Genomic DNA, 72,089 nt, shown 5'->3' on the forward strand with positions numbered 1-72,089 from the left:
GGCCCACAAGACAGTGAGGCAATCTAACATGGCTCTGTATTCCCACCAGGGGGACAGGATCCCAGGGTGACCCCTGGTCTCAAACTGCTGCCATGAGCTGCAATTTAGTTGGTGGTTGAGGCCAGGTGAAGACCGGAGTCAATTTTTGGGTACAAGCATTTAATTGGTAAGAGAAATAAGAGAGGGAAGCAGACGTTTCGGAGAGAGAGAAGATAGATACACAAATCCATCCACAAGTTGAAGAAAGGAAGGATGGATGGTTAGATTTCTGAGAAATGTTTTATGAACATTCCTAGACTAATAGCAGCAATAGTGAGAACTGCTGGTGCACTCTCACATCCCTGGTTATGCAGGGCTTGGGCTTTGCCATTATTGGCTTATGTTCTTTTCTCTATTAGAAAAGTAGCCTAGTGGGATAAATATCAATATCCTCAGTTTAGAAATGTTGAAAGCAGGCTACTATTTGAAGTAACTTGTCAGAGACTGAACACCTAGTGGGAATGGAGCTTGGGAGACAAATTAAGACTCTCTACAGTTACAGAATCACACATGTGCTGCTTGCTTTGGGACAAGGACAAGCACTGAAAAGCAGCCCCTGCCCCAAATGCATACTTTCTATCTGAGCTGTTTGATCTTGGGCAAGTTATTTTGCCTCCTTTTCCCCTCTGTGAATAGGGATGCAAGGGAGTTGCTTTGGGTGGAATCCTGTAAAAAACTGCGTAATATAGTCATAGATACATAGAAAACTCAAGAAATGTGGGATATGATTGTTAAAAATGAGGAGTGTGATAACTGGGTCAAACGGTGCTTCCATTCCAAGTTTTTTGAGGAATCTCCATGTGACGCAGCCACATCAGTGTTTTTAGCAGCTCAACTCACAATAGCTAAATTATGGAACCAACCTAGGTGCCTTGAACAGATGAACAGATGAAAACTTGGTATATGTATATGGACTATTACTCAGCTTTAAAGAAGAATGAAATTATAGTATTTGCTGGTAAATGGGTGGAGTTGGAGAATATCATGCTAAGCGAAATAAGCTAAACCCAAAACACCAAAGACCAAATGTTTTCCATGATATGCAGATGATAATTCACAAATAAGCAGTGTGGGTGGGGGTGCTAGGGAAGAATAGCATTACTTCAAACTAGGTTGAGGAGAGTGAAGGGATAGGAAGGGGTATGGGGGTAGGAAGGATAGTAGAATGAAACAGACATTATTACCTCATATACATATATGACTGCATGACTGATATGATTCTACAGTACATACAATCAGAAAAATGAGAAACTGCATTCCATTTATGTATGATTTATCAAAATGCATAAATGCATTCTACTGTCATGTATAACTAATTAGAACAAATTTTAAAAAGTCAGGTTGCAGTAGGTGATCTTTTGGGACCACATGTAATGGAAATTACAGGTTATGACATGGTTTTAGTTAATCAGATGGTGTGTTTGTGTGTGTGTGTATGTGTGTGTGTTCCAAATAGCAGAGTTTAAACTGGTCCAGGGCATAGGTAGGAACTAAAGGCAGAACCAGGCCACTGGGACATCAGAAATGGAGAAGACAGGTGTTGGGAACCTCAGGTCAAGGTGCATGTGCAGTGATGCTTGGAGAAACAGACTTAGCCTTGATGCCAAGCAAACTGTAGGTTCATGTTCAGTTATGCTAATAGCTCCCAGGACCTTGTAAGGAGTCAGGCAGATGGCCACAGGAGAAGGCAGTGGGCATGGCAGGAGGGGGTTTGATTCTGAAAGGAAGTTGAGGGTCCTGGGGTTCTTGCAACCAGACCCAGTTCTTGAGCTCTTCTTCTGGGGTAGCACCTGAGAGTCAGGCTTGGGCATAGCAACCAAGGTTCAGTTTCCCACGTCTCCAGAGGCAGGCTTTGGGTTGTGCTGGTTTTGTGATTTGATGGTCAAATATAAAGCTAATGGAATTTTTTGATCAAAGAATATTCTGGTACTACCATTTTACACCTTCAATAGACATCAAGCCCAATGTTAAATTGACAGGTGTGCCAACATTAGCAGAGTGAAATAACCTAACTAAAGAGATATGCAATGTAGATGGTAAGCAATGGGGTGGTAAGAAAAATGGCAATCTTTTTTCTTTCTATTTTTTTCTATTTTTCAGATTTCTACCTACAAAAAAAATATTTCTTTGGGGGATAAAACCCTATTGCCACCAATTGTGTCATGAAAATAAATTTTATATTTTGTTGTCAGGATTCACAACGATATCTCTTAATTATTATTCTCACTTTTATTAATCACTTGATAAAATCTGGACCATACCTGGAGCCACACACTCTTTTCATGCACATTTTCTTTCCTTTCCTCTACTGCTCTTCCTGGTATGCATGTCTGTGCTCTCCTCCAGATGGTGAAGGGCATAATCATCTAAATCAGACACAAACTGAAAGCACTGGGACACCACCTGGGCAGGCTGCAGTCCAGGAGGAGCCAGGCTGGGCCTTCTCAGCCTTTAGCAAGGTTTGGGGGATTCTCAGCAAGACACTCATGGTTTCCAGTAAAAGAGAAACATGGGGTTGAATGAGGGAAACACACGATCTCCCAAACTGAGTCCTCCTGCTGTTGTCCCAAAGGAAACCACTCTGGTGGACCCAGACCTCAGGCTGCTTTGGGTGGCCACGCAGAGGGTGGTAAGAGCATAAGAGGACACAAGGGACCCTATGTGAAGATCCAAAGGCTACGTGTGGAACCTTACCTCTAAATCTCGGTTCTATGAGTTTAGCTTTGCAAATTCATACGTAAGAGAACCATGTAGTGTTTTTATGTTCCTTTGTTTGGTTTATTTCATGTAGCCTAATGTCTTTCAGGCTGCATTGTGTTGTTTGCAGATGGAAGAACTTTGTTCTTTTTAAATATTGAATAACTTTCTGGAGATTCCTCTGTGTGTGTGTGTGTGTGTGTCTGTGTGTGTGTGTGTGTGCATGTGCCCGTCAATCACATTGCCTTTCTCCATTCATCCATCACAGACATTTAAGTGTTTTCCATATCCTCTCTGTTGGGAAGAATTCACCAAAAGAACATGGGAGAGCAGACATCTTTTTGAGAGAGTAATTTTATTTCCTTTGTTTATGTACTCACAAATGGGATTGCCATGGTTTCCAGAAGAAATTGGGTCCAGGTTCCAAGATGTTTAAGAATGAACACCTCAAATGCCAAGATAAACAAGCAAGCAGAAATTCATTAAAGAGGAGATAAATGTTCTGAATGTAGAAAGTCCCCAATAGAGGCTATGGGAGGGGCAAGAGTGCCACCAGGGTCTCTCCACATCCCCTTTTAAAGGCACACAACAAGAAGTTGACTGACTCCCTGTAACCTGTCCTTGAGATTTTAATTGTCCTATGTGTGCACTCAGGCTGAATGGCAAAGTTAACTTTTTTCATAAAAATGGAGGTCATTTGTCCCTTTTGGGAAACAGATGTTGTTAGTGGTGCTGGAGCATATCAAACAATGGAGCATACCTCAAATGGTGGTCCTGACATCCACCCTCCTTAACACAACCCTCACCTGACTGCCTGCTTCCCCAATCTCACACCTACTAGAAGTTCTGCTTTTCATTTTATGAAGAACTTCCCTAACATTTTCCATAATAACTACATCAATTTACATTACTATGAAAAATATCTAGTTATTTTCTTTCCTTCACATTTTTTTTTTATTTTAATTAAAAATCATAAATTTACATAGGGCAATGTTGTTTGATTCATTTTGTTATTTTTTCCCTTCCCCCCTCCCCTCCCACCCCTCTTTTCCCTCCATACATTCCTTTCTTCCTCATTCTTACCACCCTCCTTATCCCTAACCCTAACCCTAACACTAACCCCTCCTACCCCTCCCCCGTAAGTCCTCATCTGCTTATCAGCGAGATCATTCGTCCTTTAGTTTTTTGAGATTGGCTTATCTCACTTAGCATGATATCCTCCAATTTCATCCATTTGCCTGCGAATGCTATAATTTTGTCATTCCTCATGGCGGAGTAATATTCCATTGTATATATATGCCACAGTTTCTTTATCCATTCATCAACTGAAGGGCATCTGGGTTGGTTCCACAATCTGGCTATACTGAATTGAGCAGCTATGAACATTGATGTGACTATATCTCTGTAGTATGCTGATTTTAAGTCCTTTGGGTATAGGCCAAGGAGTGGGATAGCTGGATCAAATGGTGGTTCTATTCCAAGCTTTCTGAGGAATCTCCATACTGCTTTCCAGAGTGGCTGCACTAGTTTGCAACCCCACCAGCAATGTATGAGTGAACCTTTTTCCCCACATCCTCGCCAACACCTATTGTTGCTTATGTTCTTGATAATCGCCATTCTAATTGGGGTGAGATGAAATCTTAGGGTAGTTTTGATTTGCATTTCTCTTATTACTAGAGATGTTGAACATTTTTTCATATATCTGTTGATTGCTTGTACATTTTCTTCTGTGAAGTGTCTGTTCATTTCCTTAGCCCATTTGTTGATTGGATTATATGCATTCTTGGTGTAGAGTTTTTTGAATTCTTCATAGATTCGGGATATTAGCGCTCTACCTGAAGTATGATTGGCAAAGACATTCTCTCACTCTGTAGGCTCTCTCTTCACATTACTGATAGTTTCCTTTGCTGAGAGAAAGCTTTTTAGTTTGAATCTATCCCAGTTGTTGATTCTTGCTTTTATTTCTTGGGCTATGTGAGTCCTGTTAAGGAAGTCTGCTCCTAAGCCAACAAGTTGAAGGTTTGGGCCTACTTTTTCTTCTATAAGATGCAGGGTCTCTGGTCTGATTCCAAGGTCCTTGATCCACTGTGACTTGAGTTTTGTGCAGGGTGAGAGATAAGGGTTTAATTTCATTCTGTTGCATATGGTTTTCCAGTTTTCTCAGCACCATTTGTTGAAGAGGCTATCTTTTCTCCATTGCATATTTTTGGCACCTTTGTCTAGTACGAGAAAATTGTATTTATTTGGGTTTGTGTCCGTGTCCTCTATTCTGTACCATTGATCTGCCTGTCTATTTTGGTACCAATACCATGCCGTTTTTCTTACTATTGCTTTGTAATAGAGTTGAAGATCTGGTATTGCGATACCCCCTGCTTCGCTCTTTCTACTGAGGATTGCTTTAGCTATTCTGGGTTTCTTATTCTTCCAGATGAATTTCATAATTGCTTGCTCTATTTCTGTAAGGTACATCTTTGAGATTTTAATTGGAATTGCATTGAATCTATAAAGAACTTTTGGTAGTATGGCCATTTTGACAATATTAATTCTTCCTATCCATGAACATGGGAGATCTTTCCATCTTCTAAGGTTTTCTTTAATTTCTTTCTTTAGTGTTCTGTAGTTCTCATTGTAGAGGTCTTTCACCTCTTTTGTGAGATTGATTCCCAAGTATTTTTTTTTTTTTTATGCTATTGTGAATGGGGTAGTTTTCCTTATTTCTCTTTCTGAAGATTCATCACTTATGTATAAAAATGCATTGGATTTATGAGCATTGATCTTGTAACCTGCTACTTTACTGAATTCACTTATGAGTTCTAAGAGTTTTCTGGTGGAATTTCCAGGTTCCTCTAAATATATAATCATGTCATCAGCGAACAAGGATAGTTTGAGTTCCTATTTTCCAATTTGTATCCCTTTAATTTCTTTGGTTTGTCTAATTGCTCTGGCTAGAGTCTCAAGAACGATATTGAATAGAAGTGGTGAAAGAGGGCATCCCTGCCTTGTTCCAGTTTTTAGGGGGAATGCTTTCAGTTTTTCACCATTTAGAATGATATTGGCCATGGGCTTAGCATAGATGGCCTTCAGAATGTTAAGGAATGATCCCACTACCCCAATTTTTTCTAGTGTTTTGAGCATGAAGGGATGCTGTATTTTATCAAATGCTTTTTCTGCATCTATTGAAATAATCATGTGATTCTTAACTTTTAGTCTGTTGATATGGTGAATGACATTTATTGATTTCCGGATGTTGAACCAACCTTGCATCCCTGGGATAAAACCCACTTGATCGTGATGCACTATCTTTTTAATATATTTTTGTATGGAATTTGCTAAAATTTTGTTGAGAATTTTTGCGTCGATGTTCATTAAGGATATTGGTCTGAAATTTTCTTTCCTTAATGTGTGCCTGCTTTAGGTATCAGGGTGATATTGGCTTCATAGAATGAGTTTGGGAGGGTTCCCTCCTCTTCTATTTTATGGAATACTTTGAGAAGTACTGGAATGAGCTCTTCTTTAAAGGTTTTGTAGAACTCGGCTGAGAACCCATCTGGTCCCGGACTTTTCTTTGTCGGTAGGCTTTTGATGACCTCTTCTATTTCCTTGCTTGAAATTGATTTATTTATGTTGTGTATGTCTTCCTTGTTCAGTTTAGGTAATTCATATGTCTCTAGAAACTTGTTGATGTCTTCGAGGTTTTCTGTTTTCTTGGAGTTTAGATTTTCAAAATAGCTTCTAATTATGTTTTGTATTTCACTCGTGTCTGTTGTGATATTTCCTTGTTCATTCTGAATTTTAGTAATTTGAGTTTTCTCCCTCTTTCTCTTTGTTAGCGTGGCTAAGGGTTTATCAATTTTGTTTATTTTTTCAAAGAACCAACTATTTATTTTGTTAATTTTTCCGATTGTTTCTTTTGTTTCAATTTCGTTGATTTCGGCTCTGATTTTAACTATTTCCTATCTTCTACTACTTTTGGTGTTGGTCTGCTCTTCTTTTTCTAGGACTTTGAGCTGTAGTGTTAAGTCGTTTATTTGTTGATTTCTACTTCTTTTGTTGAATGCGCCCCATGAAATAAATCTTCCTGTCAGTACTGCTTTCATAGTGTCCCAGAGATTTTGATATGATGTGTCTTTGTTCTCATTTACTTCTAAGAATTTTTTAATTTCCCTCCTGATGTCTTCTGTTATCCATTCATCGTATAATAGTGTATTATTTAATCTCCAAGTATTGGAGAAGTTTCTGTTTATTATTCTGTCATTTATTTCTAATTTCAGTCCATTATGATCTGATAGAGTACAAGGTAGTATCTCTATCTTCTTGTATTTGCTAACAGGAGCTTTGTGGCATAAAACATGGTCTATTTTAGAGAAGGATCCATGTGCTGCTGAGAGGAAAGTGTATTTGTACTTTGTTGGATGGTATATTCTATATAAGTCGGTTAAGTCTAAATTGTTGATTGTGTTATTGAGATCTATGCCTTCTTTTTCAATTTTTGTTTGGACGATCTATCCAGCAGTGAGAGAGGTGTGTTAAAATCACCTAGTATTATTGTGTTGTGGTCTATTTGATTTCTGGAATTGAGAAGGATTTGTTTGACGTACATGGATGAGCCAATGTTCGGGGCATAGATATTTATGATTGTTATGTCTTGCTGATTTATGATTCCCTTACGCAGTATGTAATGTCCTTCTTTGTCCCTTCTGACTAGTTTTGGCTTGAAGTCCACATTATCTGAAATGAGGATGGATACTCCAGCTTTTTTGCTGTGTCCGTGTGCATGGTATGTTTTTTCCCATCCTTTCATCTTTAGTCTATGTGTATATCTTTCTATGAGATGCGACTCTTGCAGGCAGCATATTGTTGGATTTTTCTTTTTAATCCAATCTGCCAGTCTATGTCTTTTGATTGATGAGTTCAGGCCATTAACATTCACAGTTATTATTGTGATATGATATGTATTCCTAGTCATTGGACTCATTTTTGTTTTTTGACATGATTTGGTTTCTCCTTTATTTGGCTATTCCTTTAGGCTAGTTCCTCCCGTTGCTGATTTACATAGTTGTTTTTCATCTCTTCCTCATAGGATATTTTGCTGAGAATGTTCTGTAATGCCGGCTTTCTTTTAATAAATTCCTTTATCTTTTCTTTATCGTAGAAGGATTTTATCTCATCGTCAAATCTGAAAGTAAGTTTTGCTGGGTATAAAATTCTTGGTTGGCATCCATTTTCTTTCAGGGCTTGGTAAATGTTGTTCCAGGCTCTTCTAGCTTTTAGGGTCTGGACTGAAAAATGTGCTGATATTCTTATTGGTTTCCCCCTGAATATAATCTGATTCTTTTCTCTCACGGCCTTTAAAATTCTGTCTCTATTTTGAATGTTAGGTATTTTCATAATAATGTGCCTTGGTGTAGGTCTGTTGTAATTTTGCATATTTGGAGTCCTATAAGCCTCTTGTACTTGGTTTTCCATTTCATTCTTCAGATTTGGGAAATTTTCTGATATTATTTCATTGAATAGATTGTTCATTCCTTTGGTTTGTTTCTCTAAGCCTTACTCAATCCCAATTATTCTTAAATTTGGCCTCTTCATGATATCCCATAATTCTTGTAGATTCTGTTCATGATTTCTTACCATCTTCTCTGTTTGATCAACCTTGTTTTCAAGATTAAATATTTTGTCTTCAATATCTGAGGTTCTGTCTTCCAGATGATCTATCCTACTGTTTATGCTTTCTATGAAGTTTTTAACTTGGTTTATTGTTTCCTTCATTTCAAGGATTTCCGTTTGGGTTTTTTTCAGTATCTCTAACTCTTTATTGAAATGCTCTTTTGTTTCTGTTATTTGATCTTTTAACTGTTGATTGGTGCGATCATTTAATGCCTGCATTTGTTCTTTCATCTCCTCGTTTGCTTCCCTGATTGTTTTAATTATGTACATTCTGAACTCCCTTTCGGACATTTCTTCTGCTGTGCTGTCATTGGGTTTTATTGATATAGTATCTAGGTTTGTTTCGGACATTTTCTTCCCTTGTTTTCTCATATTGGTCAGATGTCAATGGGACTCTGTGATATTGTAGATTTCCTCTATTGGCTTATAGTGACCCTGTAGATTTCCAGTGTATCACCGACCAGCCTTCAGTAGCCAGAAGTCTTGGATTAATTTGATAATGCAGTGCTTCCGAAGAATGCTGCCCCTAGCCCGCTACTGGTTCCAGGGAGAGAGACCTGGAGAGGTCTCTTGTTGCACAGCCCTGGTTGCAGAGGCTGGTTGTAGGTCGGAGGTCTCCACTGGCTTGGGGACTTGTGGCTGGCTCTGTGTAGACAGGCTCTCACTGGGTGATTTGCCCCAAGAAGCTAGCCTAGAGAGGTGCTTCCCATTGGAGGGGGGCTGGGCTGCTTGGGGAAGTCCGTGGCGCCCTGTGCTGGTCACTGAAGCAACCTGCGGGCGGGCTGGAGCTGGCCGGGGCGGGCCGGAGCTGGCCGCGCTGCTTCTGTGCAGAAGGGCTCTCGCTGGGGGGGCCTGTTTCGAGAGGCTGGAGGATCTGTCCCTGTGGGCGGAGCCCACCGCCAGAGTGCACAGAGCTGCCTGGGGGAGACGCTATCTGCCCTGTCCCACTCTAATAAGCCACTCGAATCCGGGCCTGCCACCCAGCTGAGCTTCGCTGGGTAGGGGAGACTCACCCCGTGGTTCTATCTTAGTCTGAGTCTCTCAATGCCTCCCCTTCTTGAATCCTGAGTTCTGGGGCAACTGGAGATGCAGTCACCCTCTAGTCCGCCATCTTGGATCGCCCCGTGGAAAAAGCCTGCAGCTGGAGGGGGACAATGCTGCCTGGAGAGGTCTCTGGCTCCCCAGCCCTGGTCCCAGAAGCTGCTTGCGTGTCGAATATCTCCACTGGCTTGGGGACTTGTGGCTGGCTCTGCGTTGAGAGGCTCTCACTGGGCGGTCTGCCCCGGGAAGCTAGCCTAGAGAGGCGCTTCCCACCGGAGGGGGCTGGGCTGCTTGGGGGAGTCTTTCCTTCACATTTTTAACAGCACTATTAGTCTTCTGATTTTTAGTCAATAGCTTTTATAACAGATGTGAGATGAGCAACACCTTTTTAAAAAGAAAGTCATAGGTAGTGCAGTATAAATTCCCACTTGGCTAAGAAGTCACCAAAGCTTAGAAACTTGAAGACAGGAGAGGGGTCTTGTTCCAGGGGCTTCCCTGCTACTCACTGTGAAGGGAAGAAAAGAAATGCAGGTGACTCCTTCAATGGTACAGGACCAGGAACAGCTGAGGCAGGATGGGAATACCCACTCGGTTATGGTAAGATATGAGGTGTCCCCCCAAAGCTCATGTGTGAGACAATGCAATAGTGTTAAGAGGTAAAATGAATGGGTTATGAAAAACTTAACCTAGTCAACCTAATCTGAGTGTTAATCCCCTGATAGGGATTAACTGGGTGGTGACTGTAGACAGGTAGGGTGTGGTGGGAGGAGAGGGGTCATTGGGGGCATGTCTCTGGGATTTATACTTTGTCTGTGGTGAAGGGAGTGCCTAGGTACTCCCTCTCTCTCCCCACCTCTCTCTCTCTCTGCCCCCATCCCTTCTTCCTTTCCTCCCTCTCCCTCTCTCTTTCACTCTCTTTCTGGTGTCTTGTTCTGAACCACTTTCTTCTATCACACTCTTCTGCCATGATGTTCTGTCCTGCTTTGAACCCAGAGCAATAAAGTTGGCTGTCTGTGGACTGAGATAACTGAGCCCCCAAATATATTTTTCCTCCTCTAAAATTATTCTTGTCATGTCTTTTGGTCACAGTAAGGGAAAAAAAAACTGACTAAAACAACCACTATTTATATTAGTAATCTTGAATTTTAAAATTGTCCATTTTTGTATATACTAGGTAACATACAAAAAAACATTTTCTATTTTCACATGTTTAAATGAAAAAGGCAAAAATGTCATGATTTGCTAATGATACTATTACAAACTAGAAAACTTTCATATAAATAAGCCTAGTACCAAAATGCACCACAGTTTTTTAATAGACTATTGACACAGAAAATAATCAGCAGCAGTTCTATATCACAGCAATAAAGAGTGAGAAGTATATAGCAAAATTTTCCCATACACAAACCAGTAAGTAGTGTAAAATAGCTAGGAATAAGTCTAGCAATACTATATTCAGGATCTTTTGAGGGTAAATGGTAGAACTTTGCTAATAAATTTAAACTGAAACATGAATAAGTAACGAGGGACACAAACCCATACAAGAAGTGGTCACTGTGTGACATACTTGAGTCTGAAACACATGCATCTTTTCCTTTGAGATGAGGACTAAGACAAGGATGCCAGTCACTTCACTTTTATTAAATATTGGACCAGAAGTCTCAACCAGGGCATTAAAAATGCAAAATTAATAAATGTTAGGAATGTCAAATAGAAATAAAATTGATTTTGTTTGCAGGTAACATGAAAAATTAAAGAATCAATGAATAAGATAAAAATTAATGAGATAATTCAGCAAGACTATTGGATAAAATGCACACATACCCTTGCAGAATCCATTGCATTTCTCTATGCCATCAACAAATGAAATTTCAGAACATGAAATTTGAAATTACTACAAGCCTATTTCCCTTGATAATCACAGTCAAGCCCTCCAGCACTGTTCAGTCTCCTCTTATCTGGATTAACTTTACAACCCCAAACATGGCTGAATAGGCAGCAATCATCCTTTCCCTGTATGACTTTTTGATTTTAAAAATACAATATCTTGATATAATTGTTCATCAAAGAGACTGTTAATTTTAACTATTGAGAAAATGATAATTTGAAAGAAAATCTAGTTAATGGCATGTCTGTCAATAAAAGAGGGTAGAAGTGGATAGAAAGTTTAGCTTTGTTCTTTTAGAAGAGAATAGATTGACTGTAGGGTGAATTTCAACAGGAGGTATGTTAAACAAAATTTGTGGGAGGTCGTCTATAGATGGAGCTTGTGCTTGTGTACAAGGAAATTAACAGATTAACCCAAAATGGAGTCATTGTGCAAAGAATCCCTCTCGTTAAACCTACACTGTTGCCAGGCACCGTGATGCACATCTGGAATCCCAGCAGTTCAGGATGTTGAGGCAGGAGGATCATGAGTTCCCAGCCAGCCTTAGCAACTTAATGAGACCCTAAAGCAACTCAGGAAGACCCTGTCTCTAATATATAAAATATATTATATTTTATATGTATTAATATGTATTAATATATTATATTTTATATGTATTAATATGTATTAATATATTATATATGTGTTAATATGTATCAATATGTATAATGTATTAATACGTGTTAATATAGTTATATAAAATATTATATATTTTATATATAAAACATGCATATAAAAAAAGGGGGCTTGGATGTGGCTCAGTGTTTAAGCACCCCTGGATTCAGTCTCTGGTATCAAAAAGACAAAAACAAAACAAAAGGAAAACCCTAAAACCTAAGTTGTTTAATTTTAACATTGAACCTTCGGAGAAATCAGGAAATAACCACTAAAGACTCAAACAAGCCAATTTGCAAACAATATGAAAAGAAAGAGATTAATAGGGGATTCACATCAATCAATCACAGGGGCTCAGTCCACAGTTGCAGGCATGGTAAGGAAGTCACCAGGCCTTACACCACACAGACAAGGAGAGAAACCTGATGTCACCAATGTGCTCCCTGCACTGTCTTGCAATCACGAACACTTGTCACACCCAGCAGAGCTCCCATTTGTGTTCCAGTGAGGCCACCTGGTTCATGAATCACTAACAATAGCCAACCAGAAAGAATCACAGCCTTTGGGACAGGAGTTCCCTGTTTCTCCTTTGATAACCTAAACAATAAACCTTCTTTTTCCTTTATCACAAAACTGTATACTCATTATCAGATTGGCATCAGGGACAAGGACCAAACATTTTGGCAGCAAAGTTGGCATCCCAGATGGGACCGAAGAACAGACTTGATAGCAGACCCTGGCTTTCTTGGGCAGTCCTGGCTCTCCAAGGAACCCACTTCCATGCTGAGGATTCATGGTGCTGGTGAACTTGTTGAGAGTCAACTGCAGGAGAGTTAGGAGACAGGTGAGCTTGCCTCAGGTCAAACCAGAGGAGCTGTTCCTGTGAATAAAGGAAGGGACTGAGGGACCATCCCAGCAGCTGCCTAAGCTCCTTTGGCTTTGGAGCACTCCCACATTCTCTCCCTGAACAGTACAGGTTGCTTGTTCCATCATGGTGCACTTTGAGAAACAGGAAACTGACTCAGGAAAGTCGTGACAACTTTGGCCATTTGCGTGATCCTTGTATATGACTATGTATGACTTGTCCAGATACCTTCCATCTGCCGCTGTGGACCTCTAGACTGCTCTGATGCTGGATGCTCTTAACTATCCACACCCCACCTGAGAGAGAACAAGGACTTTGGGTTACTTCCCCCAATTTCACCCACTCTTAGCAGGAAGCAGTTTGGAGATGTCCTGATCCATTTTTCCGTAGAAATGGAAAGTGGAAATTGACAGTGGGGAACTATAACAGTGGTCCACTTTATGCTTTTAATATGGCCCTTGCTGCTCTGCCACTGCAACTTATTTTTAAAATGGGCATGTTTCTTTTTCTTCTTCTCTCCCTGCTTCTCCCTAATCTCTCCCCATCCCTAAATTCAGGAGAAACAGGATTACCTTTCTTCCCCATCCTAGGCAGATTTATGTGTCCTTGAGTATACACACAAAAGGAACAAAATAATCCAGACCTTGGGAATGGTACCAGAAGATCTCAGAACTATCTCCCAAGTTAACAAGAGAATTACACCTCCAGACAGAGAACACATGGAATGTAGTCTTTGAGTCACCTCTTTAAAAGCTCCCTGTTCCTGCTGATGGGCAGGATCACAGTCTTTGGGACAGGAGTTCCCTGTGTCTCTCCTTTGCCAGCAAAGCAACAAACCATCTTTTTAAACAAACAAAATGGCTAACTAGATCTTTGCAACTCAATTTCTTGAAGTAATGTTCTCTGATGTGTGGGTAGATACAAAAGTTAGCATATTTACAACAATCACTTTTTCCTATGTTCTCACTTATACCAGCAGTACCATGGTTGCTTATGGTGAGGGAAATATCAGTTTGTTCAAAATAATAAGAATTATGACTACCAGCATGAGGTCTTCATGAAGCACAAATATTTCATTCTATCTTTTTCATAATTCTGAGTAATGAATCAGTCATTCCCAGACATTATCTGTAGGTCATGGCTGGAAAAATGACACAATGGAACTGCAGCTTGCCTTCCACAATTCTCTCCTAAATGTCACCTTTAACTGATCAACCCTAAGTGACCTTGTGTTCCTAGCCAGCAGATTGAATGTGCCTCCACCAGACCCTAGGAGATCTGAAAGAATGATGCTGTCAGCCACGATGCTTAGCCAGGACAGGAGACAGCAGTTCAGGAGTTTGGTCTTGGGGTGCAAATGGGGGCAGGGTATAACTGTTGAGAGGGGAGTGGGGTAGATAGAGGGTGGGAGTTAGGTTTGGGTTCATGGTTTCCCTTTGTTCAGAGCACAGTGAGGTCAGGGGCTGGAAATGGAATGGGGGCTGATCTAACTGTGTACCAGGAGCAGACATAGCAACACTCTGTGTACAGACAAAGGCAGGTCTGAACCACTGTGCTAGTCCAGTAGGCACAGTAATATACAGAAGAGTCACTTTCTTCCACATTTCGTACTCCCATCTCTGACTTTATAAGCATCATATTTCCTTGAACTGATTCCTGAGTCCACCATAACCTTGGAATTCAAAGTATTAAAGTAGAGAAGTCATCATGGAACCTTCCCCTCCTTGAATTGGTACCAGTGGACATAGTTCCTTGCTTCATGTAAATCACAAGAGATTACCACATATGTCCCAGGTGAACTTGTGACTGACATCATTCTCTCTTCCAAACTGGAAAATGTTTGACTGCCTGGAATGGTAACAACAATAAAACTTAATGAGAAAGGAGAATGTGAATTCTTTACTATGGCTTGCCAATGGGGGAAGTACATCCTGAGCATCTATGCCACATGCTTACCAAGAGGCAGGACCTCTAGAAGTAGGGCTAGAATCCACATGACTTCTTCCCTAGGGCTTAGAAGGAAAGGACCAGATGATAACAGGAGAAAAAAAAAATCCTCTCAAAACTCAAATCCTGCTCAGAATGGAAGTGATTCCTCCAACAGTGCCTTACAGCTGATCTTCCTGACTGAGTCAGAGGCAGGAGGAAGTAACTGAGGAGCTGCCTGAGAAGACAACCCAGCTGTTTACCAATAAGGGGTGGTGCTGGGAGGAGAACCTGCCTTCTCTGCTTCAGCCCAGTTCTCTAGCGCCCCCTGTGGCTGCTGAGGGCAGGCCCTCTGCAGAGGAGGAGAAGCCAGGAGCCTGGAGAGCTCAGAGCTGAAGCAGGTTGAGCACACACATGGTGGGAGGCAGAGCCCTGTAGGAGAATGTGTCTTCTTGTAGAAACAGATCTCTCTGAAGTTTAGAGTTTTCAGGTTGCTAATGCTGCCATGATCTTGTCCTGAGATAAACTCCTTATTACAGCCTCGACCACCTTCATTTATATCTGTAAGTTGACTTCCCTCTTCTGACTGACTCCAAACACTATTTATGTGATATTAATGTCATATGTAAAGCCACACTAATGTTGAATCTGATGTCATGTTTTCTCTGAAAAGGGAGTATTTGATTCTGTGTATGATATTCAATGATGCCTTTGAACTCAGGGCTTCTGTGTCTCTATGCTCCTGCAGTATATTGCTGTTGCCCACATCTACGGGTACCTAGGCTAATGACTTCAAGGATATGGGCTTTCCTGCTTGGTCTATACTTAGAAAATGAAACCAAAGTTACCAGAATCCTCAAATCAAATACCTGAGAAAAGTCAGACACTTGGTAAACTGTTAAGTATTATCTTGGGGCTTCAGTTGTCCTTTGCTCTTTCCTTCAGAACAGTGTCAAGAGGGGTGGGGATGTAACTCAGCCATAGCGTGCAGAGAGAGCATGCTCGAGTCCTGCATTGGAACCCCAATACCACAAAAGCAAAAATGAACAAATAAGCAACAACAACAAAAAAAAAAAAAAAAAAAAAAAGAAAGAAAGAAAGACAAAAAAAGCAGAACAGTATCAGGGGAGTGGACAGAAGGTGTGTTGTCTGAACAATCCTGAGCATGAGATTCCAACCCCTCCCACAGAGGATATAACACACTTTGCATATCCAACACAGAGAGCCCAGCATGCCACAGCAGGAGAGGAGGTCCCATCCTTGCCTAACTGTGTAAAGGTGGATGCTTCCTTCCACTAGTTGAGGCTTTCCAAAACTGACAAAGTTGGTGGTGGTGGTTAAACCCTCAACTCTTCTTCTAACACCCCAGCTGTCCTTGCACTGCCTTAACCAGAGGGGCTGATTTGACTCTGAGCCTTTTCCAAGAATCAACCACATTTGACAGAGCACAGAAACAAAAGGAGCCTGAGAAAATAAAACACCATCAGCCATACCAGTGCCCACCCCCACCCACTCTGTGTCCCCCACGACCAGCTTTCTCCCTCCCTGCACTGCTCAAGTTCAGGACTGCCCAGCTGCACTGGGGGAAGAAAGGGGCTCAGACTTAAAATCACAGGAGAGGCTGCATAGTGCCCAGCCAGTGATGTCAGCCCCACAAAGTTCTCAGTGATCTCAAAGATTCCTGCCTTTGTGTCTGCTTTCCCAGGGCAGGGAGAGTTCCCCATCTCTAAACAGAGGGACAGCATATGGCTGAAAGAGGTGTTGGTAAGTGCAGGAGCATCAAGGAGTAGATCTAAAGGAAACAATCTTTTTTTATTTTTATTTTTTTATTTTGAATCACACATACGGGGTACAACTATAGTGTCTCTGGTTGTACATGAAGTAGAGACATACCATTTGCATAATCATAGGGCACATAGGGTAATGATGTTTGCCTCATTCTATTATCTTTCCTCCCCCTGCCCGCTCTCCTCATCCTCATTTTCATCTACACAATCCATCCTTCCTCCATTCTTCCCATACCTCACCCCACATTATTTTTCATCAACCACTTATCAGAGAAATCATTTGCCATTTGTTTTTTGGGATTGGCTTATTTTACTTAGCATGATATTCTCCAACTCCATCCATTTACCTGCAAATGCCATAATTTTATTCTTCTTTATGGCTGAATAATATTCCTTTGTGTATGTATACTACAGTTTCTTCATTCATTCATCTATTGAAGGGCATCTAGGCTGGTTCAACAATCTAGCTATTATGAATTGAGCTGTTATAAACATTGATGTGGCTGTGTTACTGTAGTATGCTGATTTTAAGTCCTTCAATCAACAATGTGAAGAGAGAGCCTACAGAGTGGGAGAAAATCTTTGCTACACACACTTTAGATAGAGCACTAATCTCCAGAATCTATAAAGAACTCAAAAAACTTTATACCAAGAATACAAATAACTCAATCAATAAATGGGCTAAGGAAATGAGTAGACACTTCACAGAAGAGGATCTACAAGCAATCAACAGATATACAAAAAAATGTTCAACATCTCTAGGAATAAGAAAAATGTAAATTGAAACTACCTTATGATTTCATCTCACCCCAATTAGAATGTTTATAATTTGTTTCTCACACTGGACTTTCAATTCAATTTCATCATATTAAAATATGCATGAACAAATGTAGACATTCAAGTTTTTAAAAATATATTGTATCTATTATGAAAAGTCTAGAATAAAGTAGCAAAGAAAGCTGCTTTAGGGTGATTAGAATGGAACACTTTAAGATGGTCTCTGCTTAAAAGGCACTAAGGGCATGACTAGAAACAGCACTCTGTCCTCACCAAAGCTGCCATGATTTGGGCTGGCTGGAGGGGCTGATGGGGACTGTGGAGACAAAGGAATTAGGGGCCACCATAGGTTATTTTTTGTTGTTACAGTGAAGTTCCTGAGTACATGAGTGAATTTGAAACTCTCCTGCAGTAAGGACAGAGTAATACACATAAGAAATTAAGAAGCCCATGTTTAGCAAGCAAGCCCACACAGCTCCTCAGCAGACACTCTACTGGACAATAAACGAAGAACACAACATGACCCTGTCGTGCCACTGTCTGTTAGGAGCTCTTCCCATTGCTATAGACAGCTGTTCTTCTTAGCAGACAAAAGGTGATGATGGCCAAGTAGACCCCACTCTTGAGGAGTAGGAGGAGGTAGGTGCAGTAGGCAGAGGTATTTGTGAGCTGCAGTCTCAGTGTATCTAAAAAAAAAAAAAAAAAATGTGCAATTCATTTCCCCTCTTCTTTGACAGGAAAGAACCCCCTCATGGGGGAGGGTGCCACGGATGTTTATTTTTAGTGACCTGCACTGAAGTGACACCACCCACGCCAAACCTCAAAAGTCAACATTTGTCACCCCCACCTGAACCAACAACTTGCAAGTCAAGTCCATTAACAGCTTTTGCCATACTCAGAACCTTCTCAATGACAAAAAGTAAGGTTTGTTTTTAATGTTTGAGGTCCATAGGGGTCAAATGTGTGATGATTAGGTTTTAGATTTTCTTCAACTCCAATATGTCTTAAACTAAAAATAGTAGATAATATTCATTAACTACTAACAAAATGCTAAACAGTATTCTAAGAGCTTTGCATTTAAAGATTTAGTTTTATTTAATCTTTAAAACTAGCTCTGAGAAGAAGAAAAATTATCTACATTCCCATCTGTGCACTAAAGATCTGAGGGTATGGATAAAAGTAATTTTATTGATGTCAAGCATTTATTAAGTGGCAGTCCCTGATTTTGGCTCCAGCAATATGACCTTAGAGAAGAAATTCTAATCTACTCTGCGATTCCACATTTCCAAGGGCAATAAATGACCTAGACATCAAAAGATTAATCCTAAGTATAAATTTGAGTTGCTGATTTAGAAACATGTGAGACATTGCAGACTATGCCTGCATGCAATGGGACCATTAGAGGGATTAATTGGTGGAGTTTGGTGGTGTTCACAGCAGAGCAAGTGGGAGACTTTAGAAAAGAGGGCACTATGAAAAATAGAAGAAAGTAGTTATGCAAAATTTCGGGAGACAATAGGTTGCTGGGTCACAGTCACCTTTCTTACCTGAATGTCTTGTTGATGCTGTAGCATTTTGGGGTAATTATACATAATATCCTTTGAAGTTTTACAAGTAATATGTGATTCATATAAGAACTAAAGATAATGACAGTAGGCCATAGTAGTTAATCAATGAGCCACAAGGACAAGTCTCTTCCTATGGAGAATTCCACGTACATGTTCCATTTTCATAGATCAGAACTCAAGAATCATTGACCCTGAGTGTAGAAAGAAATGTCAAGAAATGTGTCCATAACTCCCTGCTCTTGGTCAGACGTGGGTTCCAGGCTCTCCTTGCTGGTGTGGCAGCTGAGATTCAGATCCCGGGGCACTGGTAACAGAGGAAAGGTGAGCAGGGCTGGAACTAATGCTTCCTATCATCTTCTGTGTGCATATGACGGGAGAAAAGGGCCAGAAACTAGAACTTATTCACAGCTTGCTAAAGATACCCTTTGCCAGACATTCATATTCAATGTAGGTGAGTCTGGCAAATTATTCTCTGTTGGTAGATGAGCAAAGTATTACAAAGTGAAAGTCCCTCACCCAAGTGGATACAACTGATCATTACGAGAATGGGGGAACAGTCCAGTCTGTGGTTGCTGAGGTCCCTGCACTTCCAACCCCCACCATGTGTCCATCTTGCCTTAAGACAAAGACTGAAATTTCTTACTCTGAGACTATCTTAGAGGAAGAATAGAGAACTGAGTAACTCTTCATTTGAAGGCATGAGTTGAAACCCAAGGTCGGCTGTGTGGCATGTGCAAGTGATATAATTAATTGTAGCTCATCACCTTCATCTGTAAAATTGGGGGAACGATCATACCACACGATGGGAGTATTATGAGGATTAAAAAAAAATGCATGCACAACACAGTCCAGGAACCTCTGCACAAAAAGCATTCAGCAAGTGCCACTTTACTTTATTAACACCTATCTAGAACATTTTTTTAAAACCAGAAATAACTTGAAATCACCTTTTCCCAAATCATAAGAAGCAATAGAAGTATTTTTGTTGAAATGGTACATAGCATGTCACTGTAACCTGTAATTGAAGTCATTTCTTCCCCAAATCTGTAGTGGACTGTGTTAATATCATGCCTAGAAATGATGCATTAATTTAATATCTGACTCAATCTATTCTGTAATATCTAGTCCTTCTTGTTTTTCTGCATTAAACCAGGAAAGTACAAAAGTTAACATATGCAAGAGAGAAAAATGCTAAAGCATGACATGATGAAAAATACACTAAAACTTACTGTTTTCATCTTTAGAGCAAGCTTCAGTCCTGGTGACACCTGGCAGAAATGAAACAAGAACTGGTCACTTACTCATACCCAATATTTGACAGTGGGAGCAAAAGTGTTTGTGTATATACATATAGCTTTATGTGCAAGTAATAAATATATATAATCAGTTCCGCAGAGAGACAGGAAGGCATTAAAAGTCTGAGCTCCATGATTACAGGCTATAATTCAATAAGTATCATTCATATATAATTTTTCCACTCTTGAAGAAGTAGAAGTTCATTCAAGATAAGTTTTTTTTTTCTTTTTTACCACAAATGCAATATAATGCCCAAGATAACCTGAAATGGAAAGCAGCCCTATTATTCCAAATCATGCATATCCCCAGGACAACTATTCAGACCTCACTTGTCATTGCAAAAACTAAGGATGAAGTCTTACTTGGAAAATCTGGGTCTTCACATGTTCTGCTCTATTTCTTTCACTGATTTAAAAGGGATGTAGCCACTGGGATAGCCCATGAATGACTGCTTTCTGTGGCCACTTTGGGGCATTTGGACACCTATTTAACACCCAGGACTATTCTTACTTCCTAAAGTCTTCAAACCTGCAAACTCCTTTTAGCATTCTCATGTACTAAGTTGTTAGGTGTTTGCTGTATGTTGTTTGTAGTTTTGTTTTATTTGTTTTTCTTTTTGTTTTGTTTTGTTTTGTTTGCAGCACAAACATGATGGAACCCAGGGCCTCTCACATGGTTGGCAAGAGATCCATCACCAGGTTATATGGTGGCCCTGTTGTTTCCTACAAACCATTTAACAATTTGTAAAAAAAAAAAAAAAAAAAAAAAAAAAAAATCATGTGATCTTAATATTTTGCATGACAAAACAAAGACTGAGAAAACTTAGGAAAAATTCTTCTTTTTTCTAGACTAAGTCATTCTAATTGGGTGAAAGAGCAGGGCATATGCTACCATTAAATGTAATGATGTTAAGAATTTATATTGTTTTACATTAATACATCATAGAAAAGGTAGGAAACTTTTTTTATCAAACAAGTTTTCCAAAGCTGGGCAATGTGGCGAGCACCTGTAGTCACACCCACAGAGGAGGTTGAGTGAGGAAGGTGACAAGTTCAAGATGAGCCTGGGCAAAGCATGAGGCACGATCTCAAAATTAAGAAAAAGAAAAGTTTTTGAGAAAAAAAAAATTTTAATTTCTGAAGTTTATATTTACATTTAAACACGCATACCTTTCTTTATTGCAGGAAAGAGAACCTCTTGATTGCCTCCCCCTTTGTTATTCTCATGTTTGACGATACACCTGTGCTCTTTATCCAATGACTCTTCAGTCACAGTTAGCCAGCTCATCTTCATGTATGTGTCGTTAGTCTTCATGGTATCTCCCTGCTGGGATTCCAGAATCCTATCGCCATCCTTTTCTTTCCAAAATACCTTAATAACATCAGGGGAGAAGTTTTCAAGAAGACAAAGATGTGTCCCAGCCTTATGGAGATTTATTTCAGCAACCGAAGGAAGAAAAATCGTGGGCTTGGGGGAAAGGTCTGCATCAGAGATTTTATCTATGGAGAAAAAGGAATATCAACAAAAAGAATTACTAGAGAAACAGAAATGTTACACAGGTTGAAAAAATCTAGCGCATAGAAACAGGAAGACAAGTTGCCACTGAATTAGTGCCCACCATGGCCTTTCATCTCTGCATACGTTGCAAAGTACTTACTATTGTCCTTATTGAAAAATGTGGAGAAAGGTTCAAGAGGTTAAGTAACTTCCCCAAATCACAGCTATGAAGTGGCAGAACCTCGAGGCAAATCTGGCCTTTGTCCTTTCTCCACATGCTAAGAAGGAGATGACTTTTTAAAAAAATGTTTTTATTTGTTCTAATTAGTTATACATGACAGTAGAATGCATTTATGCATTTTGATAAATCCTAAATAAATGGAGTATAATGTCTCATTTTTCTGATTCTATATATCGTAGGATCACATCGGTCATGCCGTCGTATATGTACATGAGATAATAATGTCTGTTTCACTCTACTATCCTTCCTACCCCCATATTCCTTCCCCTCCCTTCACTCCCCTCTACCTAATATAAAATTTTCCCCTAGTGCCCCACTTCACAGAACAATCAATAAATATATGAAAAAATGTTCAACATCTCTAGCAATTAGAGAAATGCAGATCAAAACTACTCTAAGATTTCATCTCACTCCCGTCAGAATGGCAATTATCAAGAATACAAGCAGCAATAAATGTTGGCGAGGATGTGGGGGGAAAAGGTACACTCATACATTACTGGTGGGACTGAAAATTGGTGCAACCATTATGGAAAGCAGTATGATGAAGATTCCTCAGAAATCTTGGAATGGAACCACCATTTGATCCAGCTATCCCACTCCTTGGTTTATACCCAAAGGACTTAAAATCAGCATACTACAGTGACACAGCCACATCAATGTTTATAGCAGCTCAATTCACAATAGCTAAACTATGGAACCAACTTAGGTGTCCTTCAACAGATGAATGGATTAAAAAAAATAAAGGGATGACTTTTAATTATTCCTAACCAAGGCTTCCAACACTCACAAACCCACTGATTTTTTTTTTTCAAGGAAGATGACAGGGAGAAAAAGGAGACCAGGCTGCTGTAGTGATCTCTCTGTAGATGAAGCTCTGTGGTCCCTTCTAAAGTGCTTCCCTTGCCCTTCCTTTGTCACTTATGCTCTCTGGCCAAGTAGCTCATGTTCTCATGCTGTGCGGTTCTGTGCATACCAGTTTTCATTCAACTGATTCTAGCATGCAGCTAGAATCTATCTTATTTCTCATATGAATAAATGTCAGGAGATAGGTTTTGCTTTTTATCTTTTTTTCCCTTTTTTGGTGAACAATATGCAGTTATTAGTTTTAATAGGTATATACTTTCAATCTATCAAACTGATCTCTTAGTTTCAAAGCTAGATCCCATGCCCAGTTTTGAGGTCCCTGGAGTTCTTCTTGTTAGTGTCTAAATATGTAACATCTCACTTTCACATCTGAACTACTCCAAGTTTTTGGGTTAAGCAGTATTTAAAGTTGCACCTCCAAATTATTCATACTATCTTGAATTCAGAAGCAAAAGCACAACATTGACATAACTTTTATTTAACAATTTACTATTTATTTTGAGTAATGACCTTGTGCTAGTCTTATCAACTAATGTGCTTACTTAATTTTGTTTGGCTTTAAAAAACATTACAAGATGTTCATTTGATTTTGGGTCTTCATTTCAAGTTCAAGTGTGACTAAGAAGATGCCAAGAAAGTTTTTTCTTATGTTCTTTAATACAAATTGGGAGGGTCTATACATATCTTCATGTCCATATGTACTTCTCAGTGTCCTTCCCAAAATCAGCATCTACTCTACAAGCTATTTAACTGTTTGAAGCTCCATTATTCTCTTTATCTTAACCTACTGAATAAGGTGAGTGTGTAATTTTTATAATGTAAAATTTGTGATTTCAGAGTTTCTTGCAAACATAATGAGAAACTATTAAATGAAGCATCATGTGTTTACAATGGTATATCATGAATGTCTGGAATGTTAATTTGTTATACAATTATTTATAACCTATTGACTGAAATGATAAGTGTTGGATTTCTAATTGATTTCTAATTGAAATTCAAATACTTTGCTCTTTGGACTAGTTGAAGTGAGCATAATAATTCAAAGCTATTTCTTTCTTTTCTTTTCCTTTCCTTTCCTTCAATTTCTTTTTTTATTTTTAGTACCGGAGTTTGAAACCAGGAGCACTCTACCACTGAGACATATACCCAGTTTTTTTTTTTTTTGGCAGGGAGCAGGGTACTGGGGCCTGAATCCAGAGGTGCTTAATCACTGAACCACACTTAGCCCCTTTTTAATATATTTTATTTTAAGACAGAATTTTTAAGTTGCTTAGGGTCTCACTAGGTTGCTGAGGCTGGCTTTGAACTCATGATTCTCCTGCCTCAGCCTCCTGAGTCACTGGGATTGCAGGCATGCACCACTGTGCCCAGCTCCCCAGTACTTTTTATCTTTTATTTTTAGACAGGGTCTCCCTAGGTTTTCCAGGCTGACCTGGAATTTATGATCCTCTCGCCTTAGCCTCTGGAATTACTGGAGTTAAAAGCCTGCATGGCCACACCCAACAGGCAAATCTTATTTTTCTTTTTTTTTTTTTTCCAGGACCCAGGACCAAATCCAGGGCCTTGAGCAAGATAGGCAAGGACTCTGCTGCTGAACTAAATCCCCAACCCCAGGAAATTTCTTAAAAAAATAATTGGTTTCCTCATTTGAGAAGAAAAGACTAAAGTTCTCAATTTTTACACAAAAGTCAGTTAGCATATAATGTCTACATTTTTGAGCATGCTATAAATATAATTGGATTACACTGTGCTTATTTTAATTTTGTACATCTTGCTTTTAAGTGCACATAGTAAGATACTGTATATTTCTCCACCACATGCTTTATTTTTAATTCAAAAAGCATATTATAAAAGATAAGATTAGTTTTTCAAATCTGTATTATAGTTGTATAGTTTGAGTCACTAGTCCATATATCAACAAACCTAATTTTTATTTTAAGAATATGTTTCTTCATGGGGATACATCCGATTCATTATAATACAAAAATTGAAACTCAAATGTTAAACTCGAAAATTTTCTTCACAGCAACCCACCATGCATTGTTTCTTTCTTTAGCTAAACTTGTTTCATTCTTTTGAAGATAAAATGGATCTCAAACATCTCTGACATCCTCAATGTAACAGTTAATTGGGCATTAAATAGCGTATTTGATTGTAATGGAAAGTAAATTTTTTCTGCTTTGAAAGACATAGTTCTTTAAAACTTCACTTTTAAATGTACTTATTAAGAGTGTTTTTCATGGTCAAATTTTTTTTCATAAAGCCACTTTATTTAATTTGAATAAATAAAATGGCAGCCACTTTACTTAATTTGAATAATGAATAGAAGAGTTACCTTGTATTTAATTCATTTTAAAAAGTGACAGAACCTGTTCAATTCATTTATGTATATTAATTTGCAAAATCATAATACATCATAAGTTCAGTTGCCTAGCTTATTTGTATTTTAAGATTTGCAAGATGAATTCCATATAAATTTATCAAATATCATCTGCATTTTCTATTGAAAGTAAGATATTTTGAATTTTCCTGTAAGAATTTAAGTATTTTCTACTTTGTTTTTCACTCTTCAAATCCAGAGCTATAGGTATTTCACTTTTAAATATATATTTCAGATTTTTGATAAGTTTCAGACTATTTAACTGATTTTATGTAGACCATTTACTGTATGAACTTATTTTCTGTATGAACCTTATTTGTCAGGGAAAAATTCTGTATGAATTTTTTCTTGACAAATATGAGGAAAAATCTTTTTATGTTGACAATAAATTAGAGGATAAATATTGATGTTAGTTATTATTAGTTAAAATATTAAAATTCAAAACACATAAAACAACAACAAAAATTTTAAGAAACATTTTAGTATAGTTTTTCTTGCCAAGTAATGAAAAAGTCTGCTAAAGATGAACAAGTGCCTCCAGATTCAATTGTATTGTGAGTAAATGTTAAGATAACCTTCCATATAAGCAGTTAGAAGTACCCCTGAGTCCTTGGCAGAATTTCTGCTCTGTAGTAAATGTTTTTGGCTAAAAACAACTTACCATAGTAGAGAAGTTTCTCTCTTTCTATTTGGATCAGAAAACTTATTATGGTTTGAACAATATGCCAACAACTCTACTCATATTATCTCCTTCAATTCCCTTGTAATCTTGCTGGGTTCATACTGTTATCCCATTTTATGGATTAGGAAACTGAAGCCAAAGAATGATCCTCCACATTCACTAAGCAGTGAGTGGTGAAGCTGGAGCCAGTGAAGCTCCAGGTCTGCCTAGGAGCAAAGAACAGACTTCTCCGCCTGATTCCTGACCATGATTATAGACAACAACGTCTCCACTCTGTTGAGTCCATCTCAAGCTAATCTGTAATAATAGACATGGCCTCAAGGTCAAACTCTTGAAGGTTGTTATTGCCTACATTATATATGAGTGTTTCATAGAAGTCTGCGAGTACACAAAGCCAAATCTTATCACAATATTTGCACAATGTTTTCCCTGTACTCCTTTAATGTAAAACTTTCTATTAAAATCTCTTGTAAAGTTACTACTGAAACTCCGTCTCATTCCTTTCTTTTTCTAAACATTCTTACTTTTATTCCAGTTTAATCATTCCTTGCCTATCCTCTATCACCATGGAAATATTGTGTCCTCCAATACTTACCTGTGACAATGAGATTGTCCTACCATAATCCCACAGTGATTTGACTCATATCAAAAATGTTGAATTAGTTTAGTGTCTTGTGTTCTTCAAATTCTAGTGGCAACATGATGACCTGGAATTTCTAAGAAACCAGGGACCAGGATTCTGGTCCTTTTTCATATTGCTCATACCTAGTTCTGTGACTGAGTGAGTTGACCACCTTCAGGATTTTTGGTTATTTATCTGTAAACAATGATGAGAGTGTAAAGTAATTCAACATTACTACTAGCACCAAAATAAGACCAAAATGGAACAAGATATAAAAATGATTGGATTAAAAATACCATAGAAACACAGAAAGTTTTAATCATTGTCAACTTCATTGTTAATAGTAGCCATAAGACAACTATGACTGTGTTCCACAAGATGACATTGTAATTTCCAAGGACCAAACCTTGCCCTTACCAATAAAAATTCAGCATTTGGGGTTTGCAATAAAAATTCAGCATTTGGGGTTTGCAATTAGATTCAAGGCAATTAAGGGGAAGGATCATTCCTCTGTCCTCAATTTGCAGTCTACTTTGCTCCAATAAGCCTGGAACTTCCAAGGCAATCATCGTAGGAAATGTGTATCTTTCACTCATCTGTGTTTTTTTTTTTTTTTTGCGGTGCTGGGGATTGAACTCAGGGACTTGTGTTTGCAACGCAAGCACCCTACCGACTGAGCTATCTCCCCAGCCCACTCATCTGTTTTATCTGCCCCATTTAGACAATCTAACTGAGCTCTGGCTCAAACCAGACGTGCAGTAAGTGAGTAGAAACTCTTCCCTTGTGCTGTCCAAAATACTGGCTCTCTTCTCAACCAGCAGCACAACACATTGTGAATTCTAAGTTTTCCCCAGAATGTTTAACCTCAAACAGCCTTCCTTCAAGCACATGCCAAAGTGTGACTTGGAACTGCTGACTGGGTCCTTCGAGGAAAAAGAATGATCAGAGACATGGCAGGAGGCCTGGTCCTCAAAACCATCTTAGGTCACTGTGTGCTACCTGCCTGATCTATCTGCTGAGGGAACCTATCTATGTATAACATTAGATGTCACGAGGCCCACGACACTGAAACAGTGGTGCTATATAAGGGAATTGTTTCCTCTGTTTCTCAGAATAAATGCTGGGCCAGGCACGGTGGTGCTTGCCTGTTATCCCAGCGACTTGGGAAGCTGAGGCAGGAGGATCACAAGTCCAAGGCATGTCTTAGCAACTTAGCAAGTCTCTAAGCAGCTTAGTGAGAACCTGTCTCTAAATAAAAAATTTAAAAAGGGTTGAGGATGCAGCTTAGTGTTAAAAGTGCCTCTGAGTTCAATCCCCAGTATCAAAAAAAAAAAAAAAAAAAAAAAAAGAACATGAAGCCCACATACATTAAATTTTTCACATTTCTTCTGAAGGACTGAAACATTGATGTCCTTTTCTAATTTTATAATGAAAAACATCATATTTGAAAATTTGGTATGTGCTTTTTTTTCCCAGTTACAAAATAGTATGTATTCTACTATACTTTTATTCTACCTTTCTGCATAATTTTACAGCTCCAACCCTCAGGGATCCATAACACTCTAAATTCCTTGTTCATATCTCTCATACCAGATCAGGGAAGATACTGCCTCTGAAGAATTAGAATAAGTCACCTGACTGCTCTGAAGATCCCACTGTGATAAGTGACCACACCTGGAGCAATTCCACGAATTTTGTGCCAGAATCTGTCCTGCAACCAATGTTTTGTCAGTATTTATATAAATAGATAAAAATTGGCCCAACTTACACCAAACAAAGACAAAGCTCTAATAAAATCATATTCTATTAGACTGGGATTAGGATTTTAAGAACTCAGCCCACTCTGCCTGGGCAGGTTGGGTTATGCCTGTTCTCGTATATCACATATGTTGTAAAGTCTGACTTTATCATTTGTTAGGATTTGCCAGAAGCTTTTAAATCTCCTTCCTTAAGGGATTTCATGAATAAATCAGTTCTGGGTCTATAGTACAATTTAGTGTTAATTAATATTTCTTTAATTTTCAAAGAGAAACAATAGTAATTGCATTGGAACATTTAAAATGTATATTTGATGTGATTTATAGGGATTTTGTGATTCATATGAATGGAAGAATGGGTATCTGGATTAATTATAATGTAAATTCTTTTTGGAATCTAATTCCTATTGATAATAGACTTGATTTCTTCCAGAATGTGAATATTTACTGATGATTCTTAAGATATTCATAGTAGAAAAAGACTTGAATATTCCCTTGTGATTTCTGGAGCATTAAATATTAACCCTGTGCTGCTCATCAGAAACGCCTAACCAGCATTTCCGTAGCTGTCCCATCATGAGACCAGGCAGCTCTGAGTTATGCAACTGAGGAAGGAAAGTCAGTACAGCTGCCATAGCTCTTACCAGCTTCAGTATTTCTGGCAAATGTGACAGAAATAAAATTTAATGAAATGATGTGAGAACAGCTTTTCATTCTGCACAAATACCCTGAGAATCATATCTTGAAGGTTTAATAAATGCATATTCAATAGAATGTCTATGATATTTTTGGCAGAAAAAAGGTGTTTCAGTACAATGATTAGAGACAGAAGCATGAATAAATACAAATTATGAACAACTACTAAATAGTCAATGAAATAGTTCAAGTAAAAAGTCAGGCTACAGAATAAATATTTGGAACATTAAAAATGTAACTTAAGGGGCTGGGGAGATAGCTCGGCTGGTGGAGTGCTTGCCTTGCAAGCACAAGGCCCTGAGTTCAATCCCCAGCACTGCAAAAAAAAAAAAAAGAAAGAAAAAAAACAATGTAACTTAAAAATGATAAAATCCATAATGGTCCAAGTAGAGCTTTGACTACAGTTGCAGTTACTAGTCCTGCAACTATGAAAGCAAATGACCAACATGCCTCAGTGTCTTCATCTATGAAATACGAATAATCTTGTACTAGACTGTTGAGCAAGGAGGGAAGTCCTGAAACTCTTTAAAGTTATGGTATTGGGACATTTCATCAAATTCTTCCACCAGGCACAATACAGTTTGTGTATTCCTCATTCAAAATGTTTGGGACCAGAAATGTCATCTTCAGAGGTTTTTGGATTTCAGAGTTTTAGATTAGGGATGCTCAGCTTGTATGTAAAATCCCCACACCTTGGACTGAAATGGCTTGTGGAACTTGCAGATTCCAGTAAACAGGATCTTCTCCAGGCAGTATAACCAGAGTCACTGATCCATAAACTGTGACTGTTCTTAGCCTGCCTTCTAAAGAACTAGAGAAATAAGAAAATGGAATCATTTATATTCCATAGTAATGTACTGTAAGAATTATTATTTTTTTACTGTTCTCAGGTGTGAGATCAAAATTAAGAATATAGATCTTGCAGATTATTTAGAGATAGCTGTACTGTGTTATATTTCATAATATATAGAAGAAGAAATCAAAATCCATTTTAAAGATTCACTTTGAAGATCTTCTACCAAAAAAAAAAAAAAAAAACTATCTTGAAGAAACAATATTTATACTAATAGTCTACAGACATGGTCTTCAAAACATTTTAATTTCTAGCCCTAGGCTATCATTTCTGCGTTTGTGCATTCTGAATGTACAATTTCAATCTGCTTCCTTACAGGGAGAGGAAGAAATCGCGTACAAACTAATTTTGTTTCAATATTCAATATCCCAAAACTGCAAAATTGCTTTTCCTGTCCTGAGGCCAAGAAATTGGTAGAGTCAGGAAAGGTTGATTGTAATTGTTTTTTTTTTGTTGTTGTTGTTTTCTATTTTTTCTAAAAAGTATCTATTTTTCATTGCTAGAGTAAAAATGGGGAAAAAAGTTACTTACCGGAGGGAGAAACTATGAGCTTTGTACCTTCTCCAAATATCTTGATCCAGCCTTGGCTATCACGCTGCTCACGGTTTCTACAAAAATCTCAGCCTTCTCCTATGCTTCATGACATGCTCAACACTCTAACATCTTTGTCCTGGCAGCTCGGTGTTCTGAGTTTCTTTGGAAATCCTTGACTACAGGTTTTTTGTGACATGTGATATTTTGTAAGCTTCCTTTTACACCAGTCACATAAACAGTTTCCACTGAAGCAGTAATCTTTGTAATGCACCAAAGAAAATAGAAATGGTAAGAACAGGAAAAGAAGAAAGCCGGGCCAACTCGTCCACCAACTATTTTTCTAAGTTAACAGGAAAAGTATTCTGAGAATTGAGTCTTTTCGTCTTACTTTCTGGTGTTCAGTTGTGTTGAAACTGCTCCGAGATAATATCAAAGGAAAGGGATTTCCTATTCAGAGAAATTTTTCTATTCTTACAAACATGAAGGCATCTGTGCCACCAATTGGGGATACATTTCTGAAAGGAGGAAGCTTTTCAGTAATTGAAAATGCAAACGTGAGGACTGTGATCCCAGATGTCCATTTTCAGTAAAGCCACATTTATTGTGTGGAGTCACATTCATTATAGTAGCAATGCCAAGTGAGGAAATAAGTTCTGTGATGACATTATTTTTCCTGGAATAAAAATAAAATTGTAGAATTCTAGCCTCCATGAAATAGAGATCTTACTTAAACTAGACTGGGGAAAGAAATTCCAGTTCTCTGATATGTTGAAAGAAGCCTCTTGGAGGCAATTCTGTGGTCTTATGTCTTTTATCTCAGATGGGAATAAAGAAATTGCCAGAATCAGCCAATTCCTCACCTCACTACAGATGCAAGAACCAAGGAGAACAGGAGGCAATGGCTGCCATGTCCACTCCAGGTCCAGTCTTTCCATTCTCACTGCCCCCAAGGGTGAAGGATCAATATGGTCATGAAGGAAAACTGTCTGTTGATAGCCCCTTACAGGCACCAACTGATTTGATGAGAACAGGATGCCTGGATGAAAATTATGTCTGGGAAGTGTTTTTAAATTTTAATTGACAGGTTAATTAACCGTAACCTTTTTTAAATTCCAATTTTTTAATTACTTGAAGCTGTTGATTATCCTCTCCATCTTTGATACCCATGAATGATGCCCACTCAATCCTTTTCTCTTTTTTCACTAATCAACAGCTTTAGGTATTATTTGTATTTTCAGGGTCATGAAGGATTTCAGAAATAAAATGAAAAAAAAGTAATGAATTATGAAATCTTTTATTTTATAAAATTTATAAGAAAATATGTAAGAACTCTATGAAGAACACAGTTACTAACGGCCTACAATAAATCCTGATTACAAGGAGAAACATATTCATGATGAGAAAAAGATCATGAAGAAGCCAATACTTCCTAAATTCATATCTAAATTGACTGCAATTTCAATCAGAATCACTATAACATTTTATTTGTTTGTTCTAGAAAGTGAAGATTTGATAAATGTATTAAATATCTGTAAGGACATAGAAATATGAGGTAATGGGAAAAGAAAAGAAAATAGCACTGACTAGACATTTGGAACAGTAGATTTTAATACTTATTTCAAAGCTACTGACATAATGATGTAAGAATAATGAAGCAGATAAAATACAAAAACCCTCCAGAAAAGTGTTCCAAGTATGTTGATATGTGAAATAATGGTACAACATTTTTGAATTGCAGGGAAATGATAGATTGCTTAAAAACTGGAATTGGACAAGGATTAACGTTGGATAGATGAAAATATCTCTGTATCTCCTACCATATGAAATAAAACCCAAGTAGATTAAAATGACAATGATGCAGCAGCCTGTGTGTTCAGAATGTCTAGTAGGAGTATAATTATATCCACCCATGAAAGGAGCATGGGGTGGGAATGGGGCAGGAGAAGCATCAGTTAGTACACTAGGTTTTAAGAAGTAAGAATGTGGGCAATTTTTAATAATGTTTTCAAATAAATGTTTTTAAAGGAACAAATAAGGAGGACTTCCTGGAGGCTATTCAGAGGAAATAAACACAATCAGCTCTTGTGCTTTAGGAAGATAAATTTATTTGTGGAAATCAAAGGGAGATGTGCCGGGGAGCTGCTCAGATGACATACCATGTCTCACACATGATCACAAACCAATCAGAGGAAACTGAGGACCTGTGCTGCCACCGTGATCCAAAAGGGGTACAGAGTGGCTGGTGCCATGAAAATGAACCTATGTCATGTGTCTTTAAAAGATTCTCGTGATAGAATTCAAATTACTACCATCTTAGCAGGTTGAGAGTGAAGGAAAAGATGCTTTAAGATCAGAAAGATCAGGCTCAGTTCTGGTTCTTCCACTCCTGGTGATGTGTGTGACCTTGACACACTTCTCAGAGCCTTGGTCTCCTCCTCTGTAAGATGGAGATGATGAGATCCTTCTCTCACAAATCCATAAGGTTCAAATGAATTAATGTGTGTAGACTAGAGACTGGGACATAGTAGGTATTCAACTATGGACCATTTTCTCTGATCATTGCTGCAAAAATTCAGGCACTTTTAAGGAAAGAATGGAAACATCTTGAACTTGTGAGTGAAAATCAGTAATTTCAATTCTCATCTTCCCTGTGTAACCCAGAGACACACATACAGCACTCACCAGGTCCTGAGATGACAAGTGGAGGCAACTTAAATCCTGCTTTATATAAGATATATATGTGATTAGGAATGAATGAATAACCATGTAAGTGACAAGCAAATCTAAGAAGGTAAGACATATTCCAATTTAATTGTGAAGTTTTGCAACACTTTCTCAACATTGGCAATGACAATTTTCATCATTGACCAAACTAAACCAAATTCGTTAGATGGAAAAAAGACGTTAAAATACATCTCATTTCTCATTTCAATCTTTGCTTGCTAAGTAGAAACAAAAAGGAATGTATACTTTTTTTTTCGCATTGGTTCATTTCCTGGAAATTTGAGAACTTTTACTGGAATCTGATAAACAAGTAAGTTATAAAGATTTCTAATAAGAAAAAATGAGCCAACTGTTCTCTTAAGCAAAATAGAGACATTGTCCACATTATCTAAAATGTGTAAGAGATACAAATCACATACTTCTATAAACCACTCACTTTCACAGTCTGGCACAACATTGATTTCACATAGTTCATTGCTTGAATAATACCAGATATGTTCCTACAAAGTACAGTGGGTCATTGGAAAGTACTGTTTTCTTGTCCATGAATATTAGAGGGCAGTGTTTAGGAGAGTCCAGGTCATTTCACTTTTAAGAAGGTTCTTCTCTTTAACAATTTCATCTCCGTCATCCTTCTGAACTTGACGATTTTCTAGTTTCTTGGGGTTTCTTTTGCATTGGATTTTTGACATGCCCCCACATATGTGACAGATACTTAATTTACATAGCACCCTCAGCAAAACATGCCTGGTGAAGCCCCTGTTTATTTTGGCAAATGAGATGTCTGTTTGTTTGTTCTGAAGAGAGCTGCATAAAGGGCACTTCTATGTGGAAGAATCTTATCTGGGGAATTAACACTACCCCAGCTCCAAAATCTCCTTTCTACTTTTTTCTTCCTATTGCAGGATGATAAGCTCTGGCCTCAGACTCTTTGCTAGTGAAAGGGAAGAAAATTCATAAATACAGTGTCTACTGAGTTAGGTTTCATCTCTACATTTATCTCTTTCAGTTTCACCTATAATTTGTTATGATCATGGAAAGTCAGATAGGAAACTGAAAATTTGAGAGCTGGAATTCAAGTTGAATTTTGCAAAATCCCAGACCCTATTCATTCAACTGCTTCATGCTGCACTGATGGAGTTGGTTTGAAAGTTTCTAGGTCTGTGCTGATCTGGATAAGACAGAGGAACTGTATTTCACCTGGTCATGTGTGATATTGGGTGTTGCTTTCTGGGAATCACAGGGCCTATCAAAATAACTAAAAAGTAGATTAAAAGGTTGACTTGCATATTCTAAAAAGCAATGTACCAGTACGTGGTACTGTGAACCAAGTGCCTCCAAATAGGAGGCAGACTATTGATAATGATAATGTATTGCATATTTTTGAAAGCTAGAAGAAAAGACTTCAAATGTTTTCACCATCAAGAAATGACAAAGGTTTGAGAAATAAATGTGTTTACCCTAATTTGAACATTACACAATGTATACATGTATCAAAATATTATGTTATCACATAAATATGGGTAATTAATTTTGTTTGTAATAAACCATCAAAAACTTTCTGTAAAAATTTGAGGTCTTTGAACTTTCAAACACTAATACTTAATTTTAATGTTGGACCATAGAATGTTTAGAGTGTTCTTAAACTTCCTTAATTGGTTGATCCAATTCTATCTGTTTTCTGTAGGGTCAAAGATTTATTTGATCATTGTAAATAATAAAAGTATTTACTTCATAATAGTTGATATTCTGTTATCATTCGGACTATTACTATTTAGAAATCTTAAATGGTCAAATATTTCGTTTGGGAAAAAAAAAAAAAGAACAATGAGCACACAATTCAGTCACCTAACAATAGAATCTATAGGACTGGGTGTAGTTTAACCTGAATAACCAAATGAATTGCACAAATTACTTGTTTTCATTCATCTTTCGTTACACCTGGAGATTGCAGTGTCCAGGGGAATATTCCAGCAGTGCACTTCAGAATTGTAATTAAGCATTTATTGCTGTCCAGGATTGCCTATTACCCTGCACATGTGTGTGAAGGCAAGGAGTTTCTAAACCTGAACTGAGATAGAGAGGCAAGTGGGACTTCTCTGCCCTTTATTTTTTTTTTTTTTTTGACATATTACCTATATTCTTTTATTTATTTATTTTTTATTATTTTGATTCATTGTACAAAAAGGGGTACAACTATCATTTCTCTAGTGGTACACTAAGTAGAGTCACACCATTTGTGTAATCATACATGTACATAGGATAATGATGTTTTTCTCATTCTATTATTTTTCCTTCTCCCCATTCCCTCCCTACTCCTCTTTTTCCTCTATACAATCTATCCTTCCTGCATTCTTGCCTCCCTCCCACCCCTCTGTTATGTATCATCATCCACTTATCAGAGAAATCATTTGGGCTTTGGTTTTTTGGGGACTGGCTTATTTCACTTAGCATGATATTCTCTAACTCCATCCATTTACCTGCAAATGCCACAATTTTATTCTTCTTTATGGCTGACTAATATTCCATTGTGTATATATATATATATATATCACAGTTTATTTATCCATTAATCTATTGAAGGGCTTCTTGGTTGATTCCACCATCTAGCTATTGTGAATTGAGTTGCTAAACATTGATGTAGCTTTGTCACTGTAGTATGCTGATTTTAAGTCCTCTGGGTATAGGCCAAGGAGTGAGATAGCTGGGTCAAATGGTGTTTCCATTCCAAGTTTTCTAAGGAATCTCCACACTGCTTTCCAGAATGACTGCACCAATTTGCAATCCCACCAGCAATGTGTGAGTGTACCTTTCCCCCCACATCCTTGCCAATGCCTATTGTTGCTTGTATTCTTGATAATAGACATTCTACTTGGGGTGAGATGAAATCTTAGGGGAGTATATTCAATTGGTAGAGTGCTTGCCTCACAAGTACAAGGCCCTGGGTTCAATCCCCAGCACACACACACAAAAAGTAAGTGCTCTGCTCTTGATACCTGGAGTTTTGGCTGGAGACCGTCTCGAGAGCCAACTGCCATCTGAGGTGATTCCAAGCAGAGTTTAATGGTGTGTGATTGACTTTCAAGGATGTGAAACCCTGGTCCCCAGAGTTCCCATCATTGCTTTCAGAACTCGCATCACAAAAAACTTAAGAATATTTGGGTCTCCTCATCTCTTTAACTCTCATTACCAAAGGAGGCAGAACATGTAGAAAGTATAAAAAAAAAAATGATACCTACCATGTATTCCACCAAACATCCTTGCAATTGTGATATATGATATGGGAAACCTTTGTCACTTACTGTGATGAAAAAACTTGAGGATAAAAATAACACATCAAGGATTTTGGGGTACAAGGGACCATGACTAGAGTTAATAATTTTATTTTGGTAAATTTTCAACATACAATAATAGTAGTGTTTAAATATATCATGACATGGACTTTTCTGGTGTTTCTGTTCTTATTATTTTCAAGGATTGACTGGTAATTAATTTGACATAAGTAAGTCTTGGGTCTAACAAGGCAGGAAGCTGACCAGTGCCATTTTAACCAAGGACAAGGCCACCCAGTTAGAAATGCTTTCAGGTTTCACAGTGAAGAGTAGGAAATCTTGGCCTTGGTCAGCAGGTTCTTCTGGAACTGACAAAATATTTACACATATATCAGTATCTATCTTATGCATGACTTTATTTTGGGAGTATATGCTGAAGAAACTGTTCCAATGTTGTTATTTTAGAACAGAAAGGAAGCTATAGGAAAGGATGGTAAGTAGCTAAGGGGCAAGAGAATGGGGATCCATGGAGCCTGGAGTCCATCCTCTGCTGACCTTCACCCCCTTCTGAATAGTGTGGTAGTCAGATACTTGACCTACATAAGACCTGGTTGGGCACTGGGTTATCACTTGGAAGACAAGACATAGTTTCCAGATTCCTTTTGAATATGTAATGTTGCTTAAAAAAATCAGTATTGACCACAAGAGAGGCAGGAAGAGGCACTGAATGGAGTTTGAAAAATAGGAGTGTACCTGCCTCTGAGGTTCACTAGCTTGAGATAAGTCAGTTGGCCTCTCTGGGCCCCAGTTCCTCATTTGAAGTCGAGGCATTGGGTTAAATATGTCCCTTCTGTTCCAACACCTGTGAACCTGTGAATGACAGCATGAGAGAGTCTGTGTAGTTGCATAAGTGTGAACACAGCAGAGGGGTCTTAATCTGGAGGTTCTCATACAGGGCTCTGGGGACTCTGTGACATTGTGAGATCCCAGCAGGCACAGTAGTATGTGGCTTCATCTGAGGTGACAACATTATTGATTATCAGATAAAAGGTGCCATCTTCTCTCTCATCTGTCTCCAAGCGGGGGTTGGGCTTGTCTTGTTTGTAACTCTTGGTGGAGCCATAAAGGATCCGCTTCAGGGGCTCCCCTTCTTTCAGTTGATACCAGTGAACGATGGCATTATGGAGCGGGACCCCAGAGACTTTGCAACTGATGTGCACTGTTCTGTCTGATCTTCGAGTTAAGGTTATTTGATCCTGAGATAATCTTATTTTGGAGTCTCCATCTGAAAAGCAAAGAAGAGAGAGATCAGAGGTATTAAAATTATTTTCTTGTCTGGTTGATTCTGGACATAAATAGAACAAGAGGACAAGAAAGAAGTTAAGTTGACTTACAAGCCCATGTCAAAGACACGAGAAAAATCCATGTGGTTATCATTTTCAGTGACTAGTTAGGACTGACAGCACAAGAGAACATGAACAGGACCTGGGATATGGTGGCAGCTTTTGCTCTGAGGAGGAGGGAGAAGGGGGAAAGGCTTGTTTCTGGGCCAATGAGAGTCCTGCACAGTGAGATCTGCTGCAGTGCTGCTTCATCAGGTTCCTGGTGTAAAGAGACTGTCAGTTCCCAAAAGACCAAGGAAACAGCTGTGCACTCGTACAAAGTTACCTTCCCTGTGGGAGTGTGTCCTCCCTACTGTCCTTTAATGTTTCTAATACTCCTATCCTTGACCTCTTTTTAATCACCTGCATTTTATATTTTGCCATGTTTTGTAAGACCTGTGGGTAGCTATACATGTCTATCATGAGTGCAGAAGTCAAACACTATTATTGCACATAGTAACACATGAGGTAAAATTCCACAATCTTGTGCAGTAATAGGTCTATTTTATGGATAAGTGGTTTGCTCAAAATTCACAGCTTGATGATTTATTAATAATTAGTGTGGTTAAAAACACAGAGGCATTTTTATGCTGTTGTTAAAGGAGGATATTGTAGGAGGAAAAAATCTTTTGTTTGTTGAACATCCACTCCTGTGCAGTTCAAAATTCTTAGGGTATTTTTTTTTTAATTAAAGCACCCTTTAATATTATTTGGAGGACAAGGTAGATGTGATTTCCTATGAATTTCTGAGTATCCCCACTTTAGTTGAGGTGGCTCAGTGCGGTGACTTAAGAATGGGGAAAACACTGGGATGTGTTCACCCCGATGCTAAGAACCTTCAGATGGAACGTCATTCAGTCCTCAGCAACCATGTGCAGTTGTTGACGCTGTCCCCATTTAAAACTGGGAAACAGAATACAAAGCTCTAGTAATTTTCCTAGGTCACATCATCAGTGAGTGGCCCAGCAAGAACGTTAACAACCCAGGCCTATCTCATTCAAAAGCCCTGCATTCTACATCATGTACTCATTCATTCATTCACTCTGTCAAAGGCAACAAACCGTCTTGAGCCCTGCATCATGGCTTCCTTCTTAGAAGGCTCCCATAGATGGGGAAACAGAGACCATTCAGGACATTTTCCAGCCTAGGCCCAGAAGATGAAGAAGACCATGCAGCTCCTAATGAAGGAAGCAAAGCATTACAGCCTGGTCCCTGGGCTTCTCTGAGACCTCGCTCAGGACACATGAGGAGAAAGGTGCTCTGTGGACAGTGGTCAGGATTCTCTGGAAGGTGGAAAGGACCTCTGTTGGTCACTGCAGTGGGAATATATACTTCCCTTTTGAGGATTAAATGAAATAATCTGCATGAAGTATTTAGCATAGATACCATAAGAAGCTTAACTTCATCCTCTTAAAAAGGGTTCGTACTCTCAGGCTGCTTTTATTCTTCTCTTGGTCTTCTTTCCTTTGTGTCTCAGTAGATGTTAGGTGAAAGGTGGGGTCTGTTGAGACTTAGGTGCTCTGGCTATCCCCACTATAACCCCAGAGTCAGGAATCACCAGGTAAAGGGTGTGGGACTTGAGGTCCTAAGTCTGCCCCTGGGAAGGTGCCCTGGAGCCCCCTACTGTTCCCTCACTGGGCTTCACAGCATCTCTCCTCTTAATAGCATAACCTGATCCTTAGAAGGGAGAAATGGAGCATGAATGTGTTGCAGTAATTTCAGGTCTGTAGGTAAACTGTATCCATGAATATTATGTGATAGGAAATCCTTAAATGGTATCAACATGAGAAGAGTTTCTGATGTAAGAATTTTTCACATTAATTTCTGCCTTGTTTGAAAGTAGATTATAAGAAAGGTAGGAGTGGAGTTTTCATATTTTGTATTTAACATTTTGTCCCACTATTCCTTGAAAGTTCTCAACCATCCAGCTGGTATTCACAGGATAAATATCAAACAATAGTCAATAATTATGTTTTACTTTGCTATTTTGTGGAAAATATTAGCTTTGCATTCTCTATAGATGCAGGAAGCAGGTATTCTCTCTCTTTTTAACTGTCTGTTCCTCTTATTCAGGATTTTTGTTTGTTTGTTTTATTTGTAGAACTCTGATATACAAGGTGTTCAGGGCATAAGCAGGGCTTGTTTTATCTCAGCCATGAGCCCTGAGTGTGGACAGAGCTGCCTCCTCTTCCCCAGATACAAGATTTGTATATTGATCTCTCATAGACCCCAAATAACTGGTTTTTTACTTATAGATTTAAGCGTCACTAGATTTCTTCAAATGGGCTCAAGACACCAATAGAAGGCATACAAATACTATGTGTGACAGATCATTCTCTCTCTCTGAAAACTTCCACTGCTGAGGTATAAAATGGGAAAATGACAGTCACAGAAAATATCTGTATAATAGGTGTGTATCTCCCCAGGCATTTAACCCTCTCCTGCCTTCATTTTGAACCATTCAATTGCTGGAAAATCTTTACAGTCAAGTAGACAACAACTGTATTACATGGTCAGCCATCCACCCTGTATTTTAGAGTATAATTGCTGATACTGTGCAGGGCTTTGTGGTGTGCCCTATGACCAGCAAATAAGACCAGGTTTGGTCAAGCTATCAGACACAGAAATCTGGCTCTCAGGAACTGACAGTCACAAGACATTGTTCAAGATTACTTGGAATATGTGGTTTCCTGGCAGTGGCTCACCACCGGAATTTGCAGGCCCTACTAGGATGACCCATTAGAGCAAAATGGTTTGCTTAACTCCACCCCATCCTCTTTCTCATGGAAGAAGCTCTTCCAATCCCCCTGTGATCTATACCACTATAAATAGAGAGTGGGCTCCTCCATTTTGTTAAAGCCAGACTCTGTAGCATGGCCCAGCCCATCGTACCCCCTGATTCAAAAGATAATTGTCTCCTGTGGTTTATTCTATTAAATAATTTCTTAATGATTAATTTACAGTCAGCCGATCTCTCCAACAGGAACCTTTTCCCTCACCCTGGCGAGAGGACTTACTGGGAGAGCAGAATCCAGGAGTTTCCCTGGGAATTCTGGAAGTGCTGTAGGTAGGGGAGGCTCAGGCTAGGCACCCAGCTCAGTAGCTACTATGGTTGTCCATATGAGAAGGAGGTGGGTGGCCACAGGCCTGGTGGTGATTCTCACAAAAGTTATTCTAGCAATTCTAATGTTGTGCTCATCCAGCAGTCACAGTAGTACATGGCCTCATCTTTTTTCTCTTAAGAAATACATTGTCAAGGTTGCAGTGTTAGTGCATGTGTTTTTCCAGACCCCAGATTTGTTTTTCCCACTTAAATCCTTTTGATATATAATAGATGATAATAGATGCTCTACACCTTTACTTGGTTTCTGTTGGTACCAGTATAAAGTTAGTTGGATACTGTCTTGGAAAACTTCTTATAGGTATGTGAACACTCATCTGTTGCTCTGGAAATTGATATTTCAGGTTGCTCCAATTGCCCAAGTCCAACTGCAAGCAAACAACAGAGTTTTCCATGAACAAATGATATTTGAAGAAGCTACAAAAATGAATGACTTCCTTCTCTCCTGGAGACCAAAGTGAGTAGGGGCAACTCCTATGCCCAGAGGGAAGACAAGATGACTGCTTTCAGGAGTGGCATTCCATCTGCAAGGCTGGCAGCTCAGGGAGAGGGTGAGAAAGTGAGGGTCCTGTGACCTGAGGTCTGGGGTCAGTGCAGGAGGGTGTGGCTCTTCTGGTGTCTCAGGAAAGTGGAGGGTTAGGTGATTTCCTGGGTTCTTTGTGATCTGCTACAGTTATGAGTGGTTCTGGGGTTTCCTGCACCACATGAGCTGAACAGATTGACTGTGTGTGTTCACTATGTGGAAAGACTCCCTGTATGTACAGGTTCAGCTGGGTTTGGAGGAGGGGTGGTACTTCCTTTACCTCTGCCATTTCACACTGTGAAATATTGCTTGGGAACTATGAAGGCATGGCCACTATGTTCTCCCATCATGTCTGTGATCTGCTCTTGAGTGAGAACTCAGGAAAGAATCCTGACCTTCATTTTTCAATATAACAACCAAGAGAATCAGATGTTTTCATTAACATTATTCAATATACCATATATACAAGCACTAGAATGTATTTGTTTTGTTTTTTTTTTTTTTTTTTTTTTAAAGCAACTGGGACATCCCCAAGCAGATCATGACTCCCAAAGAAATCACATTTCATTCATAATCCGAGTACCTCTTGGAAGGAACCAGACTGCAATTGCTAGCAAGTGTGAAACAGAGAAATCTCCAGAAACCAATAAAACCATATAGACAAGGTGCCCCTTTCCCTTCTCTCTATCACTTCATTATTTCTCCAAGTTTCATCCCGCAAACATCTCAGGGTCTGTTGTAATGTCCAAGATACCTTCATTTCCTGACATGTGACCTAATTGGACACTGCAGTGGGACTTTTTACTCTGTTCTTTTGAGGATTAAAGGATCTGTATGAAATATTTACCACAGATATAATAAGAAGCCTAATTCCATCTTTTCATTTACTTCTTCCTAAAAAGTGTTCATATTCTCAGACTGTTTTTATCTTTCCCTTGATCTTCCTTTGTGTCTCTGTGCACATTAGGTGAGAGGTGAGGTCTGTTGAGACTTAGGTGCTCTGGTTATTTGCACTGTAACACCAGGGTCAGGAAACAACAGGTACAGGGTGTGGTACAGGAGGCCCTGAGTCTACCCCTGGGAATGTGCCCTGGACCCCCTCTCTGGGCTTCAATAGCATCTCTACTCTTAATAGCACAATCTGATCCTTAGAAGGGAGAAATGGAACAAGAACATGTTACAGTAATTTCAGGTGTGTAGGTAAACTGTATGGATGGATATTATGTGACAAGAAGTCCATATTAATAAAGTTATCAGTAGAAGAAAAGTTTCTGATGTAAAAATTTTGCCTCATTAATTTCAAAGTTTTTTGAAAGTAGACTTCAAGGAAACAGAAGATGAATTTTTATAACTTCACAATTAGTATTTTGTCCCATTATTCCTTGAAAGTTCTCAAACAACCAACTGATATTAACAGAATAAACATAAAATACTTATCAATAATTACTTTTGACTTCACTGATTTGTGGGAAATAATAGCTTTGCATTCTCTATAGATGCAGTAAGCAGTTATTCTCTTGCTTTTAAACTGACTGTTTCCTCTTATTCAGGATATTTTGTTTTCTTTGCAGAACTCTGATATATAGTCTTTAGGGCATATGGCTGGAGCAGGACATGTTTTCTTCCAGCCATGAACCCTGAGTGCAGATGGAGCTGCATCCTATTCTCCCAGAGGCAGGATTGGTACTTTGGTCTCTCAGGGACCCCTAATAGCTGATTATTTACTTATAAATTTAAAGGTTACTAGATTTATTCAGATGGAGCACTGGATACTAATAAAATGTAATGAATTATTATGCTTGACAGATCATTTTACCTCTGAAAACCTACAACGCTCATGAAAAAAATAAAAAAAATAACAATAACAGGAAATCTAGGTAAAAGGTACATACCTCCTGGTGTTTTATCCTCTCCTGCCTTCATTCTGGATCATTCAGTTACTGGAAATTTATGTACAGTCAGATAATTAACAAATGGAGTATGCTAGGAACTCAGTATTTTCAAAGTTCTCTGATAACCTGATTTAATAGGAAATAGTTCCAAATTATTCTTAATTTGAATCATAATTGCTGACACCATGCAGATGCTCACTGGGAGAACAAAATCCAAGATTCCCCTTGAGAAGATCTGGAAGTGTTGCTGGAGAGGAGGATCAGGTTTGGCACCCAGCTCAGCAGTCACTGTGGCTGCTCATCTGAGATGGGCACAGACCTGGAGGTGGTTCTTGTGTAAGTTATTCTGGCAACTTTAATGTTGTGCTCATTCAGCAGGCACGGTAGTACATGGCCTCGTCTTTCTCTTAAGGAATTCATTTTCAAGGTCAAAATGAAAGTTTGCAAATTTTTCCTGGCCTCAAATCTGTTCTTCTCATCTAGTTCCTTTTGGAGTAGGTGAATGCAAACTTTTATTAAATGCTCTAGACCTTGATATGGTTTCTGACAGTGCCAGTATATGATTTTTCTGTCCAAGTGGGGAGAGGAATAACTTATAAGTTAAGTGGGCATTCTTAATTGTTGCTCTGGAAATTGTTATTTCAGGTTACCCCAGTTGCCCAAGTTCAACTGCAAACAAAGAAAGATTCCCATGAACAAGTGATATTTGAAGAAGTTACAGAAGCTACAAAAAAGAATGACTTCATTCTCTCCTGGAGACTGAAGTGAGTGGGGGCAACTCACAAGCCCAGAGGAAAGACAAGGATGACTGCTTCCAGGAGTGGCATCCCATCTAAAAGGCTGGCTGCCCAGGGAAAAGGTGAGAAGATGCAAGTCCTGAGAGCCGAGATCTCAGGAGGGTGTGGCTGTTCTGGTGTCTCAGAGAAGTGGAGGGTCAAGTGATTTCCTGAGTTCCTCATGATCTGCTGCAGTTATGAGTGGTTCTGGAGTTTCCTGCATGAAACTTCATGAGCTAAGCAGATTGGATATGTGTGTTGACTATATGGAAAGACTCCTTGACACACACTATTCATCTTGTTCTGGGGGAGGGGTGGTTCTGTTACCCTTTCCTTCTGCAATTTCACACTGCAGAAATATTGCTTTGGAGCAATGAAGACATGACTGCTGTATAGTGTCCTCATGTTTGTCTTTCTATCATTTACTGTTGACTCAGGACTAAGGTAAGAAATCTGACATTTATTTCTCAGCAACAAAGTAAAACAAAAATATCAACTGCTGCAATATTGTGCTTTTAAAAAAATCAATTGGGGCAGATTGCTCACTGTCAGGTGTCTATCATCCGTCATTTGCCTGCCTCTCCCCTGTCCATCACCTGCCTTACACCTATCCATCACCCAATGCATGAGATTCACCTCCTGATCATCCGACAACAGTCAGCAAACTGATCGTGGACCATGGGTGGAGCACCAACTGCCTGGAAGTTCACTGTTACAGTACCTGCAGGTTTGATTACACGTGGCTGCTGCCATTTTGAGACAACAGCCAGGCCCCGTAGGGGTCCTGGCCAGACTGATTGAGCCCCGTCTCCAGGATCCCTCAGCCCGACCTATCACTCCCTGCCTCTGGGGCCCTCACATCGACTGACTGCTCCCTGCCTCCAGGACCCCCAGACCAACTGACTGCGCCCTATCACCGGGACCCCAGACCAACTGATTGCACCCGGCCTCCAAGATCCCACAACCACACCAAACACACCTGACCTCCAGGACCCCTGCCTGACCAACCATATCCCCCCCTCCAGGACGTCCTGCTGATCACGGCCACACTCTGTGCTGCAGCTCCCCATTTGCCAACACATTTGGAAGCCAGAGCAGCTGTCTTGGATAATCCTGGAAGCCCTAACTCCGATCGTTGGGTGGGGCAAAACCCATCCTGAGATGCCTGCTGGAGGCTTGAAGCTCATTGTCAGGTACCTCTCATGCATCAGGCTACTGAACTCTGGGCGGTTTCATTACTATATGAGTGTTATACTGTAGATTTTCTTTTTTCTCCTTATTGAAAAAATTTAAGTTTTCTTACTCTCTTTTCCTTTTGTTTACCTGTTCCCTCAGTCTCTTTCTCCCTTCTTTGCATGCTAACATTCGATTTCTTTTGATTATACTCTCACACTTTCTATTTTCTAGAACTTCTGTATATTCTTTTCTTATCCCATTAACAGCCACATTCTACATCCCTCTGCATCCTCTTTGTCCTCCATTAGAAACTGCAGGCCTTATTGCAAACCTGTTTGTTTTACCAAAGATAATATTTGAACTCATTTTGTTTACTATGACAATTTTGTTAATGTCCCCATAGGGGCTATTTGGTCTAGGATTGCATAGTGTCTGATTTGGGCACTGCTAATATTGATCTCCCCTTAAAGAAAGGGTTTTGGAAACCTATAGGGCCACTATAAGCCTATAGGGGAAAATCTGCAATACCCCAGATCTGCACTGCTAGAGGGGAAGACACATGAACAACATGAAAAAACAAGGGAAGAAAATGATCCAAATGAATCCAGATTCTATATTAATAGAATCCAATGACAGTATGTTAGAAGAAATGTCAGAAAAGGACTTCAGATTATACATGATTAAAATGATTCACAAAGCAAAGGATGAGATAAGAGAGCAAATGCAGGCAATGAATGATAATACCAATAAGCTGAAAGAGCACCTGCAGGAAGCAAAAGATCATTTCAACAAAGAGATAGAGATTCTCAAAAAAAAAAAAAAAAAAAAAACCAAAAGGAAATCCTTGAAATGAAGGAGACAATAAACCAAATAAAAAACTCAATGGAAAACATCACCAAAAGACTAGACCACTTGGAAGACAGAACCTCAGACAATGAAGACAAAATATTTAATCGTGAAAATAAAGTCGCCCAAACAGAGAAGATGGTAAAAAATCATGAACGGAATCTCCAAGAACTATGGGACATCATGAAAAGACCAAATTTAAGAATTATTGGGATTAAGGAAGGCACAGAGATACAAACCAAAGGAATGAACAACCTATTCAATGAAATAATATCAGAAAATTTCCCAAACCTGAAGAATGAAATGGAAAATCAAATACAAGAGGCTTACAGAACACCAAATACACAGAATCACAACAGATCCACACCAAGGCACATTATAATGAAAATGCCTAACATTCAAAATAAAGATAGGATTTTGAAGGCTGCGAGAGAAAAGCATCAGATTACATATAGGGGGAGACCAATACAGACAGCAGCTGACTTCTCTACCCAGACTCTAAAAGCTAGACGGGCCTGGACCAACATATTTCAAGCTCTGAAAGAACATGGTTGCCAACCAAGAATCCTATACCCAGCAAAACTAACCTTCAGATTTGAAGATGAAATAAAATCCTTCCATGATAAACAAAAGTTAAAAGAATTTACAAATAGAAAGCCTGCACTACAGAATGTTCTCAACAAAATATTCTATGAGGAGGATATGAAAACAACAATGTAGGCCAGCAAAGGGAGGAACTACCTTGGAGGAAAACCACTCAAAGGAGAAACCAAGCCAACTTAAAAACCAAAAATGAGCCAAATGACTGGGAATACAAATCATATCTCAATAATAACCCTGAATGTTAATGGCCTAAACTCATCGATCAAAAGACATAGACTGGCAGAATGGATTAAAAAGAAAGACCCGACAATATGCTGCGTGCAAGAGACTCATCTCATAGAAAAAGACATCCACAGACTAAAAGTGAAAGGATGGGAAAAAACCTACCACGCACATGGACTCAGTAAAAAAGCAGGGGTTTTCATCCTTATATCAGATAAATGGACTTCAAGCCAAAGTTAGTCAGAAGGGATAAAGAAGGACATTTCCTACTGCTTAAGGGAACCATAAATCAGGAAGATATAACAATAGGAAATATTTATGCCCCAAACAATGGTGCATCCCTGTACATCAAACAAATCCTTCTCAATTTCAGGAATCACATAGACCACAACACAATAATTCTGGGTGACTTTAACGCACCGCTGTCACCACTAGATAGATCTACCAAACAAAATCCAACCAAAGAAACCATAAAACTCAATAACACAATCAATAACCTAGATTAATAAACATATATAGAATATTCTATCCATCAACGAGCGGATTCACTTTCTTCTCAGCAGCACATGGAACCTTCTTGAAAATAGACCATATGTTATGCCACAAAGCAGCCCTTAGGGAATGCAAAAAAATAGAGATACTGCCTTGTGTTCTATCAGATCATAATAGACTCAGAGTAGTAATCAATGACAAAATAAAAAGAGAAATTACCCCAACACCTGGAGACTAAATAATATGCTATTGAATGAAATATGGATAACAAAATACATCAGGGAAGAGATTAAAAAATTCTTAGAGGTGAATGAGAACGACGATTCAACATATCAAAATCTCTGGGACACTATGAAAGTGGTACTTAGAGGAAAATTCATTGCATGGACCACATTCCAGAAAAGATTGAAAAGTCAACAACTAAATGACCTAACATTATAGCTCAAAGCCCTAGAAAAAGAAGAATAGAATAACAGCAAAAGTAGTAGAAGACAGGAAATAATTAAAATCAGAGCTGAAATCAATGAAATTGAAACAAAAGAAACTATTCAAAAAATTGACAAAACAAAAAGTTGGTTCTTTGAGAAAGTAAACAAAATAGACAAACCCTTAGCTACACTAACAAAGAGGAGAAAGAAGACTCAAATTACTAAAATACATGATGCAAAAGGAAATATCAGGACAGACACCACTGAGATACAGATTATAATGAGAAGCTACTTTGAAAATCTGTATTCCAACAAAATAGAAACTACTGAAGACATTGACAAATTTCTAGAGACATATGCTCCTCCCAAACTGAACCAGGAGGACATACACGATTTAAACAGATCAATATCAAGCAATGAAATAGAAGAAGTCATTAAAAATCTACCATCCAAGAAAAGCCCAGGACCAGATGGATTCTCAGCCGAGTTCTACAAGACCTTCAAAGAAGAACTCATTCCAATACTTCTCAAAGTATTCCAGGAAATAGAAAAGGAGGGTACCCTACCAATCTCATTCTATGAAGCTAATATCACCCTCATACCCAAACCAGGAAAAGACACATCAAGGAAAGAAAATTTTAGACCAATATCCTTGATGAATATAGATGCAAAGATCCTTAACAAAATATTGGCAAACCGTATCCAAACACGTATTAAGAAAATTGAGCACCACGATCAAGTGGGGTTCATCCCTGGAATGCAAGGATGGTTCAACATCTGTAAATCAATAAATGTAATCCATCATGTCAATTGACTTAAGGATAAGAATCATATGGTTATTTCAATTGACGCAGAAAAAGCATTTGACAAAATACAACACCCCTTCATGCTCAAAACACTAGATAACATAGGGATAGTAGGAACATACCTGAACATTGTAAAGGCTATTTATGCTAAGTCCATGGCCAACATCATTCTTAATGTAGAAAAACTGAAAGCATTCCCTTTAAAAACGGGAACAAGACAGGTTTGTCCTCTTTCACCACTTCTATTCAACATTGTCCTCAAAACTCTAGCCAAAGCAATTAGGCAGACTAAAGAAATTAAAGGGATATGAATAGAAAAAGAGGAACTTAAGCTGTCACTGTTTGCGGATGACATGATTCTATATTTAGAGGATCCAAAAACCTCCTCCAGAAAACCTCTAGACCTCATCAATGAATTCAGCAAAATAGCAGGCTATAAAATCAACATGCATAAATCTAAAGCATTTTCATATGCAAGCGACAAAACAGCTGAAAGGCAAATGAGGAAAACAACTCCATTTGCAATAGCCTCAAAAAAAAAAAAAAAAAAAAAAACTTGGGAATCAATCTAACCAAAAAGGTAAAAGATCTCTACAATGAAAACTACAAAACATTGAAGAAAGAAATTAAGGAAGACCTTAGAAGATGGAAAGATCTCCCATGTACTTGAATAGGCAGAATTAATATTGTCAAAATGGCCATACTACCAAAAGTGCTATACAGATTCAATGCAATTCCAATTAAAATCCCAATGACGTACCTTACAGAAATACAGCAAGCAATCATGAAATTCATCTGGAAAGTAAGAATCCCAGAACAGCTAAAGCAATCCTGAGCAGGAAGAATGAAACAGGGGGTATCTCAATACCAGAACTTCAACTATACTACAAAGCAATAGTAACAAAAACGGCATGGTATTGGCACCAAAATAGACAGGTAGATCAATGGTACAGAATAGAGGATATGGTCACAAATCCAAATAAATACAATTTTCTCATACTAGACAAAGGTGCCAAAAATATGCAATGGAGAAAAGATAGCCTCTTCAACAAATGGTCCTAGGAAAACTGGAAATCCATATGCAACAGAATGAAACTAAACCCCTATCTCTCACCCTGCACAGAAAACCACTCAAAATGGATCAAGGACCTTGAAATCAGACCAGAGACCTTTCATCTTATAGAAGAAAAAGTAGGTCCAAATCTTCACCTTGTTGGCTGAGGATCAGACTTCCTTAACAGGACTCCCATAGCACAAGAAATAAAAGCAAGAATCAACAACTGGGATAGATTCAAACTAAATAGCTTTCTCTCAGCAAGGGAAACTATCAGCAATGTGAAGAGAGAGCCTACAGAGTGGGAGAATATCTTTGCCAATTATACTTCAGATAGAGCACTAATTTCCAGAATATATAAAGAACTCAAAAAACTCTACACCAAGAATACAAATAATCCAATCAACAAATGGGCTAAGGATATGAACACACACTTCACAGAAGAAGATCTACAAGCAATCAACAAACATATGGGAAAATGTTCACCATCTTTAGTAATAAGAGAAATGCAAATCAAAACTACACTAAGATTCCATCTCACCCCAACTAGAATGGCGATTATCAAGAATACAAGCAACAATAGGTGTTAGAGAGGATGTGGGGAAAAAGGTACACTCATACATTGCTGGTGGGGCTGCAAACTAGTGCAGCCACTCTGGAAAGCAGTGTGGAGATTCCTTAGAAAACTTGGAATGGACCTACCATTTGACCCAGCTATCCCACTCCTGGGCCTATACCCAAAGGACTTAAAATCAGCATACTATAGAGATACAGCCACATCAATGTTCATAGCTGCTCAATTCACAATAGCCAGACTGTGTAACCAACCTGGATGCCTTTCAATTGATGAAAGGATAAAGAAACTGTGGTATATATATACAATGGAATATTACTCAGCTATAAAGAATAATAAAATTATGGCATTTGCAGGCAAATGGATGAAATTGGAGAATATCATGTTAAGTGAGATAAGCCAATCTCAAAAATCCAAAAGACGAATGATCTCACTGATCAGCGGATGATGACACCTAATGGTGGGGTGGGAGGGAAGGCAAGAATGGAGGAAGGAGGGACTGTATAGAGAGAATAGAGAGGTTGGAGGGGTGGGGGGGAAGGAAAAATAATGGAATGAATCAAACATCATTACTCTATGTAAATGTATGAATGTGCAAATGGTATGCTGTTACTCCATGTACAAACAGAAACAACATGTATCCCATTTGTTTACAATAAAAATTTTAAAAAATTTAAAAAATCAGTTGGGTTGTCCCCAAACAGGTTATGACTCAGGAAAATCTCATTTCATTCATTACCTGGGTGTCTCTAACAAGGAACTAGACTTCAATTGCTAGCAGGTATGAGACAGTTCAATCTTGGAATATCAGCTTTTACACTCCCTGAACCTTGGAATTGCCTTATGAATATATGTTATGTGCAGGACTGACCTCAAATCAAAGTTATAATTAACATGTTATGGTAGTTCTAAGATATGTATACTATTGAGTAGCTATTGATACTTGCTACTTGTCAGGCAATATACTGAATATTTTCTTATATTATTTCATATAACACTTTCAACATTCCTGTGAGGTGGGTGTTATGATCATCTCTATTTGGTAAATAAGGACAGTAGCAAAAAGGAGTTTAAGGGACTCATTCAAAGACTTAATTTTTCTATGTATTTATGAATAGAAATGGGATTGCTTGTATATATGTATTTATGTGGGATTTGCATATTTTTCTTTATATTCTACATATCTCATTGTATGCTATGGTGCAAGTCTGTAAATAATATAAGTAAACATTATTTTTTAGGACCAAAGACAATTAAACACCTCCCTATACCACTTAGCCCTAAAGAATATTGACTGAGGTATAAAAGCTCTTGGGAGCTTGGTTTCTACATGTGTATCATGCCTATACATATATTTTTAGAGATGTTAAGAACCTTATGTTTTCATATTACACAAGGGTAATACATAGAATGCTCAGATATTATCAACTGACACGTTATGAATCTTCTGTCTATTATCAAGTCTTAGTAGTCCCATCATTATCAAATAAGAGACAATTGCTTCATTAAATATATTTTACAACAAAACCATAGTATCTCATTTAGGAAACATGTGAAATAAAGAAAAGTATGTAGAAGAAACTGAAAGTGACCTAGTCCCTTGGAAATAATCATTCTTAAAATTTTGGAGAATTCCATTATTTTAGAATTCATAAAACAAATAATTTTATGAAAAACATATTTCTATTTTTCAGAGGTTGTGTATTTTATAAACTTCTTTGTACTGTGAATATTTTCTAATTGTACTGATATGTCTGTAATGCAGTGATTGCAGAAGCTGCATGGTTTTTCACCCCTTGAACGCAGGGGGATCAGGTGTCTCTTTCCCTGATGTTACAAATTATATTTGAAAATACATATCAGTTCCTTAAAATGTGAATATCCTTATTAAAGACCTGTGATAATAAGCACCCCTGCTAATTGCTAATCCATCTGAGGTCACCTGAGTTACAGAAAATCTTTGCGTCTGTTTCTACATCTATAATTGCATAAATATCTTTCAGACACATAATAAAATCACACTCTTGCATAAGAATTATAACAAAGAGAAAGTATAGAAAATAGTACTTGACACATAATAATCATTATGATCCTTACAAGTTGCATTTTCATTATTGCTTTAAAACTAGAAAAATTACGTGGTTAAATCATATTTTAGTTGTAACAGTTGTTGCAGTTCTTTTTTGGAAAATACATAAAATCGATAAAAGTATAAAGAATAAAATAACTCACCTACTCAATTGGGGAAGTAAAGCCAGTGTTAAAACTCCTATATTTCCTTTCCTTCTGTTTCTTCCATTGATATAGACATTTACATATTTGAGAGGGAATGTATAAATATATTCATTCTTTACATGTTCTTTGAGTTTGATGGTAAACATTTTCACATACATTAATGAATCCTCAAAAATGTTATTTTTAAGACCTCATTTATTCTATCATTTAAAAGCAGCACAAATACTCCCCACTTTTCCATTATTGTTCATTTTTATAGTTACCATGTTTTTCTTGAGAACATATTGAAAAGAGGTTATAACTGTTTCTCCTGAAGCTTGGTCTGCAGGAAATATTATATTACAAGAAATCCATGTAAATACTTTAACAAGAACAGTTTGAGAAGGTTAATGCACAGTTTCCATGCATTCCTACTATGAAAAGGTTGATACTGCATTTGGTATGTTCATCTCAGGGACTGTTTTCTTGTTTGTTTGGTTATTTCCATAAAAATATGGAAAACTAGGAACGTTATATTTAGACTTGCCAAGACAATGGTTCTCCCTTTAAAAAAAATAGTCATGCTCAGAAACAGCATAGACAAAGAAACAAAGAAGATGTGGAATCAAAGAACAACGAGCTCACGAAAGACAGAAAAGGAAAGGCTGAGAGTTCACACATCTAGTGCCACCTCCTGGGTCTTCCTAATCTGAAAATTCCTTTATTCCTTCAAAGAGTTTCAAAATTAAATGTTAGACCATGGGTTCTTAAAATAGAGAATAATGAATATGAATATCTTGATTGCATTTTGGGAACATCTAAACAAGATTAACACTACATACAGGAAAATTTCAAGAGATATGCATGTTCTTTCTGAAAACTGCCTGCAAACACTATTATTAATAATAAAAAAGAAGGATTTTTGTATTGTTTATATTCAAACATTTATTGGAAAATTATTGGTATTCCATGGAGTCCATAAAGACACATAATCATTCTAATGCAGGGCAGAGATTTCAGTAATAATTTGTACCAGTTAATGCTTTATGATGTCCATGTCTCCTCCACTGGATAAGAACTATGCCTTGTTCATTTGATCCCCCTGAAACAAATAAACAATTTAGTGTAATAGTCTGGAGGAGCCAAATTACCTGGGTCCCAACTGTCACCTACCAGCTTTATGACTTGAACCTGAAACAGTGCTTCACTTATCTCCTGAGTCAGATGTGCATAACGACAATCACAGAATAGATCTGACAGCAGTGTAAGTTAAAGGAGCTGAAATATGTCAAGAATTGATAACAGTCATGAAGCACTCACACACGCAGTGTTAGCTTTTCTGGTCTTGACAGTTTCTCTCTCTTTGACAGGCAGGATCAAGGGTCACCAAAATTGTAGGCACATTTAATGGACTCCATGACTCCAGCTCTTTTCTGATGACATAAACTGGAAGAATCCTCCTCCCCACACATCTCAGAAAAGGGGCAGTTGCTCCATCTTATATGTCCCAGATATCCCAGCATTCACTTACAGAATTGCAATTCTTAAGCCCTTCAGCCTAGTTCAAGGGGCATGACTTCTGGTCTTTAGTGGTCCATTAGGCTCCTTTCCTTTAAGCTTCAGCTTCTTCATGGTACAGTGGACCAGAGATGGGTGCACTGCACAGGGGCTGTCTTCATTATGAGTGACAACAATGGCACACCGTGAGTCCCCTTCTACCTGCACCTTGCACTTATCAAATGTCTCTGGATGCTGGTAAGATGAACATTGGCAAAGCCTGTGCCTCTCAGTTCACAGACATGGCTAGAACTGGTTGGGAAATAGAGTCAATCAAAAGCATAGCCCAAGTGGCTTCTGGAGAGCCCGGGAGGCTGCAGAGAAGGCAGCCTAAGCTGTGGAGCTGGTTGTGGTTGCCTCTGTAGGGAAGGATGTGGGAGGGTGCAGGCCCAAGGAGGGGATCTTGTGTGGGTTGTGTCAACAATTATAATACTGTGTATCCCACCCTGCACAGTAGTACATGGCTACATCTTCTTTTTGTATGGAATATATGGTAAGAACTGAAGACAGAGTTTCAGAATACTTTTTTGCCTCAATTTTGTTGTTCTTCCCATTCAAGGGACCTCGAGCTGCGGATTTTGTTGAGGTAACTTGAATCAGATGCTCAAAAGTCTTATTCGGTTTCTGCCAGTACCAGTAGATGACTTCAGTTTCAAAATTTGTGCTGGATATCTTGCAATTTATGTTAACACTTTTCTTTATTTCTGCAGAAACAGATACATCGGACTGCTCCAATTTTAACAATCCAATTCCAACTGTGAGTTCAAAAGGAGAAAATAAGAATATGAGAAGAAAACATGGAAGAATTACTGCAGTCACTCATCAAGAAAGAATGAAATGGTCAGACTGACTTACCAGCCCAGAAGGAGAGGAAGCTGACAGCTTGCAGCAGTGACATGTTGACTGCCAGGCTATGTCCTTAAGAAATGGGGACTTGGTGTCTGGATGACTCAGGTCATTGTCAGGAGGGTGTGGCCTGAAGTGAGGAGAGGGAAGGAAGAGGTGGGTTAGATGATCCTTGGTCCCTTCAGTGCCGGCTGAGACTCAGCACTGTACTCATGACAGGGTTCTTTGCATGAATGTGAGACCAAGAAGGTGCCCTAGCTTTTGTGAACATGCCCAGGAGCTATTTTATGAATTCTTTTTCTCAGCCTCCTATTTTTGCATGTTACATTGTTTAATACTTTCATAATCGCAAATATGCAATGAACATTTTCTACTTACTATGCACACCTTCTTTTTTTCAAAATGGTCTCCTCATTTTTAACCTCAACAGTGTCCACACAGTGTGAATACTTGTAGTTGCACTTTATAATTGAGAATATTGAGGTAGAGAGAATAGAAGTGGCTCCACAAATTCATGCAGTTGTTAAGTAGAACATGCTGGTGAAGATACTCATGATGAAACATAGAGAAACAGGCTAAAAATGAAAACAAAACCATCAATGATTACATAACCAAGACCAACAACTATTATTGGTATGGCGTATTAACTTCCAGATTTTCTTTGTAGGTATATAGATAGGAATATAATTCTGTGTCTATAAATATTTATATGCATATAGGATTTTGTATTCTTCTGTCAGTATGACAATATCACTGAAGTATTTTTCAGTGTCTACATTTATTAACTTTTTCACTTAGGAACTTCCTGACTGGTGCAAATTTCTTCACCTCGTGTCTGGATTGCTTCATCTAAAAAGAGATGCAATAATCACATCTCTATCAAAATTTTATGCATATTGAATAACATATATAGTACAGTTCCTAATATATAATCTATTTTCAGTTTTATTATTACTGCTACTACATTTTAAAATTTAGCTTCCCCTTCCAGTCAACCACTTCATTTTCCCACAGTTTTCCTTCTTAAAATGCTCTAGTGATTATTTTGAAGCAATGACCTGTGTTAAGTCAAGGAAAATCATCAAACATTTTTAGTATTTCTTTTTGCCCATCAGTGAGCTGCCATTTGCTATGTTCTTTTCTTCAGCTGAGCTTTGTCACTCTCAATTTGAGATTTCCATGTGGTTTCTTCTGAAATTTGGGTGCATGAAAACCCTTTTTGCTCTGGATAGTGGTTGTCCCTGACCTTTTGGACAGCTCTGTCAAGTCCCATGTGTGGTATATGTGAACTCAGCCTCCACAGGGCCTCCAGAGAAGAAAGGAAAAGAGCCAGTTGGCTCAGATGGCTGCATTTTCCCTCCGAGGTAGCTGCCCCATGTCCCTCTTTTCCACTAAATGTCATTTCTGAGGTGCTCAACACTGTTATGGGCCAAACTATATTTGCCTTGACCAGACAAACTCCATTTTACCCTGAGACTCTATTTCATATAAGAAACATTTCTCCCATGTGAAAACCCTGCCTATGTAACCCACCTCCTGCTAAGCGTACCCTGTTTGGCAATGCATAATGGCTAAAAAATGTTTGCTATTCTTATACAATCTAAGACATTCTCTTTTTAATTCCCATTTCTCTTGGGCAGTGTACTGCACCCTAACCTGGGTTATTCTGACCCACTTCCTACATTGCTTTGGTTTTGACTTACTGGTAGCTTGTGGTCTGGGGCTATGAAAGAGATACCCTACCTTCTACAAGAGGTCAAGGTGTGCAGAGACAACTTGGTCACTGCCCCTTGGCCCACCAGTGCATAAAATTGCATGTCCTGCTTCAAGACTGATCAAGTGATTTATTTCAAATGTGCCACAACAACACTGGAAGCTGAGTATGAAAGGAAGAAGTCACTAAGCCAGAAGGCCCATGGGTTACCACTAAAAGGACACATGCTACTGTCACATAAGTATTTGCTCTGACTATGAAAAAGATGGTAGAGAGGGACACCAATGGAGGCTATTTCCTGGGTCAGTCTGCAGGCATTGGTGTGAGGTTGTGGGTACTGATAACAGGGGTGGCCATGGCCACCCTGGAACTCACTAGGTCCCCAGTATGGTCACAGTTGTCAGACAGGTCTTCCAGACCCTACAATCCAGTGGCTGTGTGCCTGTGCTCTGTGTTTGCAGCAGGAAAGTTTGTGGATGCTTTGGGGAGTGTGTCTAACTGGGGGAGTCCACATCATCTCCCTGACACCTAAAATGATGATGATTAGAATATACTTGATGTTTTTCTTTTCTATCCTAGGGGAGAAATTCATTCTTACACCAAGAATCATAAGGCAAGAAGCTCCATAAATGCAAGAGTGCATTACTAAGAGGGACAAATAGCTATTTCAGATATATCTTTTGTTCTTTATGAATTGTATGAAATAAAGATTTGAACAAAGGCAGACTATTTTTACTTGTTATTATAAACCCTGTAAGAGAAAGTATTTCAATTTTTATGTTGTATAATTCTCTAATCCTTAATGGTTTGCATCCATTTTGAACATTCCTTGGTGCAGGCACTTGCTGCAAACTCTTTTGTCTATTATATATTGAATTGGCTCTATTATTATTTTCCCATTTTTCAAATGGGTAAATAGAGGCTTTGACAGAACAAGCATTTTGTTTCAGATCAGACAGGAATAAGTGACAGAATAGTACTTTGCACCAGAATATTTAACTCCAGAACTTGTTCTTCTGTACCTCCTTTCTATTGTATATCTCACACTCTTCTTTTCAAGGCTCTTGATTGCATATTCTAATAGTTATTACAGTAAATAGTCTACTTGTGCCTCCTCAATGGCTTCCAAAGACTCATTTATTTTTAAAAAATTATTTTTAGTTGTAGATAGACACAATACCTTTATTTTTATTTATTTGTGTGGTGCTAAGGATCGAACCCAGTGCTTCACATGTGCAAGGCAAGTGCTCTACCACTGAACCAGAACCCCAGCCTCCAAAGACTCATTTATTACAGTAAATATTCATCAAGGATCTGCCAAAATCCAGACACCATGCAGAAACTGTCAATGTCTCAGGAACCACAGAGCTCCCTACTCTGTGATACTTGTATTCCAGCAGCACTTTCTTTATTCTTAACACATTTGCTGCAAGACCTGGACCTGAGAGTCTCAGTCTCAATCACCAGGAGTGCCTTCTCTTCATTGATTCAATCAGCGTCTTCCACATCTCCTGGAGATCTTAGGATAAAGGAATGATGGTCTCTGATTAATTCATACTGTTTCCACAGTCTTGACAGAAACCTGGATCAGGAAGACATCGGCACAAGTGGCATTTGGAATATTTCCCACGGGAGAAGAGTATGAGTCCTTATAGTCATCTTCCTGCTACCTGCTGAGTCCTCAACATCTTCCAGCAGTTTGCTCTCTGACGTCTGGGATTTGCACACCTCTGAATCTGCTGGTGCACTCATTGACCTGAACTCACCACTGTTGACTCCACACCATGCCCTTGGGAAGCAAAGCTCCCACCTGCAGCTTGTCACCCTAATCCCTTGCACTGTGTTCCCTGACTCTCTCAGCACCTCTGTACCCTGCTGGAGACCCTGAGAGGCATTTAGGTCTCCTCTGCATACTCCTGGGCTAAAAGTAGTGCTGAGTTGGGCTCATACTTGTTTACACCTTCCACTGTTGGTGAAGTTCTACTCTGGTGGTATTGGAGAAGTTCAACATCAACTGATGCTCTCAGATTCTCCTGCGTTCTATCTTGGGTTCTGTTGGAGTCTCTATCTCTTCTGGGCTAGGGCACTCAGGGGATAGGAAACAGGAATGGCCTTCACTCAATTCTTTGCCTCTCTAACTCTCCCCATCATGTCACAACACTTTCCAGCTGAAATGCCACCCTTCTCTCTGGGTGAATGCTTATTTCATACCCCAAGTTTACGCTACCTAGTACCTCTAGTAAAAATTTATATTCTTAGTTTTCCAGCCTTGTTTTTTGACTTACGAATGGAGATTCAGAATTTTAAAAAAAAAAAAATTCTTTTCTTTTAACACCTGAGTTTGAAACCCGCTATCACTCAACTAACTGAAAAAGGGGGTTTGGTCTGGTCATATCTACCCTCTCCTTCCAGGGCTCTTAAAAGTCAAGGTTTAGCCTTAACAGCAAAAGGGCTACAGGAGATATGACTTATAGAAGACAGTAAAATTATGAGAACTTTGTATTTCCAACACATGACCCTCATTTCACTTCCAGAACACTAGTTTAAGTTCAGGCTATGAGGTTTTAATCCCTCTTCGTCTGTCCTGTTCATGACTTCTCCTAAAGGAAATTCACAAGAACAGAGAAGATACATGAATTTCATAGTCATTTTCCCTTCAGTAAAGAGAAGGTCCCTAAGGCAGAAATTCCAGAAAGAAAACTCTTCCAGTTATGTGCCTGAGGTGACCCTTGGCCATGACTTCTTAACCTACTATTCATACTGTTTTAGCTAGACTCTGCTGAGCTTGGGCAGTAGGTCTGGGCCAGCCCAAATTTCCTTCAAATGCCACAGTATATTCTTATAAATTTAACAAATTTAAGGGTATTCAGCCTGCCCAAGAGTACTATTGAAATATTATGAACTGTATTTGAACAGGTCATTGACCCTCTGTATACATCAGTTCTTTCTTCTATCAGTAGGCTTATTTTAGAGATTTTATGATGGTCCCCTGAGGTTCTGAACACATAGAACATGTAGCACATCATGAGGTTGAATGGATATGAATTTTTCCTGTTCCTTTCCAGCACCATTTTTAATATTTCATCATCGCCGGAAATCTCAGAGAAATGGAGTAGTGGAGTTTGCCTGCTCTCCAAGATGGCCAGGCAGTTCCAGCATACTCAGCGTCTACATACAAACCTGATTCAACAGGAAATGATGCCAAACCAGACCTTGGGGGCACAGTTGCCAGCTTCTGGGGGTACAGTTGATAGTCATCAGACTCCCTTTCCTGTTTCATCTGATAGGGAGACCTCAACCTGAGGAAGACAGGAAGTGCTGCAGGCTGGGGCTGAGGCCTGGCAGAGCTCAAGACTGGAGGAGGCAACTCCATGTTGAGAAGGATCTGGTCACAGATATGTTGAGAGCTGAGTGTCCTCATTATCTTTTCTTTAATGACATGGTATGTTCTTAGGGCCACTGTAGTAGATAATGTGTTTTCTCTTTATATGAATTTCATATTAAGTATCAAAGGAAGGCAGACAGAATCATATACCTCATAGGTGGAATTATTTGCCTGTAACTGACCCTGTATTAGGGTGGTTTTATTTTTTGTTCCTCCCTAAATATACATCAGATCCTCAAAAGTCTGACTTGGGGTTTGTCAGTACCTAAGTCTGTATGAAAAGTTGTACCTGATTTTGAATAACACAGAAGAGAGTGAAGGGAGGGAAGGGGTAAGAAAGATAGTAGAATTTACAAGGCATCATTACCCTATGTGCATATATACTACATGAACAGTGTGATTCTACATCATGTACAACCAGAAGAATGCAAGTTATACTCCATTTACGTATGATGTGTCAAAATGCCTTCTACTGTCATGTCTAACTAATTAGAACAAATAAAAAAGAAGTTACACTTGGATACCCTGCAGTGAAAACATGTACTTCCTTTCTAATACTGAAATAAATGTTTGCACTTGCTCCCATTGTATTTATCCAGTATTTACTAGAAACAAAAGTATACCATTTTCAATAAAACCATAATGTTCCAGAAACAAAACAGCATTTTAAAAAATATTCCTCAACTAATTTGAGAAATAGAGGAATAAATTCACATTCCCAGAGTGAAGAGCAGATGAATATTCATAACCATAATATCCCATCTTTCATGCTCTGTGCCCAGGAAAAATGTCGCAGAGTTGGGGAACTGGATCAGGAGGTGCCAGGATTAGGTGGCAGAACTCCTACAGTGTCAGCAGACAATATTGGTATCTCAGGGCCCTATGCCCAGATCCCTCATTCCTGATGTTGCTAATTGGTCAGCAACACATGGGGTATTATCCATAGCATATGAAAGCAAAATAATCAATTCATTTGCCAAAGTAAAAAGTTACATACTGCCAGGCATGGTGGTGCATGCCTGTAATCCCAGAGACTCAGAAGCCTGAGGCTTCACAAGTTCAAAGCCAGCCTCAGCAATGGAGAGGTGCTAAGCAATTCAGTGAGACCCTGTCTCTAAATGAAAAACAAAATAGATTTGTGGATGTGTCTTAGTGGTTCAGTGCCCCTGAGTTCAATTCCTGGTACCAAAAGGAAAAAAAAAAAAAAAAAGAAGTTATATACTTAGTTATCATATTGGTTCTTAGAAACTTGAGATTCTTTTTTTGCTGTCGTTATTTCATCAGGATTATTTAATTGATTCCCTAGAGAAATTGACCTAAATTACCAAATCTCTTATGACTACATGCCACCTGTGGACTTCTCCAGGTGAGGCCACCACTGGTCTTTATGCCCACCAAACCTTCACAATACAGGTCAAATCCTTCCATCACCCTACAACAGGGCTCTGCTCTGGGCCCATGTTGGTCCCAGTATATGGGGAGACCACATGGTATGGATGTGGGAGAGTTGACTCCCTACCTCTTCCTTAGAAGAGGAGGATGTTGTCATGGCACTCCCAATGTTGCTCTCTAGAGAAAGTCTGCAAAATTATTGCCCTGGGGATTCTATAGGTTCCCCTTATATGCAAATTGGACATTGCTTATGAGTCAAAGTTTGCACTTAACAATTTTGTTGACCTCTTAGCAAGTCTATGAACTGTGCATCTAGTCCAGGTTTTCTCAGCCTGTACATTGTTGATTGGGAGTTATACAATACTTGGTCATGGTGGTGAAGGAGGGATGCTGTCCAGTGGGATATTTGTCAGCATCCATAGCCTCCATTCACTAGATGTCAGTGCTGCTCCCACCCCTCTGTGACAACCTTGCAATATGCCCTGGCTGGGGAAATGCTTGCAGTTCAGAACTACAAATTCAACCACTTTTTTAGGAAGCCAGTAAGACTTACTACCTTTGTGTCTTAGTAAAGATGGGAACAAAATAAAACACCAGCTAAACATCCAGCATATAAATTTCCTAATCGCTCATCAGCAATACCGTTTAATCTTCTTTGCCACCATCCTTTTTATTGGGGGCGTAAGAAGTAGGAATTGAATACAAGGGCACTCTACCACTGAGTTACATCCCCAGTCATGCCCCTTTATTTTAATTTTATTTTGAGACAGGGTCTCACTAAGTTACCCAGGTTCAAATTTGAGATCTTCCTGTCTCCACTTCCTTAATTCTCTGAGACTACAGCCATGTGCTATGACCAACACCCAGCTACCATCTTTTTTCTTGAGAAATAGGAGTGGACACACAATAACTCAGTTACATATGGTACTGCTGCCTTGCTTGGTCAGTTGTTACCTGTTGTTTTCATATATGCAATCCTAAATTCCTTTTACTACACCAGGATTTGTTTTGAGTGATTGCTATATCCTTTTAGAGAATCAATTAGAATTCTTTCTAGGGAGAACCCCATAAATATGGCTGTCATTAAGAGATCATTCTTATTAGAGATCTTACTGGGATGAATGAAAAATTATTAAAATAAAAGTGAAATTCCTTGCTTTGATGCATGTTCACAATTTCCAAAACACTTTTATGTACACTGGCTCACTCTACCTAATCCAGAGGGAGAGTCCCAGAGGGAATGAATGGGAGCTCTATTCCATTACTTCACACCAAGTCTACTTTTCATTCCTGCTTTTCAATCCTGCTTTTCATTCTAATTCTGCCAATTATTAGCTTGACTTGGTGCTCTCTGACACTTGATGCCCTCAGCTCTGAAAATGACAAAAACACACCCACCTCCCAGCATAAGTTTAAGGAAGGGGCTGGACACAGCACACGGCATACCAATGGCACTCACTGGATTCTGCCTGGTGTACCACTGTCCTTGGTCCTCTGCCTCCTTGTTGAAGCAGGCTCAGCACAGGTTGAGAGGCCTAATTTTGGATTGGGAATATGTGCATTATTTGGCAAAACATTTACTTGAATCTTGTGGCTCCATGAAGCCTTCCCAATGATTCACTCATTTCTCTCTTCTTGGGGCAATTATGTACAAAGAGTACATAATCAAAGAATCATTTGTTAAATTCTTTATTTCCTTTCAGGTACATAGTGAATAGCATAGCACTGTTCCTACCATTATTTAATTAAATAACCCAGGCTGTGTGATTACTCAAGTTATGTTTCAGTCAAAAAGTTGGGATTCTGTTTCAACACTTTTCATTAAAGAACCAAATTCCCTATTTGGGGTATATTTGTAGAAATGCACTCTGCATCTTCATGAATTTACAGAGAAGTCTGACCCTCACTGCTTCTTTTTGCCCTTTATTCCAGTTATTTCTGTGTCAGTGTGGTGTGGTGGGAAAAAGTAAGTTTTAATGACAGTCAAACTTGGCTTTAAATCCCTTCTCTGCTACTACTAACAAAGTCTGCTTGACCTTGCATGTTGCAGTCTCCCTGAATTCCAATTTCCTCATCAAATAGCAGAGATGATAGTATGTAACTCAGAAAAACACATAAAGTTCAGGATCTGACACCTGCTTGATCCTCAGCCCATGTCAAGTCCTCCCTGGGCAGAAACACAGGAAGCAGAGCAAGGCTGCCGTTTGGGTAAGTCCTAAACTTTCTTTTCTATCCACCTCGGATAACATTGTCTGTGCTCCACAGCAGGTTGAGCACAAGAGCCGATGGTCAGGGGGCATAGTTTTGTGTTCCATCTTGATGCTTTTCTGTTTGCTCAATAGCATAGTTTTTGTTATGTTCTTTTTTCATTGTAAAACCAAACCAAACAAAAAAACCTCCTCATAACCCAGAGGTAGAGAAAATGGATTGCATAACAACATTTTTCTGGATACTGTTTCTAAGTAAACAACTCAATTTAAGCATAAATTTGAATGACTCCCTGTGACTCTGAAGAATTATTGAGCCCAAGGCTGCGGTAGAGAAATGAACATCAAGTAGACAGCAAAATTCTTTCCCCTGAAGTGCCTTCTTAGAAAAATTTTGCACTGTTTTGTTTTGCTCATCTCTCTGAGATCAGGGCAATGGAGTTTGAAATCACACAGACCTGGGTTCAGATGCCATTTATCAGCCAGGTGTGGTAGTGTCACACTGCTGTGATTCCAGCAATATGGAGGCTGAGGCAAGAGGATCACAAGGTTGAGGCCAGCCTGGGCAGCTTAGCAAGAACTTCAGCAACTTAGTGAGATCCTGTCTAGAAAGAAAAGAAATCAAAAGGACTGGGAATGTACCTTAGTGGTAAATTACCCCTGGATTCAATCCTTCATATCAAAAAAGAAAAAAGAAGCTATCAATTTATCAAACTCTTAATTCTCTACCTATAGAACATCTATAAAATTGAGATAATAATAATACTAAAGCTATCTTCCATGTTTTTAAGTTAGGATAAAAGGACATAAACTATATGAAATGCTTACAACAATTTTTAGCATGTAAAATACCAATAATTAATAGCTAGTATTACTGTATTATTGAGAATATTATTATATTATTTTCCTACAGAATTTGGGTCCTTGAGAGACTACTTAGTATATTAAACTCTATACAAACAAATTAACTTTTCTCAGTTTTCCTTATTACTGATTTTGTGTGTGTGTGTGTGCGTGTGTGTGTGTGTGTGTGTGACGGTGGGGAGCAGCTAAGCAGAGAAAATAAAGATAGTCAAAGTAATCTACTGAACTAAGGCACATAGACTGAAAATTTGGATTGTTTTCATTTTCAGAATATAAGTATGGATTTTTGGTAATTATAACTAGAAGTTAAAAAAAGAAAGAAACTCAATAGAACTACAGTAGAATACTAATGATCAGCACATAATTGAAACAGTGAAAAGGTGATTCAAAAGTGTTAAAAAGTAGATGATGACTACAGAAGAGCCAATCAACCAGAGCAGCTGCACTAGGGATGAATTTTAGATGGTATAAATATGGCAGGCTTTTCTCTGTTCTCAATAGCTAAATAAGACTTGAGATTATTATGCTACTCTGCACTTGTTTGTTATTTTAAAGAACATCCAGACTGGGGATGTAGCTCAGTGGTAGATCACTTACCTACCACAGCTTGAGGCCCTGGGTTAGCTCCCCAGCACTGAAAATCAGAAAAAAAAAAAAAAAAGAAAGAAAGAAAGAAAGAACATCAAGAACACAGAATTGAATTTGTCATAATATCGGTTCACAAAGCATGATCATCATTTATCAACATATAGATCTTTTTATGTTATTGATTTTATTCTACTTACGTTAGTGATTTATTAGTTATTCCACAAATTCCTAAATCTATTCCTTAACACTGGAAAAAAAAATCATTACAAATACTCTATATGTTTCTCCCTATTAAATAATCAAGAGAAATTAACAGAATGCAATGATATTGCCTCAAGACTTGCCCAAGTCCTTCTGTGTCACTGAAGGGACAGCCACACATCCTGTTATATTAGAGATTTGATCTCAGTGGCTTTGTGGAAAGTGAAACGAACACAACTGGATAAATTCGTCTTCCTGCTCTCAGGGTGCTGTGCTCACTGGGGATAAGCCTAGCCTACTTCTTTGGCATCTGCTTTGTGTCTTCTCTGCTCCTCCAGATCCACTCTCGCCGCTCTCTACCCTCCCCACTCCTTAAGGGTCTGACTCATGGGCTGCATTAGTGGTTCCTTGTTGTCCAGGTGATGTTTGGGAGGAGCCCAAACAGGAGGCATCAGCAGGAGGCTAAGGTCAATGCCAAGGCTCCCTTCCTGGCAGGTGGCCTTGAGTTGACTGCATCCTCCTCAGTGACTGACATACAGGGCCATCCACTCCATGGCCAGAAGCTTCATGTCCAGGATCCAAAAGGTACGGCTGGAAATGACCATTCTCTTTTAGACCAGTGACCCACTGGAGAATCAATTATTTCCCCCCTCAGGACAGTGAACCCACAGTCTTGAAATCCCAGGTCCCAAGGAAGATGCACTAGCTCACTAAGCTACCCTGAGCACCCAAAGCATCAGCATTGTCTCTAACTTGGCAGACTATATCAGCAGGAATCAGGAGAAAAAGCATGATTTATTTACAAGACGTATACATTGTTAAGGAGAAAGAAAGAAAACATGACCCAGCTGCAGGGTTTCTAAATAACAACTTTCAGATGTTATCTCTAAGTGCTCAATAATATGCAGAGAGCTTCATCATGATGCATATGCATAAAATTTATTTTAAAAAGTAAATTTTAAAATAATATTTAAAAAATAAATATTACATAATTTGGAAACTGCAAAAATGACTTGAAAAATATAGTCAGTTTCTGGAGATGATCAGTCCCAGTCAGTATTCATTGCTGTATCTCAGTCTTCCTCTCCATTTACAGGACTGAAAAAATAAAATTTTTAAAAATAAAAAAGAGCACTAAGGATAAGCAGTGAGCATGAGTTTCCAAGGGAGTCTAGCAATTTCTAGAATGATGATTTCCACAAGATGACTCTTGGTTATAAATATCACTTTTCCCACATGACTAGATTGTGTGGGACATTAAATAATAGATGAAATGGTGTAAGAACATATTAATTTTGAAGGCTTTCTTAGGTTTTATTTGGCCTTAGTTAGATAATATAATGATGGTTCTCTTATTCAGAGTAGTTTGTCTCACCCACCTCAGGTATAAAAGAAAATAAGTAAAACCAAAATCATCAGGATATTTAAAGCATCCATCACCACAGGGTTCACACATATGAGGTAATACAAGCAATTAAAAATATTCATATCACCTATTTCAATTCAATAAGCATTAATGTAGTCCCTACTATATTCAGTCCTGTGCATTCTAGTAAGATGCTTTCAGTGATTCATGGAATCTGAAATTTAAATAGCGATTTAATTGGCAAATGTTTTCTTTAGACAGGAGTGCATTTGTCTTGATGTTATACTTTTGGTGTGGCCACTAATCCTAGGTGATACTCATGTGGCCCACAGGAAAAGGGCAGGAAGAGTGAATGATTCAAAACCCGGGCTGTTTCCCCTATAATGGTTGTTCCATGCAAACTGTCTTCCCTCACTGGGTGTAAGTCAAATGCCCTGTGGAATCATGACTGAAAGCATTGAATTAATTCAGAGTGACTTCCTATGAGAGTTCCTGCATATATACATATTCTCTCTATAAACCGTATTGGTCAACCCTACTAGGACAGAAGTGGTGGTAAGTTCTGGATATACAAGTCTCTCTGTGTATATGTGTGCTTGTGTGTGTTTTACTGTAAAGACAGATGATAGAAGATAGCTAGAAGTGTGTGAGCTTATTGTTATATTGTTTATTTTCTTGAGCTTTTAAAATTCAACTAACCCTTACTGGACTCTCACAGTATGCTAGGCAATGGGTCAAGCCCTTTATATGTTTCTTCCCAGGAGGACTCACAACAATCCATGAGGTAACTACAGAACTTGGTTTTACAGGTGAGCAGATGGGGCTATAGCAGCTCCATACACTATGCCTTACCACACAGCCCAGAGGTGGGAGAGTCCACGTCAGCCACAGGTGTGTCTGTGAGAGGCCAAGGATTTCACCACTTTATCCACCCTATGGATAACCAAATCAGTACTGAGATGTTGACGAATCAGAATAAGAGCTATTTGAAAAGATAAGACAAAGAATCATTCATACCTTGATTCTTTCACTAGCACAAATCTACTTTTGCATGTTTTATGAATATAAGATCATTTTTCAAGAAAGGGTGTCATCATATAATGGGGGGAGGGAGGTGTTAGCATTAGGGTTAGGATTAGGTTTAGGGTTAGGGTTAAGGAGGGGGGCAAGAATGGAGGAAGGAAGGACTGTATAGAGGGAAAAGAGGGGTGGGAGGGGTGGGGGGAAGGAAAAAAAATAACACAATGAATCAAACAACATTACCCTATGTAAATTTATGATTACACAAATGGTATGCCTTGACTCCATGTACAAACAGAAACAACATGTATCCCATTTGTTTACAAAAAAAAAAAAAAAAAGAAAGGGTGTCATGAAAAAAAGTTAAAGCAATTACCACAAATGGTAAATTATGAGCTGAGCTATATGGAACCAGAATACATGGAGTTTTGTAATCATGAGATACCTTTGAGTTGAGTGTTGTCATTTCAATGGCAAATGGCAACCCAGAAGCAAAAAGTGGTTCAACAGGAGCAACCTCCAGCCTTGACAGAGCAAAACAGACTTGTAATTTCTGCTGTGCTCAATGTCTGGCTCAGTGCAGTCTGGCAAAAATGAATTATCAGAGAAGTAGAATATGAGGTCAGAAAATGAACTATTGCAAAAGCCCCATTCCAAAATAGACTTGGACTTACACTTCTTTAGAAGTGATTAAAAGTTTTGTGTGAAATTAAATATCACCACCCAAAGGCATGCATGAGTTATGTCTGTCTTCACAGTCTGCCCTGACTGTGTTTAGATCATGCAGTGTCTGCCACATTTTAGCCTTTAGAAAAATGAATCTTATTAAATCTAACGCACTGTTTTAAATTGCTCCAGATAGGTGGATCAGAGATACTTAATGTAATGTAAATTTACTAGTACAATGAAGTCCCAAAATATGTTTGTATATTTTAACAGAAAAATAAAATCACAAGTGGGGAGTTTGGCCCAGATAAATAAACATGCATGACCTAGAAAATCTGTGGAGAAAGAAAATGTGTGAAGAGATGAGGTTGAGCACTTGTACAATGTTACACAAAATCTCCTCTTTGAGAAAATATAGATGGTAGCAACTCTGCATAAATTTACCACATGAGCTACCACGTAGAAGCCTGTATAAAATCACACTCATCCTAACTATGGTTTCCCAAATCATAATAATAAATGAGAAATAAAGATCGCTTATTGACTGAGATATCCCTGTCTGGTACTTTGCACCTCCTAGCAAGCACAATAGTATTATGCATTATGAATGCATATGCATTATGAATTTCTCTGCATTATGAATGGTGAGGGTAGACATAGAAGTCTCAGGTTTCTTGTCTACTTCAAGTATGCCGAATGCAATGCCTGATTTTACGTTGTTGGTATTGTCATGTACATCAGGAGCTGCGTGGTGTGGCTAGGTCTATCCTGATACCAGTGTAGGGACATTGTAACAATGGTTACCCAAGACACCATACATTCCAGACATGCTATTTTAGGCAGAGATTTAGTAATAGAACATTGATATTGCTTTAGGTGATGTGCATCAAAAAAAAAAAAAAAAAAAAAAAAGTGCCAGTAGATGGAAAAAAAAAAAAAAAAAAAAACCCTGCAACTTTAAAAGAATTTCAAAATGAAAGAATATCAACCTAAAGTTAGTGGATGAAGACAACAACCTATAGGTCTGAAAGACTGCCAGAGACATTTCTGACTGATGGATTGAGGTCTCCAGAGAATCCTGAGTCACTGCTGAGAAGAGGTTCAGATTGGCTGAAATGACAGGTCAAACTCCCCACGAGTGTGGGTGAAACCTGACCTCCCCACACAACTCTCCTGCCTAGCTGTGAATGGGGTCCCCCCGACCTGTGACCACATCCACTCTTTGTGAACTGCTATACCCTGTCCTCCAACTTACATTAGACCATGGAGTACAGGAAGCATCTCAGAACTGTGAGATGACCCACACACACCATCAGTACTCAGGAAGGCCCATGATGGGCCAGGCATGGTCCCTAGTTGTTTGGGATGCAGATGCAATGAAGTGGCTCCTGACCACAGAGAACTGTCCAATTGAGAAAGTATGACTTACATCTGTGGTCTTGTTCTTTTCTTCTTTTATCTGTTACCTTTCATAGAGTAAGTCCTCCATAAATTACTGGTGAGCTGGAGTGGTGGGTGGTCAGGCTGTGCTGTGCATCATTTGGTCCACAGAGAGCTTGTCTTCACCCAGCTGGAGACTTTGGTTCATCAGTCAGCTGATCCCTGTTCAGCTACTCCCACACTACAGCATGGGGTCACCTGGCCATTCCTGGTGGCTGACTTCTGTTTAAGTGTGAGGTTCATGTCCCCTCTCAGTTACCTTAACTACACATCTCTACTAAACACTAGTCTCTCCAATAGGAAGCAGTGTTCCTTCTATGGATTACTGAATTTTCTTTCTCTGCTTTTCTTTTAAGACATGTAAGCTATGCAGGAATGTTTTTATAAAATACTCTTTTCCAGTCACCCCCTTAAATTCGTTGTTTAGATTTCTGTTCTCACTTTACCTACTCTGTCTGAGTGGTGGCTACCCCATTGGTGACTTTAATTATCCTGTAGAGGAGGAGAAAAGGGATGGTGGGACATTACTCATCCATCTCCAGCCCACTCCTGTTTCCTGGGCTCCATGTGCACATCTCCAGCTCAGACAGCTACAAGTTTCTCCACACAGGACCTCAAGTGAAAGTGAACAGAGACAGTGAACTCATCCTCTGAGGCAAAACAGCTCCCTACCCCAGGGACCACCACTGCTCACTCCAGGGACCTGAGTGTCAGCCTCAATTCTCTATAACTGATTTTTCATACTTCAATTGCTGTGGATTCTGCTACCTAAACATTCCCTGGCTCACCCTGCCTTCAACCACTCTTTGCCTTGTGACCAACTTGGTCCCTCGCTCCCAACTTCCCCACCACCTGGGGACTGAGCTCACCTAGTCACTTCCCTGCTTAGGATTCTTCACCCTGCTCAGCTCTGCTTCTGAGGATCAAGTTCAGAGCTGTTAAGACCTGAGGCCTCTATGAGGTGACCACCTCCTCCCTTCCCTTCCGTCTTCAGCCACTCTCTCCCCAGAATCACATGATCCAAATCTATGGCTTGACTGGCAGTTTTCCTGTCTGGACTACTGTATATCCCACCCTTCCTGCTCATCTTGAGACAGAGCTCAGCACTGTCTCCTCTAGGAAGCTTCTCAGCCAGGAAGTCAGGGGTGGATGTGCCTCCAATTGCTTTCTAGTGGCGCCACCTAGTGTCTCCCTCTCTCATAGCCCTTCCTGCTCAAGCCTTGGCCTGTTCGCTCATTGTTCTCTCTCACTAGACTCATCTGGAAACCACTAGCAGGGGAGTGAGACCATGTTTTATATTTCCTTTATTCCCAGTTGCTTGGAATAGAAGAAAAAGTGAAGCAGTCCAATCCGTGGAATACTGGACATTGAAATATTTCTCTTCATTCTGATTTCAGGAAAACATCATCAGTTGAAACACAATTTTTAAAGAGTGTTACCGAGTAATGAACACTTACTGAATGCTTTTAGTGTGCCAACACTTTGTAACTATTATCATTATTGATCTCCATAAATTTACTATAGTCCCCAGAAGATCCTCTGGAAGCAGGTATGGAAATGGTTCAAGGTTTAGCACATTCTAGCTGACAGATTTCCAATTTGTTGCGCCTGTCTGAAAAGGCTGTATTCTTTATTTTTTTTTATTTTTTTTAATTTATTTTTTATTTTTTATTTTTTTATTTTTTTTATTGTAAACAAATGGGATACATGTTGTTTGTCTGTTTGTACATGGGTTAAAGGCATACCATTTGTATAATCATAAATTTACATATGGTAATGTTGTTTGATTCATTCTATTATTTTTCCCTTCCCCCCACCCCTCCCACCCTTCTTTTCCCTCTAAACAGTCCTTTCTTCCTCCATTCTTGTCCCCCTCCCTAACTCTAACCCTAACCCTAACCCTAACCCTAACACTAACTCCCCCATCCTCCCCCCTATGTGTCATCATCCACTTATCAGCGAGATCATTCGTCCTTTAATTTTGTGAGATTGTCTTATCTCACTTAGCATGATGGTCTCCAATTTCATCCATTTGCCTGCAAATGCCATAATTTTATCGTTCTTTATGGCAGAGTAATATTCCATTGTATATATATACCACAGTTTCTTTATCCACTCATCAATTGAAGGACATCTAGGTTGGTTCCACAATCTGGCTATTGTGAATTGAGCAGCTATGAACATTGATGTGGCTGTATCTCTGTAGTGTGCTGATTTTAAGTCCTTTGGGTATAGACCAAGGAGTGGGATAGCTGGGTCAAATGGTGGTTCCATTCCAAGTTTTCTAAGGACTCTCCACGCTGCTTTCCAGAGTGGCTGCACTAATTTGCAGCCCCACCAGCAATGTATGAGTGTACCTTTCTCCCCACATCCTTGCCAACACCTGGTGCTTGTATTTTTGATAATCGCC

The 72,089-nt window shown here is 38.8% G+C and overlaps 1 long non-coding RNA gene and 1 gene segment (V, D, J or C); both read right to left on the reverse strand.

Moving 5' to 3' along the window:
• Nucleotides 1-11,969: 11,969 nt before the first annotated feature.
• On the reverse strand, nucleotides 11,970-15,848 carry LOC306668428. The gene is made up of 3 exons (XR_013765867.1): nucleotides 15,644-15,848; nucleotides 14,805-14,860; nucleotides 11,970-14,696 (listed from the first exon to the last, which is right to left on the reverse strand). It is a non-coding gene; the product is annotated as an uncharacterized lncRNA (long non-coding RNA).
• Nucleotides 15,849-16,384: 536 nt separating this feature from the next.
• LOC306668421 (T-cell receptor gamma chain C region DFL12-like) lies at nucleotides 16,385-54,903 on the reverse strand. The segment is given in 6 exons: nucleotides 54,846-54,903; nucleotides 54,424-54,745; nucleotides 30,326-30,381; nucleotides 21,372-21,701; nucleotides 20,136-20,174; nucleotides 16,385-18,024 (listed from the first exon to the last, which is right to left on the reverse strand).
• Nucleotides 54,904-72,089: the final 17,186 nt, after the last annotated feature.

Source organism: Sciurus vulgaris (genome assembly GCF_902686455.1).
Source record: "Sciurus vulgaris genome assembly, chromosome: 8".
NCBI classification, from domain to species: Eukaryota; Metazoa; Chordata; class Mammalia; order Rodentia; family Sciuridae; genus Sciurus; species Sciurus vulgaris.